Source organism: Dipteris shenzhenensis, chromosome 29 (assembly GCF_047967505.1).
Source record: "Dipteris shenzhenensis isolate YYH24624 ecotype China chromosome 29, Dip_SZ_1.0, whole genome shotgun sequence".
Classification (NCBI taxonomy): Eukaryota; Viridiplantae; Streptophyta; class Polypodiopsida; order Gleicheniales; family Dipteridaceae; genus Dipteris; species Dipteris shenzhenensis.
Window position 1 is genome coordinate 35555185 of NC_141624.1, and position 72089 is coordinate 35627273.

Sequence of the window (72089 nt, forward strand, 5' to 3'; positions counted from 1 at the left end):
GTCAATAGATGATGTGGCAATGATTATGTGGCACAAATGACATGGCAAGATGATGTGGCTTACTGACATGGCAGTGATGACATGGTTGATGACCTGGCCTTCTAACGTGGCTGCCACCGTGGCAGATAAGGGTGATGTGTCAGTTGACCAGCTAGATGCTGATGTGGTAGATTGCTTGATGACATGGTAGGATAAGTTGTAGATGGTCACGTGTCACTAGTGTGGTGACCCTATCCTATAGGTGCCACGTGTTGTAATTTGGCTTACTAGAATCTTCTGAGGTGCTGACAGAATCTTTAAGATTCCGTCATCTTCTTCATCTACAAGCGTCATACCTAGCCCAAGCTTATGCTCACTGCACGTTGCGGATTGCCTCGATTGCAGGGTAGGTTGCCTTGCCTATTGTAAAAGATAGGCTAGTCTTGGCTTTGTTGTAGGAGCCAAACGTGACTTTGACAGCCAAACCTAAGCAGTATAGCTGAAGGCACAAGGACTGAGCCTGCTGTAAGGTCGTCGCTACTGTTTGTTGTATTTGGAGCGTTTTGTAGAAGGAGCAACATCGCTCTAGAACCCCAACTGTTGTAGCTATGAAGCTACGGGCATGGACTGCACTGGAGATGGTTGCAAGGAGCTCGCTGCAATTTGCTGTGGAGCCATGTAGAGCTAGAGGATCTGTATGAAGCTATTGTAACGGGTCATTGGATGCTGTGTATGGCCTTGGAGTCGGGCTTGCGAGTAGGAGCCTTGCGAGCAGATGGAGTTTAGACTTGGAGATGCCCATTTATGGAGGGCCCGTTGGAGTTGGAGCAGCCGTTGGTGCTGTTCTATTGGAGTGAGGTCGAGCTGCAGGTCTGTGCGGCCACCAAAGAGGAGCTACCTTCAAATCGTAGCCTTTGGCGAGGCCGAGGTACCTCTCCACAAATGATTGCGCCATAGCAGACAAGATGTAGTTGAAGGTTAATCGAAGATGTAGTTGTTGAGTCGTTGGAGGCGCTGAGCTTCCTTTGCAGATGTAGTTGAGGTCATCAGAGAAGGCTGGTTGTCACATGGGCTACTTTCGTTGGAGAGGTGCTCATTGGCGCTACAATCTGGATGCCAAAGCCTTTGAGGCTTGGAGCGGTGGAGCGTGGTAGGAGTTGTCTTGTAGGACCCGTCGACCAGTCATGTGCAACGTTGTCGATGGGCTGGAGCTAAGGCATCGCAGAAGCTATTAGTGCAGTTGGATAGAGTATCCAGAGTCACAAGAGTCGTTTGGAGACTAGAGTCACCTCAGTCATCTTGGAGCTCGTTGTGCCATGGCGACGCTGCTTGTGGGCATTCTATCAATAGCTTGTTGCTTCAGTGAGAGCTCTTGCTAACAGATGAGTCCATGTATGTAGAAGCTTGCCTTATTGCCTTAGATTAAAGGGAGTGTTGTGGGGCTGAGGCTACCTTGTCATTCGTGACTCCAAAAGCCTTTGAAGTTGAAAGCTCGTAGGAAGTGGCTGTTGATGTTGGCATTATAGATGCTGAGTCGTAGCCGCTTGAAGGGATGTCATTGGAGCTCGTTGAGGCAAGCTACAAGATGCTCACTATGCTCATTGGTCGTTGGAGGTCGTGTTTGCCTTGGAAGCAATGAAAGGTCGCAGGGAGCTTGTAGATGCAAGGAAGGAGCTTGTTGACGACTCAAAGCTCTCTCTCACAGATCTCAAAGCTCTCTCTCTCACAAGAAGAGGGACTCTCACCCTCACAATGGACGAAAATCTCTCAACAAAAGAGAAGCTCACTCGATGAATGAACTCGCATCACTCAATCTCTCTCACACTCTCTCACACAGATCGCAATGCCTCAGCGGAAGGCAAGGGAGCTCTGATACCATGACAAAATATGAAGAGGGGAGAGGAGAAGAGTGGAGATGAGGAGAGAGGGCACAGCTAGAGAGCACACCACAAATGACTAACTGTACACTAGATTTAGTTGAAAAAATAGAATATATACAAACCCATTGAGGGTTAGGGTTAGGGGATCTAACCCTTTCCTTTATAGCACTCTATAAGGTTAGTGCTATGCACATATGATCACATGATGGTGCTACGCACACGTGATCACATGATGTTGAGCGTGAACTCTCAACATCCCCTGTTCCTTTCAATGACTGAGAGTCTGGAGTGACTTGTAGAGGAAATGATTGCCTACTTTTGGTATCCATTACACTTCGAGAATTCAAAAACTCCTTAATTCTTGAATTTGGGATCCATTTTTTGGATTTCTCACTCACAGTCTCTGCTTCAACGTATGCTTGTAGAAATCGTGCCAGTTAGTATTTTCTTTATTCAAGCAGTGTTCCTTACTTGTAAAAGGAACATATAGCAAGCAATTCTCTCTCCAGTAATTTTCAGGGTCCTTGTTTTGGTTGTAGTTGTTGAAGCGTATTATTCTTGGTTTTTTTTTCTTTTTTAGTTTTTGTGCTACTGTTGCGTAGTTGCTACAAAACTCGGCAAGGCAGATGTTGTTCATGCTACGTGGCCTCTTCTTGTATTTTTCAATGATGTCATCAAAGAATACTTCTCTGTCGGATAGGTTCATCTTCTGTAGTTCCTCCCACCTCTTTAGTAACAATGTACGTTCCCTTGGTTGGCTTGTGTTGATGTATGTGAATTGTCTAGTGCTAGTCGAAAGTGGTAGCGAAAGAGCAATATAAACTGCTTGTTGGGCACTAATGTGTTGTGCATTGAGTATTGCATTTCCCATTCTACGTACTCTTTCATTTGCTGGAGCACTCTTTTGGATGCATTGTTGATTGCAATAGAGATGTTGCTTTGTCCACCTTTGCCATGTAAGATGTACAATAAGATGCAGCTCCGTGTGGGTTAGGAATGAATTGCTATAAGCTTGGAAAGGAGACAGGTTTTCAAATACTACGTAAGTACACTCAAAACTTCTTTATTGCAACATCAAGCAAAAGGTATTCACAATAAATGTGCTGGAAAGTAAGCAATCCAAGTTCTGGGCACAAGCGCCTCTTTGGAAAACTCAAAAGCAACAAACAAACCCTGTGGGGCTTTTGAAACTACTATCACTCAACATCAAACGCTATGATGTGGCCAGAGCTGCTTATAGTGAAATAGCCGGTGGACTTCAGCTCCAACAGCATGGTGCAAACTCCCAAGATGTTGTCGTCATAGAGTGCAATGAACGAAACCTCCAAGCATAAGACATCATCAACATGCGCTCCTCTGATTTGTACTACAATATCTGAACCATCTTCCATAACAACTCTACCTTTCAAAGATGCTATGCATAGAACTGGATGAGAATAATCACATGTGAAATAGAAAGGTCTAGATGGGTCCCTGCTAACACGATTTCTAGAGCAAATGGAACAAACGTAATCCACCAATTGGCTGTTCAAGCAAGTGAAGTGTAAAATACCGTGTACCTGAGATACAACGAAAGTTGATTACACTATGCAAGATAAGGACAACACAACATAAATGCAAAAAGAACCAAATATTACCCTTCGACCATATCCTAAGCCAGACACTTGCGCAATGAAGACTTGTTGTAGTTCCTCTCTTTGGTTGCCTTCGGGTACATCCCCCAAGATCGTGACATCAAAGATGCACAATGAGTCATGTGCGCACATGTAAGACAAATTTCGGATAGTATGCATGGCTATGCCATTGTCATGAAATTCCTGTATGAGTTGTGCCTAGACACTCTTTCACTCATTCACAAAGGTTAACTACTCAAACAAAATGTGTTATGAAATGAGATGGTGTAGGTATGTTCAGCATGAAAAATGCAACATGGAAGGACGAATAGCTACAAATAAACATAATGTAGCTACAAGCACTCACCACAGCTCTGTCCTCATTGCGCGGCCCATCTGCAATAATAACTTGATCATTTGACCCACCCTTTGAGTCCACCTTGATTACAACAAAGGCAATCGTCGCAGCAACACTAAATATATTGGCTGAGCCAGACTTTATAGTTGAGGATGCCCATGGAAAATACACTGCGATGGTTGTCTTTCGGAGAAACGCAATGTTACCCTCGAACGGCTGCATTAACATGCAAGGAGTAGCCCATTGTACCGCCCTCGCCTATTGCCTTTGGAAGAACGGTTGCTCCCTCAATGCGATAAAAACATTCAACTTCCAAGTAATCTCTATATTGCTCCACAAATGCATGTGGAACAACGAGAGTTACACTATCGCAATTGCGGTGATCAGTGAGATCGGCACGAATGCAAATTGGGTAATTTAGGTTGTGAGCTCTAAATGTCCCATACTTGGCTAGGAGCTTGCACTCAAAGGCAAATTGATGCCATATGAACTCAGACAAGAGATCTATCGATAGTGTGGGGAGTGAATTTCCTTCAGCGATAAAGTTTTCACCTAAAGAAACAATGGGGCCGGCACTACATTGGGTACTACAAGGAGGAATTGTGTTGGATAGCCTATTTCTAATTGGTGGGTTTGAACTTGCATCATGATTGGAGTCAACCTTTTTGCATGAACGTTTTGAAGCTAGAAATAAGTGCAAAAAATTGAAGTGAGAACTTCTTGCGAAATTTGAGCTTAAAAGTATTGTGTTAAAAGTACAAGCGGTATTATTATTATCTCTTGAAAAAAAAGAAAGTATATGTAATGTAGCAAGAAAGTATATGAAATCTACCAAAGTATTGATAGCACATTTGAGAAATATTGCAAATGCTTCTCTTATTTTGCTTTTTTTTAAATCCTCACTACAAATTCCAGCAACTCAACAAAACTGTGATTGCATGATTAGACTGTCACACACACACTGCACTGAACTATCATAATGATGAAAGCCTCGCGTAAGCAACTACAATATTGTAAGCACATGGCAACAACCATTATACTTTGTACAATAAGATGATAAGGGGGGATTTTTAAAGAAATAACCTGCAAAGGAAAAAAGAAGAGTGACCAGTTGTATGAAATTTTGCTAACAAAAATTAATATTGGCACGTGAGCTGAGATAATGTGAAAAAAAAAAAAAAACCTTATTCGTAAGCAAATTTGACAGCATTTTGAACAGATCTCTTCAAGCTCTTCTTATCTTTGTTATTCCGCATGATTGTCTGCTGTTGTACCTTCACATCTTTAGAAGAGCCACTTGTATTCTCACGAAGTTTATCAACATCCACAAAGTGGAGTGGATGGAAGTACGTAGGCGAAGCTGCTACAACGACATAAATTTAAAAGAATACACAAGGAAAAGATAACAATGGACATAGGAAACGCTTAGCAAAAAGGTAGACCTTTGATAGTTTGATTCCCACTGAACAAAGAACTGTAATCCTTCATGGGGCATTTTCCCAACCACACATCTAAACATTGAGCACTTCGAGTAGGATCGCTAAAGCTTGCTGCACCCGGTGAATGCAAATTGCATTTGCTGTTAAGAAACCTGAAAATCAACTTGACGCAAAAATCAACCGTAAATAAATTGCATACCATGCTCATAACTTGCTTGTATCATCGCACTGTTTGTATTTGAGTCTTCATAATCGAGTATCCCGAATTTCAAACTGTCCACCTCTTCTTTCACTGGATCCAAACTTTCTTCCACTTCTTCCTTCACTGCCACGAGACTTCCTTCGTCTGCCAAATCTGTCATGCAGAGGTTGGAATCAACGGGTTCTTCTTTCACTTCCACCAAAGAGTGTCCAACTGTTCAATCACAAACACAGTCGCAACTAAATCTGCGCGAAAACATAAATTGCTAACTTTGACAAAGTGAAATAGCACAAACATACGCAATCGTACCCGTATTATCTTCGACCTTTTCTTCACCAATTACTACATTAGTAGATTGGAGAAACTTTTCAAATTCTGCAAAGAAACAGAGGCAAACAAATATCAAAACAGGTACTGAAACGTATATCCAAAGGAAGGAAGGAAGTAGAAGATAAAGTCCAAAGATAGGTTACCCTGTTCAAATTTAAGACGGTCACTCTCCATCAACTTGGAGGGCATCGCAGGATTGAGAGCCATTGGAACTGTAGCAATTGAATTGAAGAAGATGAGAAGGAGGTGATGACCAAAGATGGGAACTAGAGAAACAACCAGGCTGAATTCTACAAGATGAGAACGGGGTAATCATGCAAAGGGCAAACCAGACAAACGGCAAGAATTAACGAACCGTGAAGCATCAACGGCCTTTTATACATATTTTGGCACGGAGGATCCCGAGTTAGCCCTTTGACCCTCAAAGCTATACAGATTACCGCCACAAACCCTTCGTACTTGGAAGGGATACACACATACGTCTGTCGATGCTGGCAGCACAAACCATGTCTAAACACCTGTATCTCCAGTGCGCAAACTGCGAAGCATTTCTCGTGGTGAGCCTGATCAATCACCCCTTCCAAAAGCCAATAGAGGTATTTGAACGCTATCCATCATTCACAGCTCGAAGGGACGCGTACATACCTTAGGCGACGCTGGCAAATCAAAGCATTTGTAAACACCTATGTCTCTAGGACTTGCATCACGGAAACCACTGTGCATTGCCCAAACGACCACCAAAAGACACGAAAGTGCGTGGAGTAGTGCTGGCGGCTCGAACCATCGATTGACAGAGGCTTCCATTGAACTTGTATTGCCCAACCACCCAATCGAACAGAGGGAAGTGCCTGGTACTGTGTTGGTCTCTCCAACCAACAATTGAGAGCCCCTCGCGGACTGATCGGCTTCATGATCCCTGCAATAGATCAAGCGTCTTCAACCTCTACGCAGAATGATCCGCATGGACGACACGCCTTCCAATTCTCTCTCCATATCCAAAAGGCGTAGAAACTTCGTTTGAAGCCCTTTTCTCCATTGACGGAGCTGCATGCATGCAGGTGCGTCTCTCATGGGCCAAAAATGGAGCAGACCCAACATGTGGAGGACATAAGAACCACGAAGTGACCAGACCAGAACAACAGACTGACAGTTCTGCATGTAGACACGTGGCGATGTTTCCGCCACATGGTGCTACACACCATCCCTCTAACAATAAGCCACTTAATGCGTTGCCAGAAAACACGTGTCATTGAACGACCAATCGCCAACCGCCAACAACCCATCCCGGGAATGGCATTTTATCATCTCCAAAGAGGCCAAAACGATCACTATATTGTCCCCTATGGGGCAGGCCAAAAATAAAAAGTCTGCGAAAGTAGGGAAAGGGTGTTGACTGTCAAGGGGGGTCAAAGGTCAAGAGAGGCGAATGTGGATCTTCATCTTCTGCTTCAAAGACTTATTCTTCAAAGAAGTTCATATCAAGGATGATGAAGATCATGTTGTCACTATACCACGTACAGAAGAGATTTCTTCTTCTTATCATCTTCAATCTGTGATGCTCGTCTTCATCATCAGTTGTGGTTACAAACAGTGTTTTTGTGAGTCTTGCCGTTCTCTTCTGAGCTCAGAGTCCTTCCTCGCACCATCTCCTTGACTCCCTTCCCCTTCCTCGTTCCTTCCCCCCCCCTTCTCAGAACCCTTCCTGCCCTAATTCTCCCGCTCCTGCTTCTTCTCCCCCCTCCACAAACCTTCCCCCCTTCGCCTTCACGCTTTGCTGCCGCCTCCCATCAACATTTTTCAGGAATCCCCTTCTTCATCCCTCCAGTCACGCACATCTCGGACATTGCTCTCTTCGAAATCCCACGCCGCCTCCCGGTAAGCGTAGATTCAGGAACTTTCAGCTAGGTGTTCCATAACTTTGCCGGTTTTTGGAGATTTTCTATAAAAATTTGACCTTTTCTCTAGAGTATGCTCTTGTGTGCCCCCCGAGGGTCTTCTTATTGCACCTCGTACCTCTATCTGATCCAGAAATTAATAGTAAACACTAAATTTCTTACGCACCCCTGACTCCCATCGGCGTTTGGCACAGGCTTCAAGGCGGGTTAACGAAAACAACTTTGTCGGGACTTCAGTAAAGCGTGTGCAATGTTTTCAGCTGGGCGGGGATCCTTCGTTGTTGCGTCCCGTACACGTACGAGCTGACTGTGCTTGAATGAAGTTTAAATTTACAGCAACCACGAGATTCCGGGGAGAGGTAGAGGAGAGGCGAGTCCAAGTGGAGCAGTTCCTTTTGTCACTGGTAGCCGTTGGCTTTTGCTAATCATCGACGCGCTCTTAGCCTCTGACCCCTTTTGGCGCTGGCACCTAACAGAAGACCATTAGGGGGAGAATTCTCAAGGTGCCTGTCTCGTCTAGAGGGATCAAGCATACCATACACATTCTACAGATCTTGTCCTAGATCTCTCTCACTGCACCGGTTCACGTTCCTATCCTTCTCTGTCCGCGTCTGCATGCTAAATACCTATCTATTCATGTGAGGTAAGCCAAGATGAAGGATTGGAATGTACACAAGTGAGCAAGTGTTGGAATTTGGGCCATAGGAAGAAACGATGAAGCGTCTCCTTGGGTAGAGATATATATAGATAACAACGTGGACAGATTTGGTTATGTGCCCTGCACTCCACCATGGGCACTGCTTGTAGCCATACTAGTTTGTGCATGCTATTCATGTTGGAGATGATTGTTTAAACCTGTGTGAGAACCAGTGTGCAGCTCACAGCACACTTCTTTTGCAATTTGGGAAACAATCTGAAGTTCCCATGGTACTTATTTCACAAGCGTGACTTTCTTGGTGCTAGCTTAGCAGTGCGTGGGCTTTATGTGGATTTCTCCTTGCTTGTGATAAGCTCTTGGCTTTTGCGTTCTGCTACTCCAGTCATTTGGAGTATCACACTTGAAGGCCCTTACACAAAGTTCTCAACCCAACGTTACATCAAAAATTTTGATCAGAAGACAGCAATTCCAAGGGGAAATTTGCTGACGAGCAAAGGAAATGCAGCACCCTAGCAAATCAGGCTTGGACAAAGGGGGCTTGGCCAGGGAGAAAAGGCCACTCGAACGGGATACTGCTCAGGATGCAATGCCAGAAGAGAAGCGGCAAAAGGTTCCTGCCCTTGCAAGGTAGTTTTTTATTAATTGCTTGTTAAAACTGCATTTCTGGATCTGATGGCCTTGAACTTTTTATGTTTATAGCATCAGTCAACATCAATTCTCATTAACCATGATGTGTGATAAAAGGCTTTGCTTTTACAATGATACTCACAGCTTGCATAGTACTGCAAGCTTATAAGAGAATCTAGAGCGGATAATGTCAGGCCTTTTGCGTGGCTTATATTTGCAGGGTGATTGTTGAAGCTGTCAAAATGGACAGTCTTCAAAAGCTGTGCTCAAGTCTAGAACCTCTACTTCGCCGCGTGGTGAGCTGCTGTGACCTTGCCCCTGATTCTGTCTGTCCTTTCAAATAAAGTTGTGTGGGACTCTCATTATCTACCTTCTGATTGATTCATAGTTGCATATGAAACCCGTTTCATACAGCCCCAATTATTGATAGACAGTACTAGGAGGATTCAAGATCTTTGGATTCCATTTGTAGTTTGACCTTTTTACCTTCATGGTCCATGGAGGTCTTGGGAAGATCATTGATGACTCCAGTTTTTTTAATGATCAGTATTCAGTATGTATGATCAGTATGATCAGGATTCAGTATGTATGATCATTCAGTATGTGTGTGTGATGATGATCATTGAGTACTCTAGTATGTATGATCATTGATGACTCCAGCTTTTTGTATGATCAGGATTCAGTATGTATGGTGCTCATACTTGATATGTATGTTTTTTGTATCATGGCTGCACTATGGAGTCACTTATAATCTTTATTTGCACATTTTTGTATATGGCATGATGCATACCCTAGGTATAAATGCACATATTTTCACATTTGAATGAAACCCGTTTCATTCATTTTTTGAAACCCGTTCCAAAAGTATTAAACCCATTTGAATCCTCCCGTTTCAGAAACTCCTGGCAACTATGTAATTGAAGTTAGTCAGACTTAATCTTGATTATTTGGAGTTCTCGACAATATAAACAAGGAAAAGCCTAGCTTTTGCTGATTCTTGATATGCGTTTAGCCGTGAGTGAAAAGATGGATAAGTTCAAGGCAGTTTCGGCTGTGGCTTATCCAAAGCTATCAAGGCTATTAGGGGTCCAAGGAAAAACAAGCAGACTTGGGAGAATTTTTATCTCCTCTTGTTTGTGCCTGTGCTTGTCTTTGAGTCTATGTTATCTGTCTGCTTTTTTTCTTTTCTATATTTCCCTCTCCCCCCCCCCCCCCCCATGCCCTGCTCTTAAAGGGATAGAGTAGGAGCGCTATTTGTAAGGAATGGGCATGGCAAACTTGCTAAAGCTAATTATCGTCTTTTTTCAAATGGTCGGTTGGTTTCTCAAGTGCATGGTGTTTGATCAATACTATAACCTCTAGGGATCAAGTGTTAGAAGACGATGACGTACACTTGATCATAGAGTGCGGTAGTGGAGCTGAAGAAAAGATCCATAATGAAGATGGCAAGGTCAATGCTCAAGGGCAAAGGGCTTTACAACCCCGTTTAGATTGAAGTAGTGCATATGGCATTGTACTTGGACTTTACAACCTCTTTTGGATTGAAGTAGTGCACATTCATTGCAAGGGCAGTGTAAGGGAAGGCTCCACCTCTAACCTACTTAGTTTTGTTTTGTTTTGAGAGCCGGCTTTGCTGTGTGAGGCACTTACACCCAAGACATCTCATGGAGAACTCTTTCCTCACACCTTATTTATTCGGTGCCACCTCAAGTGTGGACCTTGCTTAGTTAAAAGGCTCTCTGTCAGGCATTTTAAGGTTCTAGGTAGTGTTGTATGTGTGTTCAAGACAACATGAAGCTCGATGCAAGGATTCAAGAAAGCATCTTCTTTGGGTAAATCATGACTCAAAAGGGATTTCCGCTTTACAACCCAACCGCCAGAGAGATTTTGATTAACAGTGATGTATTCTAGGACCATGACGTCTAAAAAGACATTGATGTGCTAGAAGCATTTCCAGCCATTGCACAAACGAGCCATATAGATGTTTACAGGCAAAATTGAAAGCTCAAGAGATGGAACCATTGTGATTGCAAGGCCCCTATTTTCTGACCTACCTAACCGTAGCAAAGCACGATAACCATGAGGTAACTAGGGTCACTAAGAGTTGAGCTGGAGAGCTCATCTCCTAGCCATAGGCTCATTGTTTCAAACCATAAACCACCAAGGAAGTCCACTTGAAGGTCAGGTCATGCTTCCTATAACCCCCTTCCAACAGGCTACTACTCCCTATCCTACATGTCTAACGTCCATGAGAATCACCACTTGGACCTTCTCTATGTTGGCCCCTAAATTATAGTTAATAAGCCTAGATAGCATTTAGCATCCCCTATTCTAGGAATAGCATCCCCTATTCTAGGAGTTATGCCCTAAGTAGCCCGTTTTGCCTTGCTTCCCCATATTAGTCTTGCCTTTCTCAGAATAGCTCTATTCACAGGATCCAAACACATGCACACTATCTCCCAATATCAACCTTTTGTGAATCCAAATCCCTAGTTAGACTCCATCCTAATTGAGGGTCAATACCAATGTTGGGCTAGCCTAGTGTCAACCCTAGCTATTGCCAACCCAAGGTTATATTATTCCTAAATGTTTGATATATCTAGGCTTAGTCCTAGTTCTTGCAATCATACTTAAGCCTTGATTAGTCCTAGTAGTGGTGCAACATTCCCCCCGGCAGAAATTAGATTTATGTCCTCATAAATCGTGGTAATAAAACAAAACAGTTGATACAACTATCTAGCATTCACTCGATTGTACTTTTTCAGAAGAATAGAATTCCCAAAGAAGTATGTGTCACGTAGTATCCGTAAAACCATGGAACCCTTCAATTGCTCTCCTAGGTATGGTGAGAGGCTAGAATCAACTGAGTAGAATTTGAAATCAATAATTCATTAATTCTCTACCTTTAGAGCTAAGAAACATATGTTTTTACTTACCGACTCTCTTACTTGAGTCACTGCTCATTATCCATCTGCTCTGTTACATCACAGTCGAGCAAAATAGCGTATGGCAACCATGCTAACTTCCCTAATCCATCACAGAACTCCCAGAATCTATTTGTAGGATCCAATCATATACTCAAGATTTGTAGGCATCGCCATCGTAAACCTTGAGGACTACTTCTAAAGACATACTGTCTTAAATACTCTTCAACCATCCTTGCTAAATTTACCTATGGCCAAAGGACATTATCATGGAGTCATTTCTTAGTATTGCATGTTGGCTTCCTCTTTCCAACATGGAATATCCAACCATAGGCAACGTCACTACGTGTGATGTCTGTGGTGTTGAGAGCATATTTTTATTAGATTTCATATTTGGTAATCCTTAGGTTAACCTCAATTAAGTTCTCTTCAAGCACCCGAACTAGTGAACTTCAACAACATTGTTTCTTCCTATAGTCAGGTTGTCAATTGTCTCCTAGATCTTTAGGAGGTTTTGCCTTTTTGAAAGGATTGCTTTGTGTCCTGCTTTTCTTTTCTTTTTTTGAGAGATATAGAGAAGTGCTAGCCTTCGTCATGGCTAAGTTTGCCCTTCACCTCCGGAGTGCCGACAGAAACTCAATACGAAGACTTTGTATAGATGGATGCTCAAGTATGTGTGGGTGTGTGGATTTGTATGTGTGAGAGCATATTTTTATACTATGGATCTACACCCACTGTTGGGCGATGATGATGCCAGTGGGGATGTCGTAGTAGCTAGTCCCTGCTATGCGTGATGGAGTTTATGGTTTTCAACCTTATGAGTGACTATCATGAGATTGAAATTGCACTATGTTGTGTTTTTCGAGGATGAGTTTGGGAATGTTCAACTCTATTCCTATTTGTTTTGGACCATGGAGGCTAATTAACTTATGTTTGGCCATTAATTAATTAATTAATTTGGGTTGATTTATTTATTTAAGTTATGTCTAAGAGAAGTGCACATTATTCAAGAGGGTAGGATTTGAACCCAAATGTTGTCTTTCCCACATGTGAGGCCTACCACTAAGCTGTAGAGTGGAAAAGCACACCTAGTGCTAACTAAAATAGTATAAATGGTCCCTCCTTCCCCTCCTCCTTTAGTATGTGAGTTCTTCTTTAAAGCCCCTCAAACGTTCCCAAGTACCCTCCCCCTTTAGCACTTGCCTTTGTCTTTAATGCCCCCTTCTTAAGTGGTCCCTCTTAATTGAAACTCGTCCCTCCCCCCTTTATCCCTTAGTTTTAATCATGCTCTTTCCCTCTTCCTTTTCACCCCTCTTCTTTTCTCCACAACTAATTAATGGGAATTTCCCATTGGTACATAAGTACAAGGAAAAAGTGAAAGTACTGCTTCGAGAAAGAAGCAATAGACAGAGCTTTGGCAAGCAAAGCCAGAGAGACATCTTCGTTTGAATAAAAGCGAAGAGCAACAATATCGTCCTGCACCTCACTGTGAAAATTAAGAGACCTAGGGATGTGACGCAAAACACAATTTTATTGCAGACCCACCAAATATGCTATAAGACTGCAGCACGAATGAGACTCCACACTTTTTCCTGTATGTCATTAAGCATATCTTTGTCTCCTAGTAAAACGATTTTCCAGGAGATTTGCTCTTGTAAGTGGATCGATAATGGCCACTTCTGGGTGCGACGCCATAAACCACACATGATTAAACAATTCCAGAAGAGATGGTAATGATTCTCAAGAGCAGATCGACAAAGAGGACATAGAGGCGAGACGTCTTTCCAGTTACAAATACGATCCTTAGTAGGTAGTTTACCATGGAGAACTCTCCAGAGAAGAAATTGAGGCGATAAGAAGTTGTGAAACTCCACACTCTGCAAGAGTGCATCCTCCAAACTTCTATGGAGTCCATAGGTGCATAGGATCTCCAAACAAAGGCAAGTAGAGAGCGGAACATCAACTGGAGAAGGAATCACGATAGTCTTGTGATCAAGACGATGCAATTCCTTACCTGACGAGTTTAACCATCCGCGTAAATCAGCTGCCCAACTGAAAGAAGGGCTCATGGGCCATTGCGGAATGAGTTGAGCAAATGTGGCACTCAAAAACCTTCTCTCCCTGGGAGAAAGATTAAACCTGTCCGCAATTTCCTCAGGAGAAGAGAAGTGATGTGTTTGCAGTTTCATATAGTCAACCATGAAGTGAGCCCAAGATTGAAAAGTCTCCTGGAAATCCTTGGGCTAATCTGGACTGGTGCCACCCGGTTGACGTATGCCCATTTTGACACCCAGATATTAAATCCTAGAGACCGATCAGCTGTTAAGTGATCAGCACCTTTCCAATTGCATTCCCCCGCTGCTTTGCACCATATTAATGAGCTGGTGTAAATATCTAATTGCCTAATTTTTTACCAGGAATTCGGAGAGGATTATCTCTTGCCAGGATAGGATGCCATTTGACCAGCCTAAAACACCTGCATCCTGAATCAACCATCCGGCGATAACTGCCCACGGTTGTGAAGAGTGTAGTTTGAACAGCCATTGGCTACAGAGTTTGTCACCTTTTTCTTTGAAAGGCTGAAGTCCCAAACCTCCATCTTTCTTCGGAGTAGTTGCATGACCCCAAGGTCATAACCGGCTTGCTGATTATGACAGAAAAGAAAAGATGCCATACCCAAGTTTTCTCTATCATAACTAGCTTGCTGGTTTCTACCCCGACCAACTGTCTGGTTCCTTCCATGCTGGTTATTCTCGTTTGGTTTTGTCTATATTGTATGTTTTGTGTGAAGAATATAGAAGGGAGTCTAGATCCTTAGAGGTTTCACAAGATAGTTCAGATATTTAGTCCATATCAAGGCAGTTAATTGTATCATCTTATTTATTGTAAGTAATAGAAAGAAGGAAGTCATTCTATGGTGTGGAGAAATGATATGGAATTCCTAATATTCAAAGTAAGCTAGGGAAAACATCTGCAGTTGGAGAGATTTCTTTGTTTGAGAACATCTGTACACATATAGGGTGTAATGATGAAGTTAATGTGGTTGCATTGTGACCAGTTCTTAATATGCATGATGGGTTGTTTTTTCATAACCATTTGGTTGGCTATGTAAGTTAATGGTGCACGTGATTTTTCTTTTATGCGTATACATGATGGGTTGATGCTCTGTAACCTTTTGGTTGACTATGGTAAGGTTGAATAATCACACCTCAGAATTTTCATTGGGCAGAAAGTTTGAATTCAGTTAGCCTGAAGACATTAATTTTGCAGCTTGAACATATTTCAACTTTAATTTAAGAAAGAAAATACAGTTTTTGCAAATTAGCTGGCTTGTCTTTCAAACCTTTATATTGTACCGCAGAAGAGTGTCACAAATCGCCAAAGATGCACGGTCTTTTTTAGTCACTTGTAAGATGACTCTACTTAATTTACAGATGTGTTTTTATAGCCATGCCCTGTCAATGAAGTATATGTATTAGAGACTTGGTCCTTGATATTGAGGGTTGCAAGCTTTTGGACTAGTTCTAAATAATGAAGTTTCTTATTTGTGCCTTGCAGTAATGGACATTCTCACATCAGTTCAAATGTATTGGAAAAACTTATTGGGGGTGGTTGTAGTTATGTATTTTCCTTTCCTACTCTTTGCTTTGTTTCATGTCCGTTATCAAATCCCCTTCTTTCCTTTCTCTTTTCTGTGCCCCCCGCCGCAACCCCCTCACCACGGGTCCCTTTCCGCTCAATGTTCTTTCGTTTGTCTTACAATTTTTCTTTTAAAAAAGATTGAATATATTCTAGTCTTAGGTAATATATTTTAATCAGTTTTTTCTTTTCATAACAATGTATTCCCTTTCATACCTGTTTAGTAACTTAATATTTTTACTTGTTCAGAAAGCATAAAACAAGTAGAAAAATACCTCATGGATTATGTAGGAATGTAAGATTTAAGAAAAATATGAAAACCATTTGAAAAGTACTTGGCAGATTGGGAGTTAAATTGCAACTTTGTTTACAATGTAGCTGTATTTATTGGAGAAACACATTGTAAGATTTTTTAAAGTAGTGTTTCAGAGATCTAGGCCTTTCTTAGCCTTTCCCAAGCCAACCACCACCAAATAGTTTCTGTTTCAATCAACGATGTCTGCTCTAAAGCATACTGGTTGCTTCAAGGATTTGAGAATCTTTTAAAACAAAAATGGCAGCTTCTGGTAGGTGTTGGTCAGATCACAAGCTTTTGCTGCTTTACTAGGCTCGCTTTGTTTTGCTTTTCTTCTCTTTTTTATTCACCTATTTTTTGTTACCTTTGCATTTGTAGTTTTCCATCTCCGAAGGCATCTTGTATAGTTTCATGCAGTATCTTTAAGTAATTCACTTGCACAAACATCTCAATGTTGTGAATTTGAAGGAAGATCTGTATGCCCGCCATGTAGGTCGGAGAAGAAGTGGAGCGGGCACTTGCAAAGCTGGTACCAAGCAGACTAGGAGTAAGGTCAGTGTTGAGTCACACTGTGGACTTCCCTTAACCTAATAAGAGAACGTTATCCATAAACATTCAAGGCAACGTGGTGTTAAATTATTCACTTTTCACAAAGCAAGGTTCTGGAGAATTTAGATTATCGGCTATTTTTGGCAACTAGCTGTGTGAGCTAATGTGAAAACGGTGGCTATTCCTTTGTGCTTTCTCTACTTGTGATTAGGATTTCGTTGTTTGTGGCCCACAATTTTCTCTTCTTAAAATTGCTAGTGTAGTATTTCTTGGAGGTTACAATGTATGCCTCCTTGTTCAAAATAGGAAAGTTGTATGGCAGCACTAAGCCATGTTTCTCACTGTTAAGTCTATTCTGTGTTCTGAGACCAACTTTATGCTGTAACTTTTGGATGTCACCGCCCAATCTGTGAGCCACCATATGAGGAGGAGGACATAGGGGCAGGAGGACCAGGGCTAGATCTGGGGTAGGAAAAGGTGATCATGGCAGGTGCATCCGTCATCATCTGAGGGCTGCATATAGGCGCCTGTGGCGCTTTTGGAGCAGGGGAGCCACGTTTTGGTGCATATCAAGGGTCTTGTTTGACACTGGTTGACGTCTCAAAGTGACCTCTTAACAGGGCTGACCAGTCGGTCATCCCGGTGGGCTGGGATCACTAGGCTGGTTGGGTCATTTTGAGTCTTGACCCTAGGTTGGCCCACCTTGGGTGAGCCATTCTTCAGAACCAGTTGGTCGTTTTGCAGTCCTCCCTCCCTTACATAAAGGGTTATTTGGGGTAGGCATTCTCAGTTCAAGGTAATTCAGGAACCATAGAGAGCATCCTTCGGCCCTCTAGTTCTCAAGAGTTAGCCCTTCCTTTGGCTGTAGTTATCCCAGCACCTCGTGGATGTTTGTGGCTCTCCCTCGAGCACTCTTTGCACTCTTTGTGGAGGTTTTATGTGAAATACTCTGGCCTACATTTTCTACGGTTCAGCTCCTGCATTGTGGGCTCATATTTATGCACATACGTGAGTGAGAATGGAGAGAGGTTGAAAGGTCCCTTTGTGTGATACTGAGAGGGTTTGCTACAGCAAGCAGCCTTATTTTATGATATGGTTTCAGAGACAAATGTGGCACTCTAGTGATATGATGAAGGAAGGGGGCTTTTTTGGAGTAAGGAGATACCAGTTTCAGCAACTGGTGAGTCGGGAAAGTTGGATGGCACCAATGATCTGGCTTGGAAGCTCAAGATCCGGAGTTACTTGGTGGGAAGATTGGTCTAGGAGATAACAGAAGGAGCGGGGCTCGAGCCCAATGTTTCGATTGAGCCCATGGTCACGGTTACTACTCTTGCAGATCGGGGTGCAGTCAGATCTATACATAAAATCTGGCTATTCATGTGGCTGTTTATTCTTACAGTTCTGTGAATGGTTTATTCAGTACTCGTGTGTATACATGGAGTTAGGATCTACTGTTTTGTGTAATCCTGGGCAACAGAATCTTCCTGTGCGTTTAGGGCTTGGCTGAGGAAGCAAGTGTCTTTCTTTTATCTAGCATGGTCCTAGATCTTAGTTTTGTACATGTCTAGATTCTGACAAATTAGACACCCGTAATAACCATATTTCAATTCTTTATTGAACAGCCTCATTCTTATCAACCTTCTTTCACCAAGTATTTGTTGATACTCCACCTGAGGAAGCATCGAACTCTAAAAAGCCTAGGCTTGAACCAAAAGAAAGGGTTGAATTTTCCAAATGTGATGGGACTAGATCTAAATAAACTTGGTATTCTGAGCTGTGCTTTTCTCAAATACCCTGGACCGACCAAGAAAAGCTTGCTTTGGCAACCTTGCACCTTGAAACAAATGCCTTGCTATTGTAATCTGTTTTGTCAAACTCAAGATCAACATATCAGAGAGTGGAAGAGATCTATTGGATTGCTCACATCAATCATTTTGCCTATAAGATATGAAAATCTCAGTTTTAGTGGGAAAGGTTGAGACAGTATAAGAAAGAGAGTGTGATAGAGTTTATGGCACATTTTTGGAAACCGTCCTTCAAATCTAGGGGAATAATGAGTCTCAAGCCAAGCATCTGTGATGAGCATGAAATGTTTGCTCCTACCAAGTGGAGCGAGGCAATTGAAATTGTGGGGAGAAAATCAAATTTGAGAAGGTTTGATAACGTACACATCCAAAAACCCTTTCATTCCTAATAAGTTTACTCTCCAAGAGGGAATTGTTTTAGAAAACTATTTAGGAGGGGACAAGTAAAGCTGTAAATTTTACAGCAAGGAAAGACACCTTGAAACCTCATGTTTCGATTCCACCATGTCAAAAGGGGAGAGAGAATGTCAAAACTCATTTTACGAGTGTTAGGTATGGCTTGACGTTTAGATAAGCCATGAAGAGAAAGGGAGAACCAAGTAGGAGAGTGCATCCATGTCCTCGTCAAGAAAGATAGCAAACCTATCAAGCTATTCATGCAATCCCATCGATCTGCCAATTTGACCCACATGATCTTTTCAAGGGGGCAAATGATTGTCATACTTCTTGATGATGGTTCAGAAGTTGATCTTATCAGTGATTGTGTCGTCAAAAAATAACTCATGCAAAGTATCAACCCGTGGCAAACTTTACTCTTTAGAAGCTTTTAAGGGCCTCAAAGGAGAGGGTATTTTGCTTGTGAAGTATCAAGATGTAAGAGATTTCATAGTTGTTCGATGTGAATATGATTTTGGGTAAACTTTGGCATTATGTCTTTCTGCCTGAAATACATCCATGTAGTATCATTCATAAAGGGGAGAGACCCTTATTCAAGGAGATAAACATGTCCCAATCAACTTATTCGCCCCACTCAATCAAAGCCAGCCTTAAAAGGGGCGTCAATTGCCATTTTATTTATCTAGGGTGGAAAGCAGCCGTTAACTCTCAGAGATACGGAAAAGGTTAAATTTCTCTGGGTATATGATATTCACTATGCTGATGGCTCTTTGTTATGCCCATTCTTTGGTGCGAGGATCATTGCACTTCCATGTAGAGATCTCTACCAAATGAATCACATTGCGATGGAGGTAGATGGAGTGACAGATTGCTGAACTTTGGGATAAGGGACCTCTTAGGCCTAGTACTTCTCATTTGTAGCACCAATGTTGCGAGTTCATAAGGATGGTTTTTAAAGAATGTGCATTGATGAACGAGCTTTTAATATATTGATTAGTAAGCATTGCTAGCCAATTCAGAGTGGATTTACAAACCCAGATGACAGCTTATGCTCGATCCTGAGGAGAAACATAAGTGTAAATTTACTTGCAAAGTTATTTTTCTAGCTTTGTTCGATGTCTCTTTCAATTCCCTTTCTCTTTCCCCTTTACCCGCCCTGGCATCCCCTCTATAAAAGTTGTAAGGTTGGACGTATTCCTGTCTTATGAAGGCATGCATATATTATGGAATGATATAAGCAATTGATATATGGAGGGCAGGAGAACAATCACATTCAGTCTAGCCTTGTTTGAGTATTTAGGACGTTCACTATTCTTTTCATGATTTGTTATCACTGTTCATTTCATCTCATGTTTGTTTCACTAAATCTCTGGTTTTGATTAAAAATTGTTTGTGTCAAATTTCCTTGCCAATTCTTTGGTTGTAGAACCCCTCCCAGGCAAATAGAAGGGTCCAATTCATCCAATTTGCATCTTCAGTTTAGGAATAAACTTGCTCTTCCTCTTTTCACTGGGGGCAAAATCGAGGGAGAGCAAGGATTGCCAATTCATATTGTACTCGAAGATGCAAGCACAAGGCAGGTGGTTACAGCAGGACCAGAATCGTCTACCAAACTAGAGGTGGTTGTTCTAGATGGGGACTTTAGCAATGATGAGGAAGACTGGAGTCAGGAAGATTTTGAAAGTCATGTAGTCAAGGAACGTGATGGAAAGAGACCCCTACTTACTGGGGAGCTGTTTGTTACATTGAAGGAAGGGGTGGGTACCCTTGGCGAATTGACATTCACAGACAACTCAAGCTGGATCAGGAGTAGGAAGTTCAGACTTGGAGTTAGAGTAGCCCCTGGGCTCTCTGATGGCCCTCGTATCCACGAATGCAGAACAGAGGCTTTCACTGTTAAGGATCACAGAGGGGAATGTGAGTGTTTCCCCCCGTCTTCTAACCTCTTTGTGCTTTGCTAATTATTGAGGGATTAGTTGTTTATTGTTGTTTAGTGGATTTGGCTGCTGCTTTTATACTGCTCCATGTGTTTCTTTACAGTGTACAAAAAGCACTATCCACCACGATTAAATGATGAGGTATGGCGTTTGGACAAGATTGGTAAGGATGGAGCATTCCATAAGAGGCTTGAAAAGAATAATATTCGAACTGTTGAAGAATTCCTTAGGTTTTATTGCAGGGATGGATCAGGGCTGAGACATGTAAGTGTTCTTATCACCAAATTTGGGTTTCCCAGTAGTTTTGTCATGGGTAGAATGCCGATGTAAGATAAAAGAGGAAACTGTCTTGAAAACGTGATTATGGCTATTAAGGTGCATATCCTGATAAATATGTCCTTTCCAGATTTTAGGAAGCGGCATGTCAAACAAAATGTGGGAAGGCACAGTGGAACATGCAAAGACCTGTGTTCTCAATGGCAAGCTGTATGTCTTTTATACAGATGATTCTCACAATATTGGTGTGATCTTCAATAACATTTATGAGCTCATGGGGATCACCTCACATGGCCATTACAAGTCTGTGGACTCCCTCACAGAAAGTGAGAAGGTATAAGGTCCTTCAGATTGTATTATGTACTTTTGTTTTTCATGACAGACCTACAGTATCATTCTGGATGCCTTGTGACCTGGAAAGAGGCTGATTGGGTGTTTTTCACCTGATCAGGTGTATGTGGATAAGCTGGTTAAAGCTGCCTATGAAAATTGGGGAAGTGTGACAGAGTACGACAATGAAGCACTTGTTTCTGAGAACACACCCAAATCAGGAGGTATACATGATCAACAAACCGGAAGGTTAAAGACTGGTGGAAGCCTCAGTGGACTTATTGAACAGCCATCAATATATGATCAGCCTTCTGTGGCATTGTACCAAAATGCTCCTATGACTTCTGTCATGCAGAGTGGTACAGGTAATTGTCTGCTATGATAACTAGAAAATGGCTAGTATCTCTATGTGTACATTTGTTTACAAAGTCAACCTTTTTTGCAGCAAGTGGAGCTTCTGCTCAGGCTTATGACTACAGGGCAGAGACCTACCCCAGGTATGCAAGTCAGGGTCGGCAGCTCATTCAAAGCAGTCAAATGTTCAGCGTGGGTAACGATCCGTCCAGTCAGGATACCTCAAATTTGCTTCCACACAATTTTGGCAATGAGGTGCCTATGACTGGTCTTGCTCTTGGACCCCCACAGTCCATGATGTCTACATCTTTTGGTTACATGTCTGCTGGTACTTTCCCGTCTGCTTCCTTATCTCACCAGGCAAGTCATGTAGATTCTATTGAATGGACTCGTGGTCGTTCACAAGATCAGTCAATGTCAGCTGTTCCTGTTGATGACTATTTCGAAGAGGACATCCGTGCAAAGAGCTTAGAGCTGCTGGCAAATGATGAAATGCAGCAACTCTTAAGAATGCAGTATCAGTCTATTCCAGAAAATTATCATATACAAGGAGAAGAGATGTATGGATTTTCTCCATATGTTCCATCACCTGGTGTGAGTTTTGGTGAGGACCGAGCTAGGACTTCTGGTAAGGCTTACGTTGGATGGCTGAAGCTCAAAGCAGCTTTACGATGGGGAATATTTATCCGGAAAATCGCAGCAGAAAAGGCAGAGAAAAGGGCTCAGCTTGAAGAATTGGAAGACTGATATGAATCTTCAATTAATTCTTTTGCTGTAGACTGTTGTGATTTACTTGTAGAGCTTGACTGCAGCCTTTTTAGAGGAGACCTTATCCCTTTGTAGGCTTTACTCTTCATGTAATTTCTCACTGTTCATTATCTCCATCTTTCCAATGGCAATTACAAGTCAACTGTAAACTGAGTGACTTGAATGCTAGGGAAGATATTTTTGGATGCTGGAAATTCTTCTGTTGATTTCTATCTATATTGTTAATGTTGAGATTGCAAGGTATGTCTATTTCATGTAGTTCTTGTCTCTAGTCTTTGCTTGAATAACCAAATGTCAGGATTCATCTGAAGAAAATTCAACTATTGAGATCCAAATAGGGATGAACATAATAGTGTTGTTGCATCACATTTTAACAATCTCTTCAGGTGCTTGCAGTAATCAAATATTTTTATCTACAAATGCTCTGCATCAGCCACTGTTGAGCCCATAAAAAGCCAAAGATCTTTACTACTGATTGATACATACAACTGTATCTTTTCTTTGTATCCAAAGCATATTCTGATTTGATTCAATAGTCATTTTTAATTGTTTTCTTGATGCTTGATTATGTGCTCTAATATTGGGGCTTCATGCTGGGAAGGAGATGAGTACTTGCAAACGTAGATAAAGTATATGTTTTTTCCCCTTAAAAAAGGAGTAAAAAAGTCACATGTTGATTTGTTCCACTGGCAATACAGCTGTCCAAGTGATTTTGAGAGATTTGAACTTAATAAAATGTGACATGTATGAAACAACCTGTTGGTGGATTTTAATGCCTGGACTTCACCAATAATTCCCTGAACTTAAGCGTGGCTGCTTCATCCTGTTCCATACTCATTTAAAGGCCTCCTCATTCCTCACTCAGTTTCAAAAATTCAGCCCCTCTGATAAGCAGTCAAAGAGGTTCGCCAGTGTAACTTAGTCTGTATACGTAAACCCCCCTTCCCCCCCAACAACAACACACAAACAATCCTGCCTTCAATATCCCCTTTGGTGATGGCATCTCAAACTGACCTTTACCAAGTTGCACTCCTAAAATAGTCGATCTCATGCCTACATTGCAAATGGGGCAGCATCTCAATATCAACCGACTGTCTTTGTTTGCAACCACTTGTGATTAACCCCTGCGCCATGCCAAATTCTTTTACGTTTCTACTTCACCAAGCCGATCTTCACCAAATTTGCACACGTTTCTACTGCACCAAACTGACTTTTTGCTGAAGAGTTACATTCGGCTTGCTTAAGGCATCCCACAAGCTTTTGTCAGCCTTTTTCAGATCAATAATGATTGATGGATATCCATATGACAATCTTCTCCCAAAAGCGTTTCAAAGACTAAGGATTCACTTAGCAACCTTTCTTATTTGTGAGAACTATTTGTCCTCCTTGTTGTCTCTTGCCTTTCCTTGCCCACCTAAGCTGTCATCTCTCAGCACATCACCCCCCCCCCCCCCCCTTCTTTCCTCACCAAGAGGATTCCTATCTCTTCCATGCAATGACAAACCCTGTATATCTAGACCCTGCAGTAGAATGGCACCAATGCATACCTTGCCATTTGACAAGTCATTTCATGGGTGCTACGCTTTGGCCATCAACCTCAAACATGTGGAAACCGTATTCTTTGTCAAGGTCATTGTTCTGGTCCTCAAGAGACACCCCAAACCCTACATTGACATTGTTTAGGACAGGTGCATCCGCTATGGAATCAAATGCACCTTCTTATTCCCCCTCTCCTTCCCACAAAAGGCTTCAAATCCCTTTCAAAGAACTATTGAAGCTTGTTGGAATTCCACATTGGAGAGGCATGTAGTGGAAGTTGTAGAAACACGTGGGATGATAGAAGAAGACTCTGGCACAGGCATCAAAGGCAGAGAAGCTAAATTAGCATCCGTATCTTCCGATGAAAAAGCTGCATCTGATGAAGTAGGGGTTAGCATTGGAGCTTCATTCGGAGGATCAATCTGAGTAAGAGCAGGGGCAGTATCCTGAGAGAGAGCATGCATGCCATCCTGTAAATTGCCCTCTGCAAGGGGTACATCCATATCCTGAGTAGAAAGAAACTGATGGTGCTCAACAAGGGTGCAATCCTGAGCTTCTTCAGCACGAGAAAGATCTGCCTGTGATTTATCAACCTTCCTCCAGTAGTGCTTCGAAGCAGTAGAGGGCTTCACCAAAGAAGCCATAGCAGAAACCGGAGGAGAAGGGAGAGTAACCTTGACACCTGAAGGAGCAGCAGGAGGTATGGGCTTGGAAGTAGAAGGGCAAGCACGTGCAAAATGACCAACCTGTCGGCACTGATAACATGCAGTGGGAAAAGATGCAAAATGGAGCTTGATGCGCATCGGGGATGAGCAAATCCCAAGTCAAGATCCAGAGTAGATGGCACGGGCTGCATCATATCCCACAAAATGCAGAGACAAACATCACGGGAAGCTTGCAAGAACTCTTGTCTCGGAACATGAAGAGGCCTTCCCAATAAAGCTGCAAGAGTTGGAAGATGTTGAAGAAGAGGCACAGGCAATGCTTTAAGAGTAATCCAAACCGGACAGTGAGTCAGAAAGGTTGCAGAAGGATCGAAAAGCGGGTCCCAGGGCATTACATAAGCAAAAACACCAGCTCCAGGAACATCAGCATCGCTGACAAGGCGCTCTACCACCTCAGTTGAAGAGCAGTGGGCATTGTAAAATCCTTTGCCGAGAAAAACAAAGGAAGAAATACAATCTCGACCCACTGCAACATCAGCCCATTGATGGAGCTGAGCTGAAGATAAAACCCTACCCATGAAATAGAGGCAGACTCCAAATTGCTGAGCCTGTCGAAGACTAGAGACCAAAAGGGCAAAGTCCAAGGAACAAACAAACGGGAAATTCGATGAAGGAACCGAGGCAGAGCACAATTGGCGAAGAAGATCCAGCTGGAGTGAAGAAGAAGGGCCATCAGAAGCATCTAGCTTTGTTGATTTGATGAAGGGGGAGGTAGACAATCCACCATGCTTCCGCCGAAGAAAGACACGGGTGGGAGGAACAATGGCAGGAGGCGTCGAGGCGGAGAAAATGAAAGGGGAAGAGGGTTGCAAGGTGGATGGTACAGGCAGTACGGTTTTCCGTATAGGCTGTACGGAAGGCCGTACAACAGACGTGAAATTTTGTACGGGGAGGTTGAAAGGGCGCGGGAGCTGCAAGAAATTATGTACGGGAGCCTGTACAGGCAGCGTTACGAAAGGCCGTACAGCTGACGGTGTTGTATGGAGGACGAGGCAGGCTGTAGGGACAAGAAGAGGGATGGTACGGACGGAAACTCGCAGGAGGACGAGGCTGGCAGGGCGGAGGAGGTCTCCATCTCTCACCTCCCAACTTCAAACACACACACAAACACAGACAACACACACACACACACACACACACACACACACACACACACATACTCATGTGCTCCCCTAGATGCACACATGCACCATAGAGCAAGCCCTTGATCACACTTATCCCAACATACCCCCCCTCAAGGGTTTGCCTCTTGCAATGTCAAGGATACATCTAGTCTCATAGTTTCTCATGCCATCTCATGGTGGTCACACATAAATGTAGAAACACGTGGGATAGAATAGATGCATCTTGGAAGAGGAGTGAGAGCACAAGATGTAACAAAAAATGTTGTTCACTATAGATTGTGAGAGAGGTCACTTCTCTTATAGAAATGGGGAGAAGGTGGCCTAGATCAAAGGCACCTTCCCTACATCAGTGGGACTAGCCTAAATCAAAGGAACGTCCCATGTGGGGGCCTTTGGCTTACATCGTTACTTAGGTCACACACTAGACACATCATAGCACTTGATGTGCCTCTACAACACACACACACACACACACATGTGACTCCCCTAGATGCACACATACACCATAGAGCAAGCCCTTGATCACACTTATTGCAACAGAAGTCACTAACACATGTTTACTAATGACAACTTTGGCCATCTTGACGAACCAAAACTACAATGATCCAAAATCTTAAATAAAGAATCCCACTTGATACTATCATAAGCCTTCCCTACATCTAAGCCACTAATCTTTCTTGCTTTCCAAGGGTAACATACATGACATTTTCAAATATTGAGCCAATGGCTTCTAGTACAAATTAAGGCTGTCGTAGTTGGCCTTTTTCGAATGATCTTCATTGAATTGTAATTGTTTTTAAAGTTCTTTTACATCACAAGCCTCATTTAGCATTGTCAATGAAGTCTGCTTTCAACGCATCGTTGTATACCCTTTTTGTAGAATTCAATTGCAAGGCTATAAGTGTCAAGGGATTTCCATCACCATTAAGAGCTGTGTTTATTTGATATCTGTTTATCTAATATCCAAGTAGATTCTTGGTAACTCTACAATTCAACAAGCAGAGAAAATATTTTTCCTTGCTTATAGGGGTCTTGAACTCTAAATATGGTGATGAGATCTTGCAAGAAAAGACACATACCATGGATTTGTGTTCTTCTTCTACTTCACATCCAAAAAAACACTCAAGTAAGAGACCCATCCATCTTCAACCATCTCAATCAATGATGGATCTTAGCTCTCTCTCAGCCTTGATCAATTTAGCCTTAACCGTCACTTGCTTTATGGAGTGATCAAATTGGATAGGGTAACATCAGAAAGAGACAGTTGTAATGCGAGAGTCAATATTGTCTAGTGCTTTCCCAATTGGATTAGCCGTTGTCATCTAGCTTCTCTTATATTTCTTACGGCAGTTAATACCAGACTTGCCATGTGGAAAGGATTCGGAGGTTTGGAAATGATTTCTAGAGGTTCGGGGGAGGAGGAAGGTTCAGGGAGAGGAGGTGGTTTGGAGGGTGGAAGTAGTGAACGTTGCCACCAGTGACCAGAGCAATGTTGAGCAGAATGGTTACACGTGTCCACAGGTAGGGAGAGATTGAAGGCTACTGTCGGGACTTCATGCCAGCTCATGCACTGAGGGGCAAATGCACTGAAGGCTAAAGGTGGCTGGAAAGCAGTCCACATGGTAGACGTGCAGAGTTATGGCGCATGGTCTACATGGCGCGTCTATTACCTGCGATCTACATGTTGCGGGCCACCCAATAAGAACAGTGCTCAAGCCTTTAATGGCTGTGTTGACCACATAGCACCCTCGGTGAGCACGAGCATAGGCACTAGGCAGAGCCGCAGAAGCATACTAACGTGCCTCGAGCAGAACTGGCGCGGACACACAATTCAGCAACGTGAGTGTGATGTGGCACATGCAGGATGGCGGAACCATCAAGATGGTCAGCACCTCGAAATGCCATGTGGTGCCGAAGAGGAACAATCGACCAGAGCGGCACGAGAAGAGAGTGAGGGGAGCCATAGGGAGCAGCGAGCAGACTCATGCAAGAAGATGAGCATACTCATGCATCGTGGACCCGAACATACTAATGTGGCAGCCAGTGGGAGTGGAGAACTACCGTTTTGCAGCAGCAGACAGAGAGAGAGAGAGAGAGAGAGAGAGAGAGAGAGAGAGAGAGAGAGAGAGAGAGAGAGAGAGAGAGAGAGAGAGAGGGGGGGGGAGAGGGAGTGGAGAATTACCATGTGGCAGTAGATGAGAGAGAGAGAGACACACACACACACAGAGAAATACAGAGAGAGACAAGAGATACTAGAGAGAGAGAGAGAGAGAGAGAGAGAGAGAGAGAGAGAAGAGAAATAGCGAGAAAGTAAGAGAGAGAGAGAGAGAGAGTGATAAGAGAGATAAGCTATAACACACACACACACACACACACAGAGGGGGAGGGAGGGAGGGAGGGAGGGAGGGAGGGATAAGAGATAAGAGAAATAAGAGAGAGAGAGAGAGAGAGAGAGAGAGAGAGGGAGCAATAAGAGATAAGAGATAAGAGAAATGTGAGCGAGAGAGAGAGAGAGAGAGAGAGAGAGGGAGGGAGGGAGAGAGGGAGGGAGGGAGAGAGAAAGAGAGAGATAGATAGATAGATAGAGAGAGAGAGAGGAGAGAGAAGGACAAAGGAGAGAGAGAGAGATAGAGAGAGAGAGAGAGAGAGAGATATTATAAACTATACACACACACATGCATGCACGCGCACACGCACACGCACACGCACACGTGCATGCATGCACATTGTGAGAGAGAGAGAGAGAGAGAGAGAGAGAGAGAGAGTAAACTACATATCTATTTATATAATTTATATTAAAAATTTATTTATATATGTGTGTGTGTATGTGTGTGTGTGTGTGTGTGTGTACATATATATATGCATATATATATATGTGTATATATATATATATATATATCTATATATATATATATAGAGAGAGAGAGAGAGAGGAGAGGATAGAATGAGAGAGTAACAACGGGGGGGGAGAGAGAGAGAGAGAGAGGAGAATATAGAATGAGAGAGTAAGAACGGGAAGGGGAGAGAGAGAGAGAGAGAGAGAGAGAAGAGAGAGAGAGAGAGAGAGAGAGAGAGAGAGAGAGAGAGAGAGAGAGAGAGAGGGAGGGAGGGAGGGAGAGGGACGGAGGGAGGGAGGCAGGGAGGGAGGGGGGGGGAGAGAGAGAGAGAGAGAGAGAGAGAGAGAGAGAGAGAGAGATTATAAACTACACACGCACACACACACGTACACATACACACATGCATGCATGCACACACGCACGCATTCATGCATGCACGCACACATAGAGAGAGAGAGAGAGAGAGAGAGAGAGAGAGAGAGAGAGAGAGAGAGTGGGGGGGGCACAAAGAGAAATAGAGAAGTAGAGAGAGAGAGGTTTATAACCACCCTGTTGATGTGTCAACTATTCCCACCTATTGGCATGTCCATCTCCTACATAATGCCTCCTTTTAATACTAGAGGTTGGAAGGGGGAGAGAGAGAGAGAGAGAGAGAGAGAGAGAGAGTTTAGAAGATATTTGTTTATATTTTTATATTTAGTGTTTTTGTCTTTTGTGTGTGTGTGTGTGTGTGTGTTTAGAAGTTTGGTTTAATGAAAGACAACTGAAAATTCTTGAATATTTACGTGCATGTGTGCGTATTGGGTATGCATGTGTATGTTTTTTGCAATTTGTCTTAAAATTCCTCAAAGTATGAGATTTATAAATGAAACCTTAAATTTTATTAAAGGCAATCTATGATCGCAACTTTGAGACCCAGCAGAGTGGGTCTCTAGCCCCCGTCGTAGATGGGTTAGGTTACTCGTGTAGATAATCTTCACTGTTCAAGTACTACATAACACTATGCATGGTTTTGTTCCATATCTCACTTCTACTCATTGCTCCTTTAGATTCCTCCCGGTTACTTCTCTAATGTAGCTTTCATTTCTAAAAAATATAGTATATCCAATAGTATGACCTCAAAGAAAATAACCCCATAATTGGATAGTGATCATATAGGGGAGAATCAAAGATTCTGCCACCTTTGGGCATGCTCCTTAATCACCATCCACTCTCCATTAACATAATCCATCCATAAGTATTTGGAAGCTTGCAAATTATTCTAGGTATTTATGTACGACCACCTACATAATTCTTTTATTTCTTGCCTAGACTCTTTTCTCTTGTCTTTCATGTTGTGGAATCTACAAGACTTCTTCTTAGTTGCATTTTACTCCTTTTTTTGCAACCAATTCACCAAACACTAAAGTTGTAACAAGTCCTAGAACTTTGATCTTCCTTGTACTCTGTAGAGCATAAACAAAATCCTCAATAAGTCAACCTTCATGGGCCCTTCACCATGCTTTACCTCCACTAGAAGAAGCCTTCCATTAATGTTCTTGAATTTCACTTCTACTTCCACTTGTTCTTCACAAAGTCTACAAATCCCCTTGAGTCCCTTACAGGGATTGTCTACAAACACCCTATATTTTAAGAAAGTCTTTCATGAACCAAGCACTTATCATTCCCAATTTTAGTCTCTTGCAATGTAAGGTCTGGTAAATTCTTTTTTGAAAACATGTTGAGATGCAGTACCTTTGTTGTCACTTTTTCTCTCACTTTGGAGGGTTTATTCACCTATAGTTATGTTGTTGCTCATTGTAGTATAGGTGTGCATAATTGTGGCATAGGTTCTTGGGTTGAATTTTGATGAGAACTATAGGCTAAAGCATTGAAAGCGGTTCTTGTCTGAGCTTAGGTGGGAAAAAAGTGTTGATCATTTGATGGAGGTTCTCATCACCATAGGGGTTCAAGGGATTTGGAAAGCTTTGTAGGGCTTAGAAGGAGGATATGGTTGAGAAATTCAACTAGGGGTTTAAGATTGAGAGAGCGTTCCATGATTTAAGATGAGTTCAAGGTTGAGAAAGAGTTGCAGGGATGGATTCATGGGGTTAAGTTTGACGAATGAACAATGGTGAGGAGGAGGAGGATAGGAGATTTCAAGCTTAGAGCATGCTATAAGGAGCATGGACACAAGGAGAGCTCATGAACACAAAAATAAACTAAACATGGAACCCCAAAGACTGGGAACTTCTTTACATTAAGAGATATTTATACACGTTCGTGATTTTTCATACCAACACAAAGTGAACGTCAAGGGACTTAGTCTTTCTCTCTCCAGGACATAGTGTAGGTCAAGAAATTTAGCAATTCTCTCTCCAACACAAAGTGCAGGTCAAGGAATTTAGGCTTCCGCTCTCTAGTACAAAGTGTAGGTCAAGAGATTAATATTCTCTCTCTCTCTCTCTTCCCACCCCCCCCCCTCTCTCTCTCTCTCTCTCTCTCTCTCTAGCACAAATGGTAGGTCAAGAGATTTAGACTCTCTCTAGTACAAAAGTGTAGGTCAAGGAGTTTAGACTTTCTCTCCAGCACAAAGTCTATGTCAAGGAATTTAGTCTTTCTCTCTCTGGCACAAAGTGTAGGTCAAGGAATTTAGTCTTTCTCTCTCTAGCACAAAGTGTAGTTAAGGATTTCTCTCCATTGCAACGTGTAGATCAAGGATTTTAGTACTTCTCTCTCTAAATCCTATCCTAGTAGATTCATGAAATCTACTTTTAAGCTCAAGCTATTACAAAGATCTACACCATTTTCTGGAATCCCAAAATGGATCATCAACAATATCAAGGTGACAAAAAAACTCTCAGGCCAAGATCAATCAAATTGCAACCCAACAAAATGTCAATATGGACATGTCAATAGAAAAGGGAATGCCATTCATAAGCAAACAATGAGTGTTCCACTCCATATAGTTAAAATAAAATCCAACAACCAAAGACAAATATTTTTGAATTTTTACCCAATCAACATCAACACACGGATAGAAGATTAGGTCAAAAGATTAATCAAGAAATCCAAGAACCCCTTTGCCCCAATCATAAACTTGCAATTGTTGTTGATAGACGAAATATGCTAAAAGAAATATGGGTACCTCGACAACAATATACAAAACCTAAAAAGAGTGACTATGTGCCCACCAAAATGGGACAGACATAAAGGAGGAAATTATCAATTACAAATGTTGACAACCACAAAAGTCCATGGAAAGAACTTTGTTCAACAACTTTCCACTCAAAGCATTAATGTCAACTACCACAAACTAGAATAAAAGCTACTTTGAAGGTCTACTTCAAACATAGTTTAGAGTACCTCTTCTCTCTTTTTTTCCTTTCTTTCTCATAGTAGATTCTCCACTCAAATATACTCACAAGTTCTCAAATGTATAGGAAAATGATACTCACCTAAGAAGCCATAATTAGAGCTACATGAGTCAAAATATGTAGTAGAAGGTGCAAGAGGAGAAGATCTATATAATGGATAGTAAACTAGAGCAAGGAGCAAGAACACGCCTAAGCAAAATAGCAGCAATACACCTTGATAGTTGACAAAGCCGAAGGACTCGATGGTAGTCTACAAACAATCCACGCACAAATATAGAAAGTAGGATAGGCAAAGAGTGGAGTGGAGAGAGACTCGAGGGTTCTTTAGAAACACTTGCCCTCACAAGGCTATTTCTATTTTTTTAAATAGATAGTCACATCTTGATGTTAAGATTTCTCCTTAACAATTGGGCAATGTAATGAAAGACAAGATTATAGTCAAGTAATTCAAGAGAAGACTAGAGAATGAATTGCTAAAGAAAAAAATATGGTTTAAGTCTAGTGTTGAATGAGTGTGCCAAGCAATGTCAATCAACTTTGGTCATCTATGCAATTCCTGACATTCTATAGGCATTTCATCAATAATCTCACTAGCATGGGTGGACCCCGAATTAGCTCACAAGGTAGGATATGAAGTTTATATGGAATCTTGATTGAAAATAATCATTATATCTTGCAAGAGATGGTTGTGAAGGAACCAATGTTAAAAAATATGGAACAAGATCTTTCATGTGCATGCGGATGCATCAAGAATGGTGGGGATGGTGGATTAGTCCATTATTGCTTATCAAAATGACAAATGGATTTCCAAGGACATCCAAAACCTTAACTATCAAAGAACAAGAAAGAGACTTCAATTCATTAGATCCATGGGGCAAGTTATTCTCTTGCCTAAGAATCCTAAAGAAATGCATCAAGAGGATCTTGAGCATTCAAAAGCCATACATGAAAACTCCATGAAGGAGCTAGTCCATTGCTCAACTTGGAGCTTCAGCTCTATCAAATTTATCATTCTTCCCAATGCTATTCTAGGGAGGAGGAAGTGATAAACTTTCACTCTATGTGGATTGCCCAACAAGCTTGCAAGTTTTGTGTGCTTTCTATTTAGTTTTGAATATTCTTGTACTTTTTTTAGGCTTGTTGACATCTAAACTTCATTGCTTTACACTTTATTATCAGAAATCCAAAAGTATTCATTGATATATAGTACAACTAGTTACTTATTCCAAAAATACTTTGCAAACTTCCATTATAGAGATTTACTTTCATAGTTACTTATTCCAAAAATAGTTTGCAAACTCTCATTATACAGATTTCCTTTTGCCTTGTGAGCATGAAGGAATCTTTCCAAGGATTTGTAAAAAAGGACACATTCATTGATAGTATTTTATTTTTTCATCGAAGTGAAAGGCTATAACACCTTATCGGACATGTGTATAGGACATATAAATTAAAATAAAATGCATATGACATACATACACACTTTGTATACACATATATATACTACAAACAAATGCATGCCACATACATGCATACTTTATAGTCTCATACATATGCAACCTTAAGGGACTCACATAAAGGAAGTCCATAGAAACAATATACAACTACCTAAGATATTCATAGCCTATGCCACCTAAGATGTTTATAAATTTTCATCAAATGGTAATCATGACATATAAGGGTTTGATATCTAGAAAGTGGTGTATGGGAGTGAGTCCCAAGTTTCAAAAAAGGAGTTTCACAATATGTTTTAATTCCATAATATTAAAACAAGATTACAATAGGACAACTCGACCCATCTAGTTATAAGGACTCCATATGACAATTAATCCTTGTGGAAAAATGCGAGAGATTTATCAATTGCTTTTTCACTAGTAAGAGTGTCTCCCTTCAAAACTTTCTAGAAAATTTTATAGAAACTAAAGTTCACTATTCAAAAAAGTGTGCAAGATCCCTTTGAAATATAAAACTAAAGGTGAGACAATGACAAGTATATGAACCATGATTGACCCACCACTTTCATTTAATCTTTATAAATGATAGATGGTAATCCCATTCCTTGCAAATCATCTTTATATGTTTATAATTATATGCTAGGTTGGTAAATGACAAGTACATATTTGAACTGTAACTACTTTTAGTCATTATATGTTGGATTGGTGGAAAGACAATGTTAAGCCTAAATGCACTAGCCGATGTACAAGTTGAAATGTAGGTGATCAATGTTGCATGTGTGTGCTGAGCAAAGGAAAAACTTCATAAATAACAGTTTAAGGTTAAGAGCATGTTTGATCTTTGTTTTTAAAAAGAAAAAATACTTCTACTGAGTATGAACAAAACCTGTGGGGGAAAAGCTCAAGGTGGAAATACATCATGCGATGCATGAAAAAACACTGCTTAGAAAGAGGTAGAAAACAAACCAAGGTTGAGGCTAAAATATCATCTCAACCCTATAGTAGTCTCAAAGAATAAAGGGGAGCTCCCTCATTCTCTAAAAAGCATAGTTTCTCCTAGTAGAAGCTGCCCATGAGGACCCCCCTTAGTGTATCTGTCCATATATTGGACCAAGGAATGAGAGGGGTGTTTGATAGATTTGATTGCATATGTATATCCAAAACACTCTTTGTATGCTTTTCTAGATTTAGACGGAGTAACAAGAGAAAAAGGGGGGGTTTAAAGAAGGAGGTGGAGGGTGGTCAGTTGGTTCACAGTCGAGAGATGGAGGGATAGGGGTAGTCCAGGGAGGATAGTAGGGGAAGAGAGGGGTAGTCATAGGTAGTTGGGGGAGAGGGGTAATCGGGGAGAGAGGGGTAATTCAGTCAGTCAGAGGAAGACAAAGGGTGGGGTTGTGTACGGTTAGGGAGTGGTTAGGAGGGGTTGGGGAGGGGGGAGAGAGAGAGAGAGAGAGAGAGAGAGAGAGAGAGAGAGAGAGAGAGAGAGAGAGAGAGAGAGAGAGAGAGATTAACATCTGCAGAAGAACTCACGGGTCTATGAGACAAAGTACAACCTCAAAAAGTGACCGACTTTATCTGGAAAACCAGAGAATCGGGGGAGTGCACAAAGCTCGGCTCCTCCCATGTTATTATAAAGCATAAATACTAGTACTATCATAAGGTGGCCTTTATAACATTAGTTTAAGACTGAGGTTCTTTGGGTTTAGATTTGAAATCCCTAATTAGTGCTTGCCCATCTCGATAAACTGCCCATTTGCCTGCTTTGAGTGCTTCCTTTATTTTAGTGAGTTCACTATTTCTTTGTTTAAGCTGGGTTAGAGTGAGCTCCTCAGATATCCAAATCTTTGTGCCCTTTAGCTTGTGTGTTTGTCTCAAGATCTTAACTCTTGTTGCCCTACCTCTAAAGTAGACTTGTGCTTGGGTGCAAGTTTGACAGATATTGCATATATCATTCTCGTGCCATTCCACTTGCGGTATTTCCTTCTTAAGGCATATGATTATATCGTCTATGTATTTCTCTTCATCATCATGAAGGCATCCATCTTTGAAATCCCCAACATGCAAAATAATTCTACTATTTATCCTAGATTTTTGCTCTTTCACTTCCTTGTAAAGATCAACTTTGTTCACTCTGCTTCACACATCAACAATCATCTCTTGCTTCATAGATTTCACTTGAGTGGTGACCATGTCCTGCACTTTAGAAACCAATTGTGATGTCAGTGGACATGCATTGCATTTTTGTATTACCTCAAGGATTACTTCTTGCTTTCCATCACCCTCCATATCATGAATTCTCCTTTCTAGAGCTGCAAGCTGAAGTTTGAGCTCTCAAACTTCAAGTTCTAGATAATAGATGTGCTCCTATGGATTTCAAATCATCTGCATGTGGTGATATGTCTTTGCACTAGGAGTCGGGGGGAAAGCTGCAACAGTTGAGTAAGATATTTTACTCGCCGAGGTCGAGTAGCTGTTGCAAATGACTTTATCTTGGTTGCATAAAACTGCATATCGCAATGCTGGTCCTAACCTCTAGGTTGGGCTATGGGTTGATCCCAACCTGGGGTCAATGGGCTGAGCTGAAACTGGACTACTTGGTGTGACTGAACCGACTCACTGCACTGAGACTAAACTGAACCAAACCGAAACTAGAACCGAAAATGAACTAAAGTGAATAGAGGACAAAGCAGACTTTGGCGGCAACTTGAGACTGTGGAAGAAACTTAGAGCTTTGGAGGTGAAAAGAAATGCAAACCTGAATACTCTGGCGGGCCCTTGAGAATGGACTGTGGCGGCGACCAATGCTAGGGCTACCAGAGAGGGACGGAGGTGGCTTGGATGGAGGCGATCGAAAGGGCTACGAGCTACTAGGTGAGGGAGAGACGGGTGAGCTACGAGCAAGCAACGGGTGAGCTACGAGCAGACAACATGTGAGCTACCACGAGCTAGAAGCTGAGGTAGAAATGGGTGAGTTGAGAGAGAGAGAGAGAGAGAGAGAGAGAAGAAGAAGAAGAAGAAGAATATATTATCGTCTTCTGAAGACCAAAAATCGGCCTATGGGACCTAAAACAATACAAAACCTTACATACATAAAGACTCCTCCCCCAAAGGGGAGGGTAATAAGAGAAACTACCTTTATGTCTAGGTGAGAGAGAGAGGGAGGGATGGAGAGAGGAGGATACAGAGATAGAGAGCAAGAGGATAGAGAGAGAGGGAAAGGAGAGAGAGAGAGAGAGAGGGGGGGGGGGGGGGAGGGAGGGAGAGAGGAAAGAGAGAGGAGGATAGAGAGATAGAGGGAAAGAGGATAGAGAGAGAGGGAAAGGAGAGAGAGAGAGAGAGAGAGGGAGAGAGAAAAGAGAGAGGAGGATAGAGAGATAAAGAGCAAGAGGATAGAGAGAGAGAGAGACAAAGAGAGAAAGAGAGAGAGAGAGAGAGAGAGAGAAAGGAAAGAGAGAGGAGGATAGAGAGATAGAGAGCAAGAGGATAGAGGGGGAGAGAGAGAGAGAGAGAGAGAGAAAGGAGTGAAGGGTCCAAACTAGGTGTGAATGGGCTTTAAGTCTAACTGAGGGGTAGTAACTGACCTAGTTTAGTTGACCTAATTGCCCCAATTTATCTAACTAACCTAACTATCTAGTTAGATGTCTAACAATTAGTCTAACCTAACCTAGTTATGGTTAGACTAACTACAACTAGCTAACCACAATTATTTGAGCTAACCTAGTACAATCAACTAACCTAATGGTCTAGTTAGTGTAACTAACTAACAATTAAACTAATGCACACACAAGCACACACACACCCGCACGCACGCACACCAAATAACCATCCTATAAGATATTGGGTTTGTAAAGAAGTAGCCCTTGAGTTGCTTAGCATAGAATGACTTGCATCGCAGGCTTAATGCTATCTAGCATGCAGATAAAAAACAAGTTAGGTTTGAGCTCTAAACTAGGAGTTGTGTGGAGGGAGCCTACTAAATGGGAGAGGGGAGAAAATCTTGCAAGGGAGGGGAGAGGAGAGGAGAGAGCAAACATAGGTAGGAGGGAATAAGCAAGGGTAGAGGGCAACGACAAGGGGGGGGTCAGAGAGAGAGAGAGAGAGAGAGAGAGAGAGAGAGAGAGAGAGAGAGAGATGAAATTAGATGAAATGCATGTAATAAGTTCGTGGTAGACCCATTTGAAACACATGCATGCATGCACAGAGAGAATCTTGAAGACATATCTTTAAAAAATTGGATCTTCAAATTACATCAAACATTATTCTCCAATTTTGGCTCATTTTGTAGTTACATACTTACCTTTGCTGTTGTAGTAAATTCTATGAGAAAACTAGAAGGGTAAGTGAGACTTAAACTGCACAGGAGGTATTATGTTGTGATCGCTTGTATCTTATGTGTTGTTCTCAAGGAGGATCAATTTATTAAAGCCTAGAAAGGATACTTGTTCGTATCATTGTTTTAAGGTCATTGTTTGAGCATGTTACATTTGTGTCTCCTCGCATGTTTGCATGATATTTTGTGTATGTGCGCATGGATATGAATGATGTTTGCAAGTGCGTGTGGCAAGATTATGAATATTTTCAAAATTATAAAAATCTATACATTACATACATACTTGCATGCTTGCATACATGTATACGTATATAGATACATCTATTTAAATTCATATATGTATTTGCATGCACGTGCGTGTGTAAGGACTCTCTCTCTGTGTGTGTGTGTGTGTGTCTCTCTCTCTCTCTCATGTCATCGATTGTACACTTTACAAAACATCCAAGATTCTAGAAATGACTTCCAAGAGAGTATATAATTGCAAAGACCTTCACTACCTTCAAAAGATTGAAAGAAGGCAAATAACGAAAGCAGGCTCACAATACATGTATGCACGCACGCACACACACACGCATGCACATGTGCACGCGCACATATTTGACTACTACATTTTTGCCATAAACAAAAGATAAGTCAAAATATAAAAAGACTAGTGGTTACGATCACGAAGCAATAGACATGGTTAATATGAGCAGATGGCCAAAAAAGAGTACAGACAGCAAGAGGCTCAAGAACCTTTGCCTCTATATTAAGTGACGGCTTACAAGGACCCATAGGATGAGTTTTGTGCTTTTCTCCTTCACTTAGCCACTTGAATTCTCTTGCCAATCATCATAATCTGCCTTTCATCCACTCTAATTTGGTACAATCTTCTTTTTTTTTTAATAATACGGGTTTATATTAATATGGTATTTGGTACAATCTTGGTGCTTGGTACGAGTCAATGGCACATGGTGATTGCAATATCAAGCCCTTCTAACGGAGGATGCCATTGGAAGTATTCCAAGTCTTGCTAATATAAGAGGAATAAAGATATCATCATATTGGACAAAAAATAAGTGCATATATTGAAAATAATCAGACAATTTTGTTGCAAAAGATAATATGAGCATCAGTTAGTCAAGTGATACATATGATATACCACAGCACTACCATCAATGAGTCCTTGGGTATCCCATTAACACAACCAACATTTTCAGTTTTAGTGGGCTGCTTTGTTTTAATGGTTGTTTTGTGCATCCTTACGTCAATTCATCTTGAACTTTGCTTTCATGAAATGAATTTTTACCATTTCAAGAGCTCATTTTTAGCTTTGGCATTTTGGAGTAATACTAAAAGGATTGATGAGTTAGTCATTGTCCATGCTTCAAAAGACTTTCAACATCTTAAACTTCTTGGATGTTTTGTACAATTTTCTGGGATCTACTTTTGATTTTGACATTTTGGCATCATACTATACAAATAATAGTGTGAATGCCTGCACCCTCTGAGTGTCTATGTCTGCTACTACAAATTTTTTTCCAAAGAAGGTAAGGTATTTGAAAATTGGGACTTGTCTTCAGCATATAGGCATTACAAACCTTGAAGGGACTTTTCTTAAATGAAACAAGACCTCCATATTCATCCCAAAGAAGACATTTAAAAATGGGGACTTACCTTGAACAAAGAGGTAAAATGTTCGAATTATTTCATGTGCTACAAGGCTGAAACAAACGAAGGGAGCATCCAATATTGGAGTGCACATTGTGATAAGAGCTGTGCTCATATTCATTCTCCAGTCTTAATGACTTGCATATCAAGAGAAAGTCAACTACAGAATTCCCTTCATTACCTGGTAACTTTAAAAAAATTATGCAAACCTATTTACAACCCATAGAAATAATCTTTTGCATTCCTCTTCTTCAATTTGCCTCGTCTCCCTTAGTGCTGAGAGAGTAATTTCATGGATCAGCACTAACCACTTCCCAACCATAAAGAAAAATAGATCCAAGTGAAGCTGATACAGTATTTGTTTCTTCTGCTGTAATATCAGCCCTATCACTGATGTACTTGAGAACATGATCCACTATCAACATGCTTGGAGCAGTAAGCCACCCATTGAAAAGAAGTCTTGTAGAGATCGATAGAAACATTCCACAAGATGCAAAATTCAGCCGCTCATGAAAATACCAGCTCTGATTATAGAAAACATTCCCAAGGGTGTGAATAGGTCTTTGGTACAGGATGACCCTGTAGGGTCTGCTGCTCATATTGCGAGGTTTGGTGGGATGTGTGAGATCCAGGGGGCAGATTCATCCAAGGGTGGACTGTTCTGCTCTTGTCACCAGTCCACGCATATGGGTGGTGATTTGACGATAGTGGCTGTACATGGGCCCAGTCCTCCTGACCCGGAAAACCTTGGAAATCTTCTGTATTGGAATAGGATCCACCAGAAAAAGTTCTAGGAACGTGTTTTGGAGGCCCATTGTCAATAATGAATGGATTTTGAGACGACCTATCCCAATTGGAAATGACGCTCGGAAGCCGTCTATCTTCATTTCTACCTCTGGTGGAGAAAGGGCCAGAAACAACTTCTGTGTGACCCCAATTCGCCTGGACTGCATCATCACCCACACTCCACTGACTGCCGGGACCAAAGCGGGATGCAGCACTGGCAGCTCTACCAGAAGACATCTGTTGAGAATCAGGCCATGCAGAAAGCATTGGGGATAAACTACCTGATGAATACAGATCTTGCCTTGGATGCTGGTTCTGATGTAACTGCTGGTAGAAAGGGAAAGCTTGCATTTGCTGTCCATTGTGTCTCATGATCTGCTCCAGGTGATGCTCACCGAGATCATTGTGTGTCCTTGATGATGACTCCGACTGTTGAAGATGACCCAGTTGCTCTGTACTCCTATTATCCACAAGTAATCTCAACTCTGTTGTGGGTTCATGGTTCTGTTGGCTGCACTCACGAGAGGGTTGAGATGCTCGAGACAAATGTGGAATCGACTGACTAGAATCAGAGAGACTTCCTTGCCCTCCACTTGATTGCAAAGTAGTAACAGGCGAAGCCAGTCTTGCATGGTTGGAGCTTGTATCCACACTCTGGAAACCATCGGAAGAAGAATTCTGATCAAGAAACTTAGGCAGCAGCATTCTTCGTTTTTGTTCGCGTGCAACTTCCTCTTGTTCCATCTGAAACAATTGTGTTCGTCTCTCACCTCTCTGAAGGTGCAAATCATTCTCTTGAGAGGCCTTCAAAGACATCAGGAACTGATATTCTGCATTCCGTCTGTGATGCACATCTTCGTGATGTTGCAATCCTTGCTTTTCTGCAGAACCCTCCGTGTCTGGAGCATGGTTTGAATAGAATAGGGGGCCACTTGACACAGGTTCTTGATGCCTATAAAAAGGACTCTGCCGTGAAAAATTAAATACCCGATCATGATTTTGAAAGGAAGGCATTGTCTGTGAATCAAGTAGCTGAGTGTCTAATCCAGTACAAAGGCTGCCCGTCTGATAACTGATCCTCTGCTCTACTTCCTCGCTTTCAGCGCTACCTGAAGCAACATTCAACACTTCACTTGCAGGCTTTGAGTGTGAATCCCAGATGTTTGAGCCTTTCAATGAATCAACTTCTCTCGCAGCTGGCATCACCTCATTTTGTGAATGAAGCTCTGGTGTGTCTAGGTCCTCACTTGACCAAATATTCTTGATGGCAGAAACCTCATCGTCTTCAGAAACCGAGCTCAGCTGAGGTGAGGCTGGCTTTACCTGACCAGATTGTGTGTGCACAATTTCAGTTAAAACAAAAATATTGTGCATCCTTGACTTGACAGGAGTCCACTCAGAGAAGGTAATTGTGTAAACAGACCAGGGAAGAATTGAGGCATACCTAGGCAGCCATCTACAGTAATTTGTAGTAAGTAACAAGAACAGAATAATAGGGGTGCAGTCAGAAAACCAAACCCATGTGTAGTCTATATTCTTACCTTGCATAAAATATGAGGGAGTTTCTGCATACATTCTTGTGCAGTAGACTTGGCCAGTCTCTGTTTGAGGGCCTTCCTTTCTAAAAATGTGGCATGGGCAGCAGGCATATCCTTCTCTACCAAAAACGACCTTTCACAACCAGCCACAAAACCATTTAAAAGCTAGAGATGAGACCAACCCATTATCAAGAAAAAGGCAGTCCATCCTTTGGATATACTATTCCTACACAGAAGCAGTGGCTTTAAATACGCCCTCCAGAACTTTCACTCTGATTTGCAAAAAGCCATCCAGTCACTTACCAAAACTCACGAATCTTTACAGTATCTTTCTTATCACAGCCATTAATGCGATGAACCCCAAGCTTCTGTGAGTCACCCAAGATTGCATTCAAAGAGTCCAATACAAGCTCTTCCCCTGTTCCTTGTAGATGCATAATATCAGCATACTGTTTATGACTGACCTGCAGCATGAACTCGCGATAAGATCCTTCTGATGCATTTGCAGATGTTTTTACTATTTAAGACCACAAATACAAGGTTTGAACCTATTTAAGAAATTTCAGTAAGTGAGAGCAACTAAAGAACAACACATTCTGATCAAGCCAATTACACAGAAGGACGACCTAAAGTCCTCATACAAAGGCTATCAAGCCAAATTCAACCCAAAGCAAGACCATCCTAAGGGCATCGCTGGTATCATACCTTCAAGGTGTACATAATTTCTGTACAGCCATCCACATTAACAGAACTGTTAACCAGAGGTTTAACCCTTTTGGATTCTTCAGCAGGCAAAGAGTCTGTTCTCTCCAAAGCCTCTTGTATACTTCCTATCTTTCTTCGTTTACATCTCTGCCTTCAGGAGATCAAAGAAAAACAAAACTTTAGGACTGAAACAAATGAAAAGGTATAGTACTTCTCTAAAATGCTCACATCAAAATTTTGACCAACATATAAACTGGTGGCTAGATTTTTGGAACAAAGGATTGTACTATGCGGTGCATACCTTACGACAACGTCTTCATTTAAGCCTTTATTGGTTGCTTTGCCAAATTTTGCCTTTTTCTCTCCAACAGCAGAAGCATTTTTAAATTCCTGTAACAATAAGGGGTTTGATCCTGTCTTCACATTCCCATTTGCAAGAGATTTTCTCTTGTTCCAGCTGCATGTACATCATGTTTATGATATTAGCTATAAAAGATATAGAAGCCACCTCACCAACAAGTTATTCTCAAGATGTTTATTCTCACACACAAATGTATGCATGTACACATGCACACACAAACATAACATTTTCAATCTAGAAAGAATGGGAGAGCTCAAGAGCCTCACTTGAGAGGATTACTTGAGAAACCCAGGGCGAGTATCAAGGAAAGAAGAAAAGTGTAGCAAAATGGATAGAGTTCTGCATGTGCCTGGGATCTTGCCTCAGAAAGTAGATGGACTTTTGAATAGTATTTAGACATTGCATCTGTACTATAGGATACAAATGCCTTTACTACAGTTGACATGTCGGTTCCCAAAAGATCCCTTATAGAAACACAGCTTAGAAATCAAAAGGACAATATGGGTGGGAGGGCTTCAGAGGAATAGCTTGTTACACTACAATCTCATGTGAAAGTTGGTAGTGAAAGTTGGTACACTTGACTTTATGAAAGAGCAATACCTGTAATTAATCAAAATCAAGCAGGGACAAGCATTACTTCTTATGGAAACATATTACATTCGTATACCCATTCCACCAGAAGGACATGTTTCCATGTCTGGCCCCTCCCTTGCCTGAATAAGGATGTCCTCAAATGTTCAAAGAAAGATGGCCTCATTGTAATGGCTGAATTTATGCTTTTTAAAAAATCTCAAAAAGGGCATTTATAACAACCTCATTAAAAACTGCTGTTATAAGAAAATATTGGAGACAGCAGGTCTCAAGGTTGTACCAAAAGCAGTTCATCAGCTCCTTTGCAGAAGCTCTTAGGAACAAGCCAAGGATGTCTTCTTTATTTGGTCATGTCTCCCGCACCTCCAGTATATCTAAAAACTTATCTGCATCATTCACGAGGAATTGGATCCAGTATGGAAGATGGAAGATTGGTACAATTTTTTGTCAAAGCCATGAATGCTTTAAAGTCCTCAGAATCCCAAGGCATCAACAAAGCCATTCAGTCGTCCCCTTCAGAATAGAGGAACTGACCAAACCTACTAAGATACCAAAGATAGTGGTTTGTTTCAACCTGACATAAAACCCGCACCATAGCTGAAAATCAGCTAGCAATATTTACCAATATGCTCAGTCTTCATGTGGACCTTACAAAGTCCTTGTGGCACCTTTGCATGCTTTAAAGTCTTGCATGCAAGCTACATGATTGCTCCTACAGCAGCCGCCTGCGCATGTGTATAAAAGTAAAAGAGGAAATCCTAAGCGCCACCGAAGTGTGGTAAAGTAAAAAGACATGCAACCATGCATGCTCTTATGCACATTCAAAAAAGGGTGGCACATGGAACTCAAAGGCTACATGCATACTAGAACTTTCACATGCATGGCTTTCTAGCCCATGCATGAGCATGCAAACTAAACATGCATGCAAAAGACACTTGTGGGTGTTTCTAACAAAACTTTAGGAGACATGCAATATCCACGCATCTTCTCTGGTGCAATGAATCAATTGCATGCAATGAATCAATTGCATTTAAAGGCATCAGTACATCTGTTAACATGCCTCAATCTAGAAGCAATTTGCCAGCTAAACAAGCCTGAATATCTCTAGATGTTGACCATGTACCAAAGGTCAAATTTACTTAGGGTGAATGTCGCCACGTGGCATCCTAGGGTAGCCATCCCATAAGCATTGTGCCTATACCTATAAAAGGGTCCCTGCTATACATTCTTGAAATGCTATCTAATGAACATTCTATTTACAGCTGAGCCCTATTTTGCTCAAAGCTGAACTATTGTCTCTTCTCCTAATTAGCTAGGCTGTGAGCTGGCTTGGGTGCATTAGTAACAGAGCACTTTTCATGGAATTTTGTGGTTAAATCTTTATCATTTCACTCTAAAATTTGAAGCGCCCAGCTCTTGAGCCTTGGGTACCTCTCTGCAAAAAACTATTGCGGATAGATGCTCCAGTCTCCAGATGACACGTGTCAGTCCCAGCTTACCTCGAAATTCCAACCTGCTCATAATTCAAATATTCATACATCATTGTGATCAGGTTGACCTCCTGATCAGAAGCCCTAAGCGTTAGCTGGGAAATTCCAGCAGTTGGGCTGGATTTGCTCCAATATTTGTGATGTAGGCAGCTTGACTATTTTCAGCGATCTGTCAATTTTTTGCCACAATCTTAGATATGAAGTCTTTTCTCTATGGTGTATTGGCCTTAGGTGTGTTTAGAATGATTGAACATAAGCTGAAAACAAAAAAGCAGGGAGCTGAATAGCCCGTTTTTCTTTTAGTTTCAAGAGAGAGTTTGATTGAGTATGCTTGTGCTTTCTAAGTTAGGAATGTAATTTTGCCTCTTTGTCCTCGCGGGTCTATGGGACAAAAAAACACACCAAAATCATCAACATCAGTTAGAGACTGAGAGTCTTTGGGGGAGTATATCAGCTCAGCCCCAGTTTATTTAGATGCATAACTAGCTACTAATTTTGACTTAGAAAAAAATAGCTTGAACAACATCAGTTTAAGACTGAGAGTCTTTGGGTTTAGATTTGAAATCATGGATCAAGGCTTGTCCATCCCTATATACTGCCCATTTTCCATCTTTGTGTGCATCCTTCACTTTAGTAAGTTCAACATTCCTTTGTTTGAGCTGATTCAGGGTAAGCTCCTCAGATATCCATACCCGTGTGCCTTTCAATTTGTTTGTTTGTCGGAGAATCTTGACTCTACCTGTCCTCTCTGTGAACTCAACTTGTACTTGTGTTCCCTTCTGAGAGATCCAACTGATGTCAGTTTCATCCCATTCTATCTGTGGTATCTCCTTCTTGAGACTTGTGATCTTCTCTTCCACTGTGTATCCCTCCATAAAATTATATGCAGGACATCCCAGAGAGAGAGAGAGAGAGAGAGAGAGACAAATGGAGGGGTGAGAGAGAGGGAGAAGGATGAGGAGAGGGCTGCTGAGAGGGGAGGGACGACGAGAGAGAGAGAGAGAGAGAGAGAGAGAATTCTAGTTTTTTGGAAGAATTTGTTTCTTGGTAGGCTTGTTTATTTTTGCGTAGTCACCTTCTTACTTTCTTCTTTATTTCTTGTTTTCTTTCTCTTTTGTTTATTTGACGTATTTTAGTAAGCACTCGGTTTGCCCAAGAGACTCTGTGGGTCTTTAGAAACCCAGTAGAGCTGCTTATGCTTGGGCACTAATGACGACATATGTGTTGCTTTGCTTGCTAACTATAAAGAACTTTAAAATGGGTAGATCTCTCCAGCGCTTGCCTGAACCAAATTTTGTTCACATTTGAGTGGGCAAAGAGCATCCCTTTGTGATATTAACGATCAAGAGATGTAGATCTACTGAGCATTAGTAGGGTAGTGTGGTATGCCTTTGTCTCCAAGGATATCATTAGCCACAGCAGCTCCTTGCTTAGGAAAAGCTCACATGCATCTAGGTGCATGGCCTCAAAGGGCAAAATTCTCAGGTGGTGTCCACCACACTGGATGGCCCACCTGATTTATATCAGGGCTTCGTTATGACGTTGACATTAGTCACCATAGGTAGCCCCAACCACTACACCTTCAATCAGCTTGTTTCCTTGCTCGTGCAAGAGGGATAGCATCGTCAAAACCAAGCCTTATTGCCATGTATCACAAAGGCAAAGGCAAGGGGGGCAAGAATTTCAGCAAGCCTAAACCTTCATTAGTAATTCATCCTCTTCTATCCTAGCTCATGGGAAGAAGACAGCATTGCTCCGGAAAAGCATCAAGGTCTTGCACTTGAGCACAGCCATGAGGCAGCACATATGGCTCATGATGATGGTCTCGGCAACATAATTCACTCAATGAAATAGAGCATGTCACGAGGACATGAAATTATGGGACTTTTGATTTGCGACTCCTGTAATTTGCGCGTGACTGCCTTAAGCCTCTAGGGGCACGAGGGTCCGGCCATGGGGCGGGACTTGGAAAATTAAAATTCCCTAGTGGGCCCTAGTGGGCCCTTGGGAATTGTGAATGTGCACCCAATTAATTCATAGGGCCAAAGTGTGCAACAGGGGGGGGCCAAAAGAGTGGTGCAATTAAAAATTGCTCATTTTAGCACAAGACTCCACAAAGATTAGAGAGCCCTTGGGGGCAGAAAGCCAAAATCAGTTCCAGAAGGAGCCAGATCATCAATTGCGAGCTGTCAGAGCCAAATCGCCATCTACCAAGAGCATCCAGAGCCTACCGGGAAAATTGCCATCAGCCAAGGCCAGTTCCAGTTCATCCAGGGCCTGCCAGAAGAAATCGCACCTGATCTGGGAGCCTGTTGCATATTGCGATTTTTGCCAGGGTATCTTCTTCAGATTGCGGTTTGATATCCAGGTCTTTCAGGCTGTGCTAGGTGGCTACGACATGTACCAGGGCTGTTCCAGGTGATTCCATCCAGGCTGTCCAAAAGATTGCGACTTTCTTTTTCAAGCTTTTCAGACTTCACAAGACATTTCGACTTGATTTCTGGAGCTTTCTGGGCATTGCTGCTGATTTTGGTAACTTTCCAGGTGTGGGTTTCTCTTCTAAGCTGCTTTTGGGACTGTGCCAGAGCAGAATCATCTTTTCTCTACAGGATCTAGGATTTTCCAGCCCCGATGGTTGCGCAAAGCCCTCTCAAGGATTGAAATAGGTTTGAGGATATTTCCGTAAATGACATAGCATTTACAAACGTGACTCGACTTTAAGGCATCTGCCACACTAATCAAGGAACCCTTTCGATAATGTATCTCCAGATCAAAGTCTTGCATTAACTCTGCCTATCTAGCCTTTCTTCCCCTTAATTCCGACTCGTCACACACGTGTTTTATTGACTGATGATCAGTCAATACAAAAACTTTGAGCCATTTGAGTGTCATCTAGTTTTTAACTTTCAAAAGCTATAGATCTGCCCTCTTGGAATAAAGCTGCCCCAATCGCAAAGTCACTCGCATCAGCCTCTAGGCCGGGCAGGATCTAGCCGTGCAAGAACATGTGCTTCCTTGATACTTTGTTTCAACGTCTTAAAAGCCTTGTTTATTTCCTCATTCCAAGATATAGGCTGGTTAGACCTACGTCCACGACCTTTCAACATGCTGGTCAAGGGTACTGTGATTTGAGAGTAATCACATACGGACTTTCTTAGAAAGAACGTAAATGGTAGAGAAGAACGAAGTTGTTCACTGTCTGAGGTATGGGCCATTCCAAAACCTTTTGAATGCAATCTAGATCAATGCTGATACTTTCTAAAGAAATCTTGTGTCCTAAGTAAATGATCTCCTTCATAAAGAAGTCACATTTACTCATCTTGGCATATAACGTATGCTAACGATTTTGCCCAATAATCTCGAACAAATCGTTCATCATTTGGCTAGAAAGTAGCAGGAGCATTGGTCAACCCAAAAGATAATATGAGAAATTCATTGTGACCATACCTAGTATGAAAAGCAGTTCTGTCTATGTGCTTTGCATAGATACGAATTTGGTGGTCTCCCGTGCGCAAATCAATCTTAGTGAAATACTTCGCTCCGGCCAAGTGGTCTATCAAATCATCCGAGCGAGGAAGAGGATATTCATCCCGTGCGCAAATCAATCTTTGTGAAATACTTCGCTCCGGCCAAACGGTCCATCAAATCATCCGAGCGAGGAAGAGGATATTTATTCTTAATTGTTTAACCGTTTGTAATCTTCACACATTCTCCACGATCCATCCTTCTTCTATCTCAAAAGAACAAATGCACCCAAGGGTGATTTACTTGGGCGAATATAACCCATGTTCTGATAATCATGCAGCTGCAAAGCTAACTCGTCCTCCTCAAGTTGGCTCATCCTACAAGGTGGAATACTAATAGGTTGAGCTACATGAACTAAATCTATGCGATGATCTACTGTCCTTTTTGGAGGTAAACCTTTCGAGAGTTGTGCAAGGAATACATCAACAAAATCATCTAACAACGTTCTCAATTCTCGGGATCCAAACACGCTTAAATCATTTTTGTTATTAACCGAAACAACAAATGAAGAAGGCGGAATCAAAACACACTGATACACATCATAATGAGAAGTGTTTAATATATTCCGAACCTGCATTGCAGATACAATAGGTCCTTGAGGAGAGAGAATATCATCATATTTAACGCAAACTTGGGGTATATATAGCCATGGGTTTCATCTTTGATCTACCAAGATTAAAAAATGAAAATGACAGGATTTCGCTCAGTCCTTCCAGTAGTGCATCTTGTGGAGCCTAATAGACGTGCAGAGCCAGCCCACAGCATTACTTGATGAGCAGGGTACTGGAGCAGTCCTTCCACTCCCTCGTGCTCCCTTCTCACCTGGCTGTTGAGCTGTGTGTTCCAAGCTCTCGAGCAGTCCGTTGTTTCCATGGTTTTCCCCCAATTGTAGCGGGGTTTTCTCCAGAGATCACTTGCAATTCTCTTGTGCCTTTTCTCTCTTCTTTCTCTCCTTCTCAGTGTGTGTGTGTGAGGCGTGCTATCTCTCTCTCTCTTCCGTCCATTTCCACTGCACTTCTCACACTAGGCTCCCAATTGTAATGAGAATTGTGCTTACATTCTCCTCCCACGTGAGCAGTCTTGTACAAAGAGATTTCTATTGCAATAAAGACCTTCAAGGGGGTTCAGCCCTTATTTCTGGCCCCTAGTGCTGTGTTCTTGTTCTCTCTCCTCCCTCTAATAGAGATTCACCTACCAACTTCATCGTTGAGTTTTTAGCGCGCTATCCAAAGTGTTCTGGATGAGGTCGACCCACATCTGCAATTTGCTCCAGAGTGCTATGATTCATTCTTCTTGCTACAATTGAAGTTTCCGGCCAATTCCAAGCTTGTCTCTAAGATCATTGACTTTGAGGAGACCTTTGCTCCCACATCACGCATCACGACCATTAGTTGTCTCATAGCCATTGCATCACACAAGCATTGCACGGTTTACCAAATTGACATTAAAGTAGCTTTCCTTGAGGTTGAAGGTTCTGAAAATCAGGTTTGCGGGCTGAGCAAGGCCCTCTATGGATTGAAGCAGGCAACCACACTACATCTACAAAAGGATGCTTTGATGTGGTGGTCCTTATCACAAATGGGAAAAGAGCCTATTCTTCAATGGTCCAAGTTTGTAGAGCAGCTTAAGGCCACTTTCATGCCTCCAAGGCATGAAGAAGAATTGACCTTCCATTGGGAAAGGTTCAGGCAATTCGATAGCAAGAGCAATGCTAAATTTACAGCTAGGTTCTAGAAACTCTCTTTAGAGTTACCTGAGAAAAGTGAGGATGATAGAAGGAAGAAGTATTCAACAGAGCCCTAACCCCGAAAGTGAGGTATGAGGTTGAAATGTTCAACCCAACCACCCTGAAAGATCTCACTAAATTGGCCGAGATTGCTGAGAGGAAATTGAATCCTCGTAGGTTCTAGAAACTCTGTTTAGAGTTACCTGAGAAGAGTGAGGATGATAGAAGGAAGAAGTATTCAACAAAGCCCTAACCCCGAAAGTGAGGTATGAGGTTGAAATGTTCAACCCAACCACCCTGAAAGATCTCACTAAATTGGCCAAGATTGCTGAGAGGAAATTAAATCCTCGTAAACCCTTCAACAAAGGAAAAGAGAAAGCTATTGTACAAACTGTTAACAACCAATCATGTCCTGATGGATACCATTTCCTTCAATGACTGACGATGAGAAGAAAAAGCTAATTAAGGAGGGTAAATGTTTCGGATGTAAGAAACATAAGCCAAGGCATCCATGGCATAATGTCCTACTCTACTAGCCAAAATTGCCAAAACCAATTCTGTAAAAGGGAAAGGCAAAGCATCCAAGCAGGAGGGTGAGGCTTCCACATTCTCATCCCAGGACTCTACAGTAAACATAGAACCAAGAGTAAATGCTATCCATTCAGCCAACACCAGTATATGGATGTGTGAACTGAATAGAGAGTAGGCATATTCATTGTAGAGTCTGGACAGAGAATAAAGAATCTTCTCCTCCATGTAGAGCATCTTATAGGATGAATAGGGCTGCAATAGAAGAGTTGGAAAAAGAGATTGATGACCTATAGTTTCTATAGATTAAGAAGCTCTTCATCGCAAAATCATATATAGCCAAGGTCTACCTAGTTCAATGAAACATTTGGGTGAGAGAATCGTTTTAATTCTGACCAGTTTGTTCAGAATATGTTTCATCTTATTGAGCAGGTTACTATAAAGAGATTTCAGCAGCTTGGTATTCTGAAGAGGATTCCGAGCATGAAGAGATACTGAAGAGACACTGCAGGGTACTGCTGCATTTTGAATATTCAGCATCAAGAGGAATCAGAACATCAAGATGGGATTTAAGTTCTGATCCAGAAGAGATCGTGTACTATGAAGAGGGGATGCAAATGCAGAAATAAGCATACGCAAGAGAAAGAGAAAAGAGAGGATCCAGAAGAGGACTTCTGCCCATTCAAGCAGGAGGGAGTGTCATGACAAGAGAAATCACTAATCCGTGATTAGTAGACATTAGAAATTATAATATATTATACGCCAATGGTGTAACGTGTATTTGTATTTATGATGGACACCGACCAATTTATTATGGCGGTGGATCATCTCAGTAGATAGAGCTAGTTGAGTTGGAGCCACTGCTTTAGACGGCATCAAATTTGGACATGTGACACTTATTTAATTAAAAGATGTGCACACACGTGTCTAGGTCCTAGGGCCAATAGGAAGGGAAGGGTGCATTAAGGTGCATTGAATGGTAGATAGGCTAAGGGTAGGTATAAATGGGAAGATGGAACTTGAGTGATCTCAAGGGACATTAAGGAAAGGGTATCACCCTTTCATTGTGAACCTCATGTAGCATTCTCTATTCACCTTGCATTCATGCGCCATCTCTCTCCCACCTTGCATGTAGGTCGAAAGAGAAACAAGTACTCTCACGAGGGATCTTCCCCATTGGAGGGCCAATCGGCATTCAAATTCTGCATGCATTGCACACATTTGCATTCTTGAAAAGCTTGGAACTTCACAAGAGTCAAACAAGTAGATGGGAGGGACTGAGAGGCTGCCATGTGGGGCAGCAAATGATGTTTCTTATTGGGTTTAATTGGAACGCCCTCAAAGGCTGAACACTCCCTCTGAACTACCCATCTTCGGGGCTGCTCAAAGTTATGAAGGCCCCTTCAAAAGACGGGTTGAAAGACATTCACCTTTCTCAAGTTAGTTAACCAAACTGAAGTGTAAGCAACACAAAAAGCGATTATGAATCTTTAAGTGCAAATTTTGTACTTTGAAAAAGTTTCATGATGTTCTTAAGATCAATACACAAATTTCTACTCCGCCTATTAGTTATGGTGCAATGACCTTTTTGCTAGTTAAGGGCGTAATTAAAGCATAAAGTCCCCCAAGCCATTAAACAGCAGCCTGTGTCTATTAAAACCACAGTAGGAGAGTCAATACAAAGAGCAACCTTTTAAGCTTGAAATTAAGTTCCTTTTCTGTACTTTTGCATGAAGCCCACAGTTCCTTGAGGGCTCCTAGAGTCTCCAACATTCTGCCAGTCAAGAAGAATGCATGAGTAAATAAGCCCACTTAGAATGGCAATCACATGCGCAAAATTTTGTCAGCATTTTCCAAAACACACCCACAAAATCCATCCAAAAGGAGGAAAGCTATACACTTGAAGCACATACTTGTGATGGTAGCTTTGAAGTTCTGCATGATATTCCTTCTGCATGTTTTTCAATTCAGAGTCCTTTTGCTGTACAGAATCAGGGTGAAACTCACCCTTGCATATTTGACCGCCCCTAAATACAAACAAGATGATAGCTTTTGATACACATTCTTTCTTTTACAAATAAAAATCCAAAACAAGATGACTACCTGACTATGCATATGTTCATCACATTATTCACTCAATTGCAAACAAATAATGTGCATATGTTCATCACACTATTTACTCAATTGCAAACAAATACAGACACCAAATAAATCAAGAAAACTGCAAACACCCTACACTACAAGTGCATCAATGCTTCACACTGTGCCTTCACAGGCATAATGAAGGCTGTTTAATCCTCAGAAAATGATGATCTGATCATTTCAACTGTAACTCTTACCAAAGACTTCAAGAAGAATGCAGAACAGGGGCTCTTTGTGCCTTCTCAGCCATTATAGAAGCAGTCTCATCCTCAAAAATGAAAATTAACAAATCTTGGTACACAAGCTTCTCGAGGTTCTCCACCTCCAAATTTGCTTCAATTCATCCTTCACCCGCACATAACACCTTGTCTAAGGTTTGCCACTAATGCATTTACTACTGGTGCCCTCGGCACCTAATACCCCATCAAAAACTACTGGAGAAACCCATAGCTCTATCAACCCACTGTCATGTTCTTACACAAGAAAAAACATTATATATACATAGCGAGTGAGCGAGCAACAGAAGGTGGGGGGGGAAGAGAGAGAGAGAGAGAGAGAGAGAGAGAGAGAGAGAGAGAGAGATGAATCCAGGAGCATGCCCAACACAACAAAAAGTGCAACTTCAATCACATGACAGTCACAAGGTTGAAAACCAGTACACACGCGCACGTGCACGCGCACACACAGATATATATATATAGAGAGAGAGACGGATCCGAGTGCAGTTTCAACAGAGTGCATGTATACCTAGATAAATCCAGGAACATTCCCAAACTCATCTTCTAAAAACACAACATAGTGCAGTTTCAAACTCATGATAGTCACTCATAGGTTGAAAACCATAAACTCCATCACACATAGCACGGACTAGCTACTATGACATCCCCACTGACGTCATCAGCGCCCAACAGTGGATGTAGACCATAGTATAAAAAGACGCTCTCACACATACAAATCCACACACCCACACATACTTGAGCATCCACTTATACAAAGTCTTTGTACTGAGTTTCTGTCGGCACTCCGGAGGTGAAGGGCAGACTCAGCCATGACGAAGGCTAGCACTAAAGGAGAAGGCTAATCAAAAAGTAGCTCAACAGAGTGCAGTTTCAATTTCATGACAGTCGCTCACAAGGTTGAAATCATACCTCTCCCTCCTCCATAGCCTTCCCCCATCAAAACTCATCATCAGTTCTCCCTTCCCATTAAGACCCCCCTCAGACAAGCTCCTCATCCAAACCGTTTTCAACAAACCTCCCCAATGGCTCCACCCTTCAAAAAAAAAAACCACAACCCTCCCCTCCTAATACCAATAAGAAGCCCTCTCCTGAAGGGGTTCATGCATTTAGCCCCGCCTCGACCCTCACGGTTCAACCTCATGGCCCCTAGTCATCTAGGATAGAAGCCCCTTGTGGTACTAGGGTCCTTAGGATCCCCCACGACTACTCCCATGTGTTGAAGGTCACAATATCATTCTATAGCACTAAAAAGGGTGGCTTCATCAGCCCATTCTAGGGCTTCATGTTTGCCAACAAACCTCCCCAATGGCTCCACCCTTCAAAAAAAAAAACCACAACCCTCCCCTCCTAATACCAATAAGAAGCCCTCTCCTGAAGGGGTTCATGCATTTAGCCCCGCCTCGACCCTCATGGTTCAACCTCATGGCCCCTAGTCATCTAGGATAGAACCCCCTTGTGGTGCTAGGGTCCTTAGGATCCCCCACGACTACTCCCATGTGTTGAAGGTCACAATATCATTCTATAGCACTAAAAAGGGCGGCTTCATCAGCCCATCCTAGGGCTTCATGTTTGCCACTAATCCAAACTGCGCTCTATAGGGCTTGTTTTGCAAGCGGGCCATGCATGAACTAATGTTTGCACCAAAAATATACCTTTGTAAGACTAGAATAAGTCCAATCATACAAATTTAGATTTTTTGTTGTTCTAAAGATCAAAAATCTACACAGAAAATAAAAGAGAATATGAAAGAGAAGAAAAAAGAGGTAAACAAAAACTTTTAAGAAAAACAAAAGGAAGACATACTTAGCAAGCAAAGCAACACTTATGTCGTCATCAGTGCCCAAGCATAAGCAGCTATACTGGGTTTGCACCAAAAATGCCTGAAGTATGGAGACTTTTGATCTCAGATCCTCCTTCCCTCGACCCTCATAAAGAGACAAATTTGCTCAGAGATTGTGCATGCGTGCACATGCACCTGTATTGCTACACTCTCTTGTTTGCGACTTACCTGCTCTCAAGATTTGACCATCTATCTTATTCGATGCCTATGCACCCTGCCTGTCCTGAATTTCTTACAAGACTGCAATTTTCAGCAAGTTTTTATTGTGCAATTCTTCCTGCCAACATTAAAAGAAGCGGTCTGCAAAAGTTGCCGGAGGCAGAGTTTTTATCGCCGACCTCTTCTGAGCTTGCAAATAGGTTGCTCTATCTACTGGTCAAAAACACGTTGTCTCAGCTATTTTGAGCAAAAAGACTTAAAACTGAAGGACAAGAAAATTGCCTAGCTTAAAGCATAGGATTCAAAATCAGTTTTCGAGCGATTCAAACTCCTTCCATCATGCTTTCACAATCACCTCAGCCAAAAGATGATTCAGAAATTGAAGAATTCTATCACAAGGATGTTATATAAAGCAATGGATTCCAACAGCAATAGTCACTATCAAGTTTATGGAGATCATCCCCGCTGAATCTCTTTAAAACAAACACTATAGTAAATCATAAGACCTTCTTTGAGGCCCTTGCAAATTGCTGTTAGGCAAGGCGACTTCATAAGGAAAGACCAGAACAAAAATATGATTAGAAGCATGAGGGTGTCCTTTCCTTTGAAGAGGATGAAGCTGCATCTCTGCAGGATAAGCTTAAAAGTAATCAAACTGCTTGATGAGAGACCAGAGGATTTGTTTTCTTTACTCCCTCGTCTTCAACTGGAACTGATTCAAATTCAAAGCATTTTCCAAGTCTTACTCCCTTTTGAGGGTTGTAACTTGTGCTTGTTGCCTTCCACATTTCCGTTTTGAATCATCCTTCACCACTATGTTGCTTCTAGTTATAAACATGGTACGAGGCCTGGACATAATCTGATATCGAGGCACCAAAGATGATGTTCGTCTCAACACACATTTTCATGAAGTTCATGCCCCCTCCAGGCCAATTTCTGCCCCAATCTTTGCTGCAGACTCCCTGCCTGGCTGTGCGGCAGCCGTACAGTGCCTTTGCTGTGCCAGGGATGTGGCAGGCATTTTGGCTGCCCACATTGATGCTACCCACCTGCATTTGACAACACTAGCTACTGCCCTTGTGCATGCCTACCTAGATGCAACCAACCCTAAGGCTTCAACACTGATGTCCTCATGCAGAGGCGCACAGATGGAGGTGGAGCCTAAGTTGCACTGATGATAAAGGAGAGAGAGCATGCACCTGTGAGGGATACATGTGACATATGACTGAGAACGCACAGGATATTATGTATGTCATGTGTAACTGCTAAAATATAGAAATAGGATACATGCAGAATTGTCACCGGTGTGCGTGACTATAATGCTGCCGATAAATATCATTCATCAGCTACTGTCAAAACCATAAACATCTGTGAGATTGCATACACAGCATATTGCATGTCCGAGCAAGGTTATTTAAACTATAGAGGTTGCAAAGAACACCTTTTGAAGGCATTCTTTACAAGGGAAAGACCCATCAAACTGGGGAAAGAATATACAGATCCTGTCTGTTTACTTGCATTGCTCAATCGTTTTCGATAAACCCAACACACCAGAAGCACTTTGAAAAGTAGTCATGCCTACCAAGTGGATAGAGGATTTCCGAAGTGAAAGTTTTCTCCACTGAGTATTGCACGCACCACAGCTTCCCGGTCAACATTGTTTGGTAGTAGTTCATACAAAAGTTGTCTTTCCGAAGCTGAGAGGGATGCGTTCCAAGTCTGTACATTGCAATGTGAGCCGATGTTGTCATTCTGTTTTCTGAAAACTAGGCAGGCTCGTAATGCCAGCAAAATTAGAATAATCACTAACCTCCACGGTAAACACATCTTTCAAATCCTTCAGTTGAAACAACTCAGCAGGCACTTGAATTACATCAGCAAGTGCAAGACGGTTGGGACTCCCCCATTGCGAATGAAGAGACAGATGTCGCGACGAAATGGCAACCTGGTCCCGCTTTGAAACCACCTTCTGTGCACATGCGTCCCAATCTAGGGCCACATGCGGCCTCCTTTTCCATAAAAATTGCGCTCCCTCTGACTGATTTTTGTTTGACGAAGGATGCTGAACATAACCATTACTGGGCGTGGAAAGCAGACCGCTCGTCTTCTCTTGCCGATGCCTTATTGCCATCTCGATTGACAGCGGTGTCTCACACAGGAACCGCTTCACGAAAGCTAACTTGTTGGTCCGCCTGCTGCGGATATTTCGATATGAATGCACAGCTCATTCTGCCGCAGGACTAGTAGCCCGCATGTATGAGCTCGTTTTGGAATATCAATAGGTAAAACAAGCCGGATTCCTCAGTAGAGACGCTCGAGAGTTTCTAACATGTGTCTCTCTCCGCCGATAGAGAATGCATGTTACGCGGGGAGAGATGCATACGAAAGGGTGCAACCGCGTTTCAATGACATACTCTTCAATAGGGAGGCAGCAAACAAACGAAAATGGGAAACCTTGGGATTATATCGAATTGGGGGCTTCAATTTGCAGCAGACCAGCAAAAGTGGGATATGTATGACTAATCAGTCCGACCACGGGCAGGAGTTCCGCAGGCCGCTGGAAGAATTGCTCAGCGAATTCTCGCCGACGCCCTAGAGGAAAACCCCGGCTGGAATCCAAACGCGGCACGCGGTCTCGAGACTCGCAGGGGCCGCTCAATCCGTATCGAGAATCGGGGTGGATGCCGTGCAATGTTCCGGTGCGCTGGAGGAAGCGGGAGGCCGAGCTGAATGGGAGGAGGAATCAAAGGAAGGGAGGAGAAGCCAATTCGAAAGGAGGGGAAGAATCAGGGGAGGGGGAAAGGGAAGAAGAAAGGGGGGCTGGAAGCCAAGGAATGATCGCCATAGCCATAGCCATAGCCATAGCCATAGGCATAGCCAGAGAGGTCTAAAGGGGAAATCGCCATAGCCAGAGCTCGAAGTTTCTGTTTACAGAAAAAAACTGAGAAGAAGAGGCTTTTGTGGTAAGTCAAAAATCAAAACCACCTTAAAAGATGGTTCCTGGTTTTGTTCCTTTGCTTTTTAAGGTGTCCAAAACCGCCCTGAAAACCGCTTTTGCTATCCTTCCCGCTAGATTTTTGACCCTTACCACTCATTGTCCAAATGATGATGCTGATGATGATAATGTCTTTGCCCTTTTCTCCTTTGCCTTCCTCACGAGGAGTCAGGACTGAAGGACTCAGGTCCATTGAGTGTTTCTGTGTGTGTGTGTGTGTGTGTGTGTGTTTTCTCATCCGTTTTGCCACTGAGTGTCCAAAGAAAACTCTGTACACTACCATATACGAACATTTTCATTTTCATCTTTAAAACTTCTCTCATCCAGGTTCTGCTTTTGCTAAACACTTGGACATGTTTTCAAGGACAACCCTTCGAAACCCCCAGTTTTGTTATCTCCTCAGCAAAATGTTCTCTCTTAACACTGCTTGTCTGCTTCTCGCATCTCTACACCCACGTGTCGCTCGACCCAGGATTCAACAGGCCCCTCACCACTCCCTTTAATCGTAAGACACCCTTCCCACGCCTTCTCCCCCTAGTACACCACTCTTTTCGTGTGTATAAGCCATCCTTCCCCACCAAGTTTTGTAAAACCCATGTGGGTCTTGGTGGTCGAGGCTCTAGTTCGTGTGTGTGTGTGTGTGTTTGATTCCTAGGAATCGCTTTGAATGAGTCAATTTGGCTCATTTGCATTCTCTCTCTCTCTCTCTCTCTCTCTCCAACCTTGGAATTGTATTGTTGCCGGCAGTAGCTTCTTCTTTTTTCAAAAATGTTTTATACGAATGATCACCATAGTCAACCTATTAACAAATGTGTCAAACCCTTGTGATCATCCTAGGAAAATGACTCATTGTCCTTTCCATTACTATTAATCTTACTTTTTGTAGTTTTGATTAAAGAAGTTAGCTAGCTATTCTAGATCTCTTATGCTTATGCTTGATTGTATGAGAAAGCATCCCAGTAATCACTATAGAAATCACTAGAGTTTGATGCAGATCCACACTTTCATGTAAATGATCACATGTCTACATTACAAGGAGTTGTCCCAAATGTGTAAACCTAAAGGGCAATGACCATAGCTAAAATGGGTGGAGGGCGCCTCCACTTATTCCCATGTGCCACTATCTGCACGTGATGAAAAGACAAGGACGATGTGGAATAAGAGAGTGAGCAAAGTGGGAACTGGGAAATGGCGCGAAGAAAGTCTACAATTGCAAAGAAGACACAATGGCAATGCAAGACAACAGGTATTACAAGGATTGTTTTGAGTTACACTATGAAGTGTAAACTAATTATTCTTGTGAAGAAAACTAATATTATGAAAGCCTTTTTTAAGTTCATGTGAAATCACATTAATTTACACTATGAAGTGTAAACTAATAAACCTTGTGTAGAAAACTAATATAATGAAAGCAAATCTTTGCCTTTTTAAAATTCATGTGAAATCATTATTGTAGCTTATGATTTTCAAGTTCGTGTGAAATGGTTGATTTTGATATTCATAGTTATAGGATATGTTTTTATCACTTGACGTGGACTGTGTTCAAGTTTGCATGGCAAACAACGTTCAATTTCGTTTTTCTTTGCGCCATTTTCTCTTGTTTCCCCAAAGAAGGCAAACCTCCCAAAAGAGCTTCCGAGTCTTGTATGTTAGCATGGATAATGTTCGAATTTATTTTGAGTGCTTTAGCAAGTTTATCAATTCAAATTTTACTCATTGACCATTTGTCCCATTGTGTGACACTCCAATACAATTCAAAAAAATCAAAGACCATTTGTCCCATTGTGTGACCACTCTAATACAATTTTAAAAAATCAAAGATATTTTGTACACTATGAAATTCGATATATTCTGAAGGCTTTAAGAAACATAATGCTCCAAAAGGTATCTCGAATATGTTCCCTTCACGTACAAAGAGTGATCATAGTATGCTTTATCAATTTCAAATTAATATAGATGTGCCAGCCTAAATTATCATAATGTGGGTTGGTTTACAAACCATCACACACTATTTTCATCTTTGCAAAAGGCGGTAAAGGAAACTTAAACTCTTTTCAAAAGCTTGAGATGAAATAATTTAGAAGATGACAATGGATACACATAAAAGAGAAGTTACAAGGAATACACCCCTTGTTTTATTGTAACCTTACTTACATGCTATATATTTGCACCTTAGTGCCTTTTTTTTTTGGGGGGGGGGGGGGATGTCTATGCATTCCTACCCTTGGTCTATGGAGTAAGAAAGTACAAGTGCGTACTTATGCCTCCAAGTTGTGCAATTACATGCTTTCACACCACTTCAATTTAACACGTACTTTCACACCACTTAGTTTTTTTTTTCACACATGCTTTCACACCACTTAAGTTTAATACATGCTAGATATTCACCAATAAATGGCACAAAGATGCACTCTAAGGGGAACACCACCATCTTCAATGTAAGCTTTGACTTACACCCTTATAACTATGGGTTTCAAATTCAATCTCTAACAATATAGTGCCTCATTTAAAAGAATTTTTGAAGGTGCTTCAATTTAATCTCGGTGCATGGTGGAGGGCCTTGTCTTGAGGTATTGAATTGAAGGTGCTTCAATTTAATCTCCTTGTGAGGTGGAGGGTCTTGTCTTGAGATATTGTTCTACCCTTGTTAAAGCATGATGGGCTAATTATTCCCTCGCAATATGAGAAAATTAGCTTGATTTTCTAATCTTACCATGCGAACATAATTATAATCTGTCAAGAGTAACAAAGAAGTCAAAAGCATATCTCCATTTTCCTTTCTCTTTCAGTGACCCACCACTAAGTCTCATTTTATGAAACAACATAGGTCATTGCAACATGAGCATTATTAGCAACACATCAAGATGAAATCTTGTGCCTAAACTTATATGAAGTAAGTAGCGTAAAGGTATGTGACACATACTATCTTCTCCTCATCCTAATTAGATATTCATATCATTGTGCAAGGTATTATCTCATCATAGGCATCGTTCTCCACTTGTGTATATGTCTATACTAGAGCAAACATGTTTCCAAATTAATAAGTGCCCATTACTTCCATCCAACAAAGATCTATCCATCATTTCCAAATATTGAAGTCATCCTAATTAATGCATTTGGATTATACAAATCCCAATAATATTGCCTAGTGCACTAGCAATTGATGTCTAAAATTTTCCATCACACCAATTGCTCAAAACTAACATTAAATCATGTAGGCAGAATCATGCTCTTCAATTTGACTCAAATGCTTATGCATGTTTAATGCCAAAACTATCCCAAACACTTCAAAATTGAAGAATCATGAGGCTTGAATAATAGGGACGTGAGTGGGCCCAAAAATTTTGATGCCTTGAGTGCTCAACTTGCCCTGTTCTCAGGGTGAGATTATAGGGACTAGATAGTGTTTACAAAATGGACACGTTCATTGCTTGATTTCTGACTTGGGAGGATCCCATCTTTGAGACTCCTCACATCTCTATTTTAACCAAAATTGAATATCCATAGTTTTCAAACTCGGAAGGGTGTTATCTTTACGACAGGCAGCCTAGGGAGATGTTTGGGTTTTCTCACACCCCCTTGAGCCACGTATCATGAATGTAAGCCCTTGATCTGGTTTCATCTTATGCCCTTGATTTCATTTAAAGTAAAAACTAAGCTTTTGACTAAAGCACTAAAAGCATATAGGTGCCTTTCATAATAAAAAGACTATCTAAACGTTTCAAACCTATTCGATTTGAAGAGATGGTCTACTTGATTTGCAAGTTTGGGCTTTTAGCATGTGAAGCTTTGGAGAGCCTCGCAATGACCTTATGCTCTACTCTCACAAGCCTAAAAGCTTGGCTGACTACAGTGATCAAACTTCCATTTTCCCGAGGTTGGAGAAGCGCGTAACGCTGGCTAAGTTGAGAGTGAGAATGTTAAGTGCTCTACTTTGGACGTCCTCTAATGATAGTTGTATTTTTGTATTGTCTAGAGTCTACTGAACGGTCTGAGAATGTTGGAATCATCAAATCCTCTCAAGGTCACATTGGCAGCTTCTTCGAATATTGTCTCTAGGTGTTCAACTACAATTACAACTATTGACATTCATGTAATATGCGAATTTCTTATCCATTTGCGAGACTTATCCTCAGCGCTAATATTCTTGGTGTTATCTCGACATCGAGGGAAGGGCTCGTTCCCTCAGATAATAACTCTTCAGGGAAGGGAGCACACTGCCTCCTTGCCCAAACTATGTGTGGTTATAATAATTATATATTATATATTATATTATAAATAAAGTTCAATTACTGGTCTATTCAAAATTTCTTGTTTTCAATCTGAATTCTTACAACATTCCTCTCATTTAATGCATGTTATCGATGTGAGGGAGCAAGGAAATCCAAGATGGATGCAAGATTGAAGGATGACTACACCTTTATTCATATGGTTATAGTTCGTGTGACAATATTGTAAAAACTGCAACAAGGATCAGTTGTAGTCCATGTGACAATATTGTAAAAACTACAACGAGGATCAGTCATTGTATCACCTTATTCATGTATTTGTTGGACTTCAGCTTCCAAAATATGGGCATCACAAAATCAATAATAAACCACCCTAACATTTGCAAGGAGGATCAGGTCCTAATGGACCCTGTGTCGCGTCTCATGTCCACTATTTTACTCATTATCAATTGATAAAGTAGTAGGGTTCAACTTCAATTTTGAGTTCGTAGTTACTTGCTCCATGATGGAAAGACTGCCTGCCGCAAATCTAGTTTGGGAAGCTTCATGTCTTGTTGAAAAAATGGGCTTCAACTTGGGTTGTTTTTTTAAGACGCGTCATGTCCCTATTATGGGGATCTGAACCTGAATCTTCACATCTATGTGAGCCGCACAATCAAACCTTCCTTTTTTGCCACCATTGAGTCTTCTTCTTCTATAGATGGTTGGTCATCCCTCTATGCATGCTTCTTTGCACTTTTCTTTATTGCAAGTCATTTGTTACCCATTTTCTTCATCGTGCCACCTTACTTGCTTGTTTGCAAGCCTTTTCACTCTTCAAGCTTGCTCACGAGCTAATCAAGGCTTTTTGACTAGGCTACCACCCTAACTTCAAGCTTCTTTGTTATGGCATCAATGTGCCATTGAACTTTGTTCGAGCTAACTCTCAAACTATGTTGTTGTTGTAGCTATGCTTTCTCACACACACTTCCTAGCACATAGTTGTAAGATTAAATAAATTAACAAAAGTTCGTTGTTGTTGTTGTAGCTATGCTTTCTCACACTTCCTAGCACGTACTTGTAAGATGAAATAAATCAACAAAAGTTTGTAATGAGGGAATGAATAGGCAATATCTATGTCACACTTCGCATCTGCATAGAGTTCAAAGCTGACACATCCTCCCCTTGAACTAGATAGAATCCCACATAGAGGAAAGGCATCCATATGCAAAATTGACCCTCACGTACTTACACTTTTCCTACTGGACATACTCCATAAGATCAGAATAACTATACAGGGAACTAATAAAGTTAAGAGGGGAATGACACATAAAATTTCCTCTTAGTCTCACACACTTTGACACATAAATCTAATATAGCAAAATTTACCAGAAGTAAAGAAGAGGGTGTGATACAACTTTTTACCTAACTTAACATTTCAGTAACCGTAAAACCTCCACAAATTTTGAAATGAGGAAATTTGAGTGAAACATGAGACGACTTCCTTCACATTCAATCCCTAGTGGAAGAAGAGACCACTCCCTCACATCCTCACAAGTACCATACTTGCTCCTCCATCCCCTGATCTTGTGTGGTCCCTGGATCCCTTTCTCGCGAGAGCGATTATACAAATTTTATTATCACCCATTACTTATCAAAGCTTCTTTAGCTTTTGTATATATTATGAAGTGTTGTCTAGTTATCTTGGTTTGGTGTCACCCTTCCGCATATGTTATGAAGTGTTGTCTAGCTATCTTGGTTTGGTGTCACCTTTCACAAAACTTTTGGAATATTTTCTCTTAACCATCTTGATCAACTTCACGCCCATCTTCTTCTACAGATTAGCTTCATAGTCCATATTGACTTGTGACACATTTATCTTTGGCTCAATAATCTATGGCATGCATTCAACGAATAATCAACTAGTCTTTGATCTAGAAGGACTTCGTTAATTTTGGCATTGTTCCAACGTCCTATGTATTTCGATAAAGGCTACTAAGATTTGCAGTATTACTAACCATTATATGACCACAAAACGATAATAAACATAACAATATGTAGATAGATACCTATTGTTAAACTAAAGCTATTAAGATCAATCAAATAGGCTGTGTCTCAAACCCAAAGCTGAAAACTCGTAACCAACTCAAGCACTAACAAACTAAAGAAAACATAACATGCAAGCCTCATATTTTCTTTCTTGTGCCCATTTCTATGGTTTATTTTGTGTGCAACATTTTCCATGCTATTGAGGATGGTGTAAATTGCACCATTTAGATAGGTTTCATGGGAAAACCCTAACCCTAGCCTTAAGGGGTCCATGTACATATCCTTAGTTTCTTTCGAATACAACTTAGTGTATGGTTAGCTAGCTCTTGTGCATTCCTCTCTCTCTCTCTCTCTCTCTCTCTCTCTCTCTCTACCAACATGATATTAGAGCATATGGTACTCACACTCCTTTTATGAGTGTTTATCTCTTGTTCTTGTCAAGGCATCAAACCCTCATCGCCTCTTGTGAGATTTTTAAGGTTCATTTGTTTATGAGAGTTTTTCCTTAAGAAAGAGCTTTCAATTTTATTCTTTTGGCTTTTTTTAAATTGAAACATAAAATGAGGAGAGAGAACCTTAAGCTTTGTCCAGGGTTCATTTGTTCATGAGTCTAAGTTATTGAGGAACGTTCTAAGGTCCCTTATTATGGCATTTTGGTTCTAAGGTTATGAAGGACGTTCTAAGGTCTTCTAGGCTAGCTTTCTTGTTTTGAGGTTCTGAATCTTTTTATTTGAGAGAGAAACATCTCATTTTGGATGTCCTATGCCCACTTTCAACAACTACACAACTATATAGTAGTACCAATGTCTACACAACAAAGCTACTAATAGCCACAACACAAGCACAATAGGCAAGAGGCAGTAGAGAAAACTTCAATGCATAGCAACTTCACACAAGCAATGGCTGCAACTACTCACCTTAAACAACAAACACAATGCAATTGACTATGCCAACAATGCAATAAGCAAATGAGAGAGCACATACAACAACATCAACTACAACATGACTACCATGGGACAACTCGCGCCCAAGACATAGGAAAGCACGCTAAGGCATCAATGGTAAAACATATAGAGCATCTACAGCAACTAATGTGGCCCACACCAACTCTTCCTTGGCATTGACCTACATAGCATAGGCTACCTACAGTCACCTCACCTCACCTACATAGCACAGGCTGCCTACAGTCACCTCACCATCATCGACCTACACAACAAAATTTCTCCACAAAGTCTTTCATCTCTATGTACATTCTCTCTCTTTTTTATCTCTCTACCACATATTAGATAATACTCCTGCTCCTCACCACATAGTCTAGCTACATGGTAGATAGTCCATCAACCACTTGAACATGGTGGACCTACCACATTAGCTTATCCTCCATGTGGCTATGCCATGTCACTGCTTGATGAATCACCTATACACATGGAAATGCCATGTCATCTACTTGCCACATAATCACTAGCTTGTGGCAAATCCATGCCACCATAGCTTGCCAGTGCCACATGGGAGTGCCACCTCAGCAACAATGCTTCGTAAGCACCATTGTGCTTCAGCATATGCACACCCTGTACACATCACCTCAATGCACACATGTCTATGGATCAAAATAACTTTTTGAACCAAGAAACATTGTGATAAGCAAAAAAAGGACTGCTCAAATTTTTTAGCTCCTTGCAATGGACTTCTTAGATTTCAAGTTCAACCCACTTGTGCTATAGATTTGACTCTTAGACTCTTCATTGAAACCCCTCATGTGGTTATATTGCAATCGGTTCAAACCCAATACTTAAAAATGAATTAAGATAAAAGTTATTTTGATGCTTTTTCTCCTTGATTGATGAGTAGACTAATTATAGGACTAGCTAGTTTAGAGTAGATGACTGAACTCCACAAAATCCAATTAAACCCTTGCTCAAAATTAGCCCCTATGAAACCTATCATCTATATTCATCTCACACTTACTGGTACTTGATCAATTCATTGTCAAAGGGCAGGTTCATTCCTATTGGGGTTATTGATCTTAGACTAGGATAGTCTAGGTAGATTGGGGTTATTGATCTTAGACTAGGATAGTCACATACAAATGCACCAACATGCCACCTTGTAAAGTCACTGCTTCACTAATTGGTGTTGGTTCTTACACTAGCCTCTTGCTATCATCAACAATTAGTTGCTATCTATATACAGGTTATGATTTTGGGTGCATACAACTTGCTATGGCTCGATCACATGATGACATCATATTTCGCGGTCATAGTAGCAAGCTAGATGATAAACATGGCAAATGGAATTTCAAATATTTTCCAGTTAAAGGAATTATAGGATATCATCACAAAATTGGAAAAGAGACCAGAGCCTCTATCTATGACTTTGACAACTCCTCTCATCCCAGATGTGAAGGATGTCATGATCCTGATCGTGTAATGGTCACAACCAGACATCAGCCACCATCATTGCATGGAAAGCCTTGAAAGAGGGTTCAATGGTAGTAATATGTCATGCATACTCTTGTTGTTGAACCAATTGAACAACAACCCAAGCATCCAATTGAATCATTGCTTGATTTCTTACATTAAAGACGCTTGGAGACAATTGTGTAGGAAGTCAAACAAGAAGGATTAGTCCAAATTGCCATCATTGGACTAGGACCAAACTACGAGTAGTTTGTGATCGCATAGTCACTCAAGAAGGATTAGTCCAAATTGCCATCATTGGACTAGGACCAAACTACGAGTAGTTTGTGATCACATTCATTCAAGATATACCTCCATCATTTGACCTGATCTTGGACATGCTCATGCAGGAACATTTGAGATGTGGTCCAAATACACATTCAAAGAATCATGAAAGTTGTTTCATAGCAAGAGGAGGAGGTAGAGGGTCCCACAAAGGAAAATATAAGCATTCTAGTCACCTAAAAGACCAAGGAAAACATAGAATTAGGGCAAACATGCTCAATCTTCAATGAATTAGAACTAAAACCATGGTCCTTCTGCTCAGAAGGGGACATGGAATCCTAGAGGTAGAGGCAAATCTAAAAGAGGAGGAAACCATGGAAGTACTCCTAGATGAGAGGGAAACTAAATTATAGTGGCATCTTAGACCATTGGGAATGGTTCTCCAATCTCTGTTCTAATAGGAGTCTTAAGGACTCTTAATGGGGGATGATACACACCACAAAATTGAGGAGAGCAACAACTTAACCTTGCATAGTGATGTAGGCACTGGAGCAAGCATTAGAGATGTGTCCTGCATCCCTACACTACCACAAAACCTTCTCTCTATTTGATAGATGACTAAGAGTAATCTGGAAGTCATCTTCAATAAGTATGGATACATAGTGATGGACCTTGAGAGTCTTGGATCCATCATACCTTAGGGTGTCAAGACTAGAAGAATGCTCAAGATTTTTTTTTTGACATTTTGATCTTGAGAGTCCTAGTAGCTCATTACCATTGTCAAGCTGTTGATTCGAGTACATTAAGGCATAAGAGTTATGGACACCTTAACTTTAGAAGCCTTATATCCCTCAAGAAGATGAGCATGGTATAGGAGCTTCTAAAAGTGTACTTTCAAAAAGATTTATGTGAGTCTTGTTGCATGGATACGCAATATGGAAAAGCCTTTCCAACATCTTGGTCTCAAAACATATACATCCTTTAGATTGTTTATTCATATCTATGGGGTTCGACTTCCACACAATCTCTTAGCTAGGCATTCTACTTCATCACCTTCATGGATGACTACTCTAGGAAGACTTCGATCCCTGAACATCTTTAAAGACTTCAAAGCCTTGGTAGAAAAGTCAATTAGCAAAAACATTAAGATTCTCTTTTGTGTGACAATGGAGCCAAATACCACTCCATAGAGTTCAATGCCTTTTCTAGGCATTATGGGATTAAGTGTCAGTTTAAATGCAAATACATAGAGTTCAATGCCTTTTCTAGGCATTATGGGATTAAGTGTCAGTTTAAGCAAAATGGAGTCCTAGAGTGCAAAAAAATCCTTATTACATAGTCAACCAGATGTATGCTTGAAGAAGGTTCCACTATAATATTGGGCTATAACATGATGCCAAAAGAGGCATTCATAATAACTAAGCCCTCTATCAACTAATTTGGTACACTCATGCTCCTGATGCACTCAGAGATAAACTTGATGTCAAATCAATCAGTGCATCTTCTTAGGTTAGCTATAGGTTTGAAGGGTTCTAGTCAAGCAAGCAATGCAATTGATCATATCTAGGGATGTTATCATTGATGAGGCTTTGTCATAATTTGATAATCTAAGGACTATAGTTTCAATATCTCTTATGATAATTCTATGAGGAATGCATGGATATAATGGAGATATGGTGATCTTATATGGAATTTTGGACTTGAATTTAGAAGTAAAATTGATTCATGGAGTCCACTAGAAGGTATTGGGGACAGCTATGTAATGGTGGAGGCTTCAGTGCTGGGATGGACCACCAAGCTATGTACCTTTATATGTTTACTAGGAAGATTATCAAGGGATATTTGCAAGGATGATCTTTGGGAAATGGTATGTTGGACACTTGTGGACGTATATGGCAATGGTATGAGAGGGACAAAGTGGTCCATGCCTACAATTAAGGACATCTACTCTTATTACTTTTGAATTACACTCTAATAGTAACGAGTAACCTGACTTGTCTACGACGGGCTAGTGACCCGCTCCGCCGGGTCTCAAGATGCTAAAATGTCTGAAACCAGCAACATAGGTGTACGTGTAGTCCCCATTTTGCCCTCGATATAAAATTCGTGTCCCCATACATTCATAGTATCCCAGCCAGCGAACAGTGATGGTCTGTGGTCCATCATCCCTATGAAGACAGCAAGCCAGGACAGCGTAATATCCCAAATGGACTCGTCCATCCAAAGGATTGTGGATGTGGAGATTCATTAGAAACCTTGAATCACGAACAGTCCTAAAAGACAAACAATACCATGTTTTCCCACTCACATATAATCGAAAAAAAACCTTTTGTTTTAACAAAAAAATAAAGCAACAAACAATGTACATGATTCTTACCCAAGGTAGCTCTCGAGCGCAAGCAAATCCAACAACAGTTGCGTGCTCTCCAGAGATCCCCAGCCCGCAGGATCTGCAATTTTCTAAAAGTGAGTGACTATACCATTAAACATGTCAACATAAAACATGGTTGTCAAGCAACTATGTACCTTGCACCTGCGCTCATGTCGTCTCCTCATGTCGAATGGAAGTTTAAGGTTGGTCAGAATGAATGTTATCCTTCGAATAAACATTCTATCACCAGCATTGGTACCAATAATGATTTCAGCTTCTAACACTTTCGTGTGAAACTCTTTCGAGTAACCTGACCCGTCTACGACGGGCTAGCGACCCGCTCTGCTGGGTCTTAAGATGCTAAAATGTCTGAAACCAGCAACATATTCTAACCGAAAAAAATATCTATGACATAGTACTTCAAAATATTACATCCAAAAGTGAAACCAGAGAACTCATTGATATGTCCAAATACACATCCGCATATAAAATCATAACTGAACATACAAAATCTACAATAGACACACAAACATCCCTAAAGGGAAAAGTCTGCGGCCATGCACTATAGGGAAAAGCCTGTGCCGGCCATGTACTCTACATCCGCCACGTCCAAAAAAAAACTTCTCTATGATAGAGTACTTCAAAAAATATCACATCCAAAAGTGCAGTCACATGTCTGAACATGCAATAGCTACATCAAAGAACTGATTGATATATCCAAATACACAGCCGCAAAATAAAGTCATAACTGAACATACAAAATCTACAATACACACACAAACATCCCCAAGGGAAAAGTCTGCGGCCATGTACTGCAGGGAAAAGCCTGCGACGGCCATTCATTGTACGTCCACCACGTCTGCCGCGTCCACCGCGGCTACGAACATACAACGGACTACCAACAATCGTATCTGGACCAGCATCACATAGAAAGATAATTTAGGAACTATAATTATTGAGCCATAAAACTTTTATACATGTATGTTGGTAAAACCCAACTCATTCTTTAGAGTACTTACTCAGACGCAAAGGGCTGTCAACAACGCTGACAAAGGTATACGTGTAGTCCCCATTTTGCCCTCGATAGAAAATTCGTGTCTGCACACATTCATAGTATCCCAGCCAGCGAACAGTGATGGTCTGTGGTCCATCATCCCTATGAAGCCGGCAAGCTAGGATAGCGTAATATCCCAAATGGACTCATCCATCCAAAGGATTGTGGATGTGGAGATTCATTAGAGACCTTGAATCAGGAATACTCCTAAAAGACAAACAATAGCATGTTTTCCCACTCAAATATAATCCCAAAAAACTTTTGTTTTAACAAAAATAAAGCATTAAACAATGTACACAGTTCTTACCCAAGGTGGCTCTTCAGTTCAAGCAAATCCAACAACAGTTGCGTGCTCTCCAGAGATCCCCAGCCCGCAGGATCTACAATTTTCTAAAAAGTGAGTGACTATACTATTAAATGTGTCAACATAAAATGTGGTTGTCAAGCAACTATGTACCTTGCACCTGTGCTCTTGTTTCGGTGACAAACGTGAACTGCCTAGACATCCTATCACATTGCAAAAAAAGAATGCACGTGTCAATCTACATATACTGAAAAAAAACAATAGGCTTTGAAGAGAAAATAGCCTCTAGTGTATTGCAAACCCATAACTCAAATGAAAAATGAAATCCAAACATTAGCAAGGACAAAGTCATGAAATATTACATCTCACTTCATCTTTGTATAAATAGGCAACATTCCCAAAGACCTACGATAGTTGGAATATTGAAAGAACTTAAAAAAAGCTATACAAAGATTACCGAAATGAAGATTTTCCACCCAAGAAAGTCTGAGGAGGACTTGAAAGAGCAATGTCATACTCTTAGGCTCTTGCTGTTGCCAATTGCAAAACTTCCTTGTACACAACATTTGTGGTAGAAGTATTATCCATCTCCTCACCCTTGGCATCATACGCACCCTGCGAAATGAAAACCTTAACAGCGTTTGATGCTCGGATACGTGAAAATGCCACATATAATTGGCCATGACTGAATACCGGTGTCGCCAAGTACAGCCCCAAAACTGACAATGTTTGGCCCTGTGACTTATTGATTGTCATGCCAAATGCCAATCGGATAGGAAATTGCCGTCTCCTCATGTCGAATGGAAGTTTAAGGTTGGTCGGAATGAATGTTATCCTTGGAATAAATGTTCTATCACCAGCATTGTTACCAGTAATGATTTCAGCTTCTAACACTTTTGTGTGAAACTCTTTGCATATCAACCGTGTCCCATTGCACAAACCCTGGCGAGGATTCAAATTACGCAACAAAATTATAGGAGCATTCCTTTTCAAAACCAACTGATGCGGGGGATATCCACCACCAAGATCAAGACTGTTCAAATACTCGACTGCAAACAAAAAGGAATCTCCCCCTAAGTTGTCCACTGAGTCTGCACTTAGGTACTCCCTTTCCTCACCGGGCATTGCCTTCAATGCCATAGCATTAATTGCATCAACCTCGGTGTTTCGAGGTGCAAGAATAGCGCGCTCTCGAAAGTATGTTGCACAGTCCAAAACAGCTGCAAGCCCTCGATACACCCATCCAATGAGGCCTTCCATGGACTTTGTCTCTAAAAGCATATGCGATGGAATCACAACAGTATCTTCTTTTGTACATCTATTTATCCCATTGCCAATGTCCAGAACCCATTGCATGAACTCTTGCTCAGCACAATTATCACCATTCTGAAGGACCCGCATATTCTGCGTCAACTTCAATATTGTAGTGCGACCCCAAATCCTTGAGTGGCATAAGGTAGCATTGATAATGTCCTCTCGTCTTGCCTTTGGAAGAACTGGCAAGACTTGCCTAAAATCCCCCCCCAAC

The 72089-nt window shown here is 41.4% G+C and overlaps 2 protein-coding genes and 1 long non-coding RNA gene across 3 annotated transcripts in view; 1 reads left to right on the forward strand and 2 right to left on the reverse strand.

Moving 5' to 3' along the window:
* The first annotated feature begins 7262 nt into the window (after nt 1–7262).
* Nucleotides 7263–22473, forward strand: LOC147882765 (calmodulin-binding protein 60 D-like). The gene is made up of 9 exons (XM_087400639.1): nt 7263–7676; nt 7891–8981; nt 9202–9277; nt 16333–16391; nt 20016–20506; nt 20630–20790; nt 20933–21136; nt 21254–21497; nt 21578–22473. Exons 2-9 carry the CDS (start codon nt 8854–8856, stop codon nt 22231–22233), a joined length of 2019 nt encoding a protein of 672 aa, XP_087256765.1. The 5' UTR covers nt 7263–7676; nt 7891–8853; the 3' UTR covers nt 22234–22473.
* Nucleotides 22474–39271: 16798 nt separating this feature from the next.
* On the reverse strand, nt 39272–57842 carry LOC147882766 (nuclear factor kappa-B-binding protein). Its single transcript, XM_087400686.1, has 9 exons — nt 56710–57842; nt 56482–56618; nt 52433–52546; nt 52210–52293; nt 42600–42755; nt 42299–42449; nt 41897–42057; nt 41597–41726; nt 39272–41378 (listed from the first exon to the last, which is right to left on the reverse strand). Exons 1-9 carry the CDS (start codon nt 57028–57030, stop codon nt 39798–39800), a joined length of 2835 nt encoding a protein of 944 aa, XP_087256812.1. The 5' UTR covers nt 57031–57842; the 3' UTR covers nt 39272–39797.
* Nucleotides 57843–70585: 12743 nt separating this feature from the next.
* LOC147882767 (uncharacterized) overlaps nt 70586–72089 on the reverse strand; it is a 14303-nt gene continuing 12799 nt past the window's right edge. The window contains exons 3-4 of the long non-coding RNA XR_015543851.1: nt 70715–70764; nt 70586–70637 (exon numbers count right to left, since the gene is read on the reverse strand). This is a non-coding gene — a long non-coding RNA (uncharacterized LOC147882767). The remainder of the gene's footprint in view (nt 70638–70714; nt 70765–72089) is intronic.

Bases quoted from the DNA above. Each gene is read 5' to 3' on its own strand.
- LOC147882765 (XM_087400639.1), top strand. From the start codon at position 8,854: ATGCAGCACCCTAGCAAATCAGGCTTGGACAAAGGGGGCTTGGCCAGG. The intron at 16,392-20,015 runs GTCAGTGTTGAG...CTTTGGTTGTAG, and splicing joins CCAAGCAGACTAGGAGTAAG to AACCCCTCCCAGGCAAATAG. The intron at 20,507-20,629 runs GTGAGTGTTTCC...GTTTCTTTACAG, and splicing joins TAAGGATCACAGAGGGGAAT to TGTACAAAAAGCACTATCCA.
- LOC147882766 (XM_087400686.1), bottom strand. From the start codon at position 57,030: ATGGCAATAAGGCATCGGCAAGAGAAGACGAGCGGTCTGCTTTCCACG. The intron at 42,756-52,209 runs GTTGCTCTTTGT...ATGTACATGCAG, and splicing joins CTTAATTTCAAGCTTAAAAG to CTGGAACAAGAGAAAATCTC. The intron at 41,379-41,596 runs GTAAGAATATAG...CAATCTGGTCAG, and splicing joins TCCCTCATATTTTATGCAAG to GTAAAGCCAGCCTCACCTCA.